The 72089-nt window shown below is 36.6% G+C and overlaps 2 protein-coding genes across 2 annotated transcripts; both read left to right on the top strand.

The window, feature by feature from the left end:
- Positions 1 to 33323: 33323 nt before the first annotated feature.
- On the top strand, positions 33324 to 36608 carry LOC140875147 (E3 SUMO-protein ligase MMS21). Its single transcript, XM_073278709.1, has 7 exons — positions 33324 to 33596; positions 33676 to 33747; positions 34006 to 34116; positions 34214 to 34324; positions 35423 to 35562; positions 36002 to 36087; positions 36181 to 36608. The coding sequence occupies exons 1-7, from the start codon at positions 33501 to 33503 to the stop codon at positions 36321 to 36323; spliced, it is 759 nt and encodes a 252-aa protein (XP_073134810.1). The 5' UTR covers positions 33324 to 33500; the 3' UTR covers positions 36324 to 36608.
- Positions 36609 to 38054: 1446 nt separating this feature from the next.
- LOC140875639 (uncharacterized) lies at positions 38055 to 40064 on the top strand. Its single transcript, XM_073279371.1, has 4 exons — positions 38055 to 38507; positions 38824 to 39042; positions 39604 to 39629; positions 39712 to 40064. Exons 1-4 carry the CDS (start codon positions 38121 to 38123, stop codon positions 39929 to 39931), a joined length of 852 nt encoding a protein of 283 aa, XP_073135472.1. The 5' UTR covers positions 38055 to 38120; the 3' UTR covers positions 39932 to 40064.
- Positions 40065 to 72089: the final 32025 nt, after the last annotated feature.

Genomic DNA, 72089 nt, shown 5'->3' with positions numbered 1-72089 from the left:
CAAAGTTCGATTACGACGTTTCGATACACCATTAAGCTGTGGTGTCATAGGAGGAGTCCACTGAGAGAGAATCTCATTCTCTTTCAGATAGTCCAAAAACTCGGTACTCAAGTATTCTCCACCTCGATCCGATCGAAGTGCTTTAATACTTTTACCTAGCTTGTTTTCTACTTCAGCCCTGAATTCTTTGAACTTTTCAAATGCTTCAGACTTATATTTCATTAAATATAAATACCCATACCTTGAATAATCATCAGTAAAGGTAATGAAGTAGGTGTGGCCATGTTGAGTCCCTACTCTAAATGGACCACAAACATCTGTATGGATCAAATCCAACAGATTCTGACTACGCTCAGGTTTCCCCTTAAAAGGAGATTTAGTCATTTTTCCTTTTAGGCAGGATTCACAAGTAGGTAGAGAATTAATATCAGACATATCAAACATGCCCTCTCCCACTAGCTTGTTCATCCTCCTTGAGGAAATATGACCTAGCCTAGCATGCCAAAGGTTTGCCGGGTTTTGACTATCGATTTTCCTTTTGTTTGTTGTCGCCGGTTTATCAACATAATTCACTGGAACGTCTTTTAGTTTTAAGTTGTATAGATCGTTTTCAAGTTGTCCATTTCCAATTAAACATTCATTCTTGTAAATATTGCAAATCCCATTCACAAAATTGCAAGAATAACCATCTCTATCAAGCATAGAAATAGAAATAATGTTTTTAATTAAATCTGGCACAAATAAAACATCTCTTAACAATAATTTAAAACCGTTCTGCAAAGTCAAACAAACATCTCCAATGGCCGTAGCTTCAACTCTGGAACCATTCCCGAGCCTCAGCTGGGTCTCACCCATTCTAAGCCTGCGACTTCTTGTCATCACCTGCAAATCATTGCAAATGTGAGATCCACATCCGGTATCCAATACCCAAGAAGTTGTATTAAGTGACATGTTTATTTCAATATAGAACATACCCTTTGCAGTTCCCAACTGCTCAAGATATTCCTTGCAGTTGCGCTTCCAATGACCCGGCTTCTTGCAGTAATGGCAAACATCCTTGGATTTTCCATTGTTTGAAGCCTTTGTCTTTTGCTTCTTCTCGGGCTCGACTTTCTTGGGTGGGGTAGAACGTTTCTTGCCCTTCATACTTGGCCCCTTCTTCGCAGAAGATGAGGAGCCCACCAAGAAAGCTGGCTTATCCTTCTTTGGTGTGGATTCATATGTAACGAGCATATTGACCATCTCTTCAAGGGTGGCCTCTATCTTGTTCATATTAAAATTTATCACAAATCCATCAAATGAAGAAGGAAGAGACAGAAGCAATAAATCCACATTGAGTTCATGCTCCAACACCAAATCTAGGGTCGCCAACTTCTGTATGAGCCAAATCACTCGTACCCCATGATCACGGACCGAAGTCCCTTCACGCATGCGGCACGTCATCAACTCCTTAACAGTAGCGAACCTTTCAGCCCTCGACTGAGCCCCAAAAAGTTCCTTGAGTTGCGCATGAATGTCAGCAGCATTCACCGTGTCCTCAAATCGCCTCTGGAGTTCATCAGACATCGAGGCTTGCATATAGCATTTGGTCTTGATGTCATGGTCACACCATGCATCAAGTTTGGCCAATTCCTCCGGACTTATGTCAGCTGGTGCTTCCTTCGGAGGTGCTTTCTCTAACACGTAGAGCATTTTCTCCGAAGTTAAGACAATCTTCAACTTCCGGAACCATTCCGTATAGTTGGCGCAAGTCAACTTGTTTTGTTCGAGGATCGAGAATAATGGATTTCGCGAATTCATTGTATGAAATACTGAAAAGAAAAACAGACATATATCAATGATTGTTTAACAATTTACTAAGACATAAAATAGGCGAATTTAATTTTATGAATCTCACTCCCACTATTTTAACGATTTCACCACCCTCTAGTGAAAACGGGAAACTTTTTCCTTAGTGAGAACATGGAGTCCAATTGACAAACTTATGGTCCCGAATAATATCAGCCAACCATAATTCTCAAAAGGTAGAGCCCAATTGCTTCCAAAGCAACCCCCATGTGTTTACCTCATGTCCAATAAGGGCCCAATAATATGACGCCGTTTAAAGTGACATGTCAAGATGACCCATCAATATTAAGTTGTGATGGACGGTCGCCATGTGGATCCCCCAATAATATGAGCCGATCCCATGGGAGTTCCACCCAACTTACAACATTTGTCGATCCAATGTACAGCTTTCCGACGGACGGGCCCCCCCAATAATATGAGCCGGACCGTATCCGCGGGTAGCATCACATACATTGACCGTTGATGGAAGGTGGGAACATTTAAACAAATTTAAATTTCCTTTATTTATCTTGATATAAATTTTAAATCATATTTAAAATGAGGGATTTTTAATTATAAAAATATTTGTCTCATCATATTCATTTTATTGCATGCTTGCCGGATTCACGCAATTTATGTCTAAACATGCATACAATCATAATATCAAATATTATATAGGATGATCGATTCCATTTCTAATTGACCCGTGGTTGCCAATCACGGGTCTTAGTCCAATCCTAGGTAATATGCAGTATGCAATGCAATCCTATTACATGTGCTTCCAATTTACATTTCTTCAGTCTTTATTGTCTGCTGGGCCCACCGTCTTCAAATCTTGATCTCCCACTAAATCTAATGCATTTACAATAAATAACAATGACAAGTAGGGGATACATTTTTAGGGGTGGGAACGGGCTATAAACCAAGCCCACTTTTATTACATATGACATTCATATCGGGCCATAAACCAGGCCCATTAATAAAACCAACAACAATAAAAACAAAATGTAAATTCCTAACATACACCTACAAAATTGGTCATGGCAATCGATCATCCTTATCCAATAACATTTAATTCAAAATTAATTTATTGGATAACATGCAGTGGCAATTCAAATTTAAACAAGATAAAATCATATTTTATATATAAAATCTCATTTCACATATAAAATCATATTTTATCTCTATATCAAATAAAATCATATTTTATCTATAAAATCCAATTTTACAAATAAAATCATATTTTACTCAATATATCATAAGATCATATCTTATCATCAATTGTACCAAAATAATTGATTTCAAAATTCAATTTACGGATAAAATATTAAAATTTTCCAAAAATTCAAATTTATCCAAAATCAATTTTAAAATTTACGGACTCGAACAATTCGATCCGAAATCTCGTGAACCAATCAAAAATAATTTTTGATCGGACCAAAAATAAAATTTTAACATATTAAAACTAATTTTTAATAAAAATAATAATTTTTCCCGCGGGCCGCTTGGGACACTCCCGGGCCGGCCCGCACCCGGGGCGCGGGCCGGGGGCAGCCCGGCTGCCCCCTTAGGGCAGCAACAATTGCTGCCCTGGCAGCGCCTGGCGTCGCCCTGGGCGGCGCCGTGCGCCGCCCTGGGCGGCGACGGTCGCCGTCCTGGGCGGCGCCATGCGCCCCCTTTGGGCGGCGCCGTGCGCCGCCCGGGGCAGCAACAATTGCTGCCCCACCGGGCAGCGATCCAATCGCTGCCCGGGTTTTGCCCCGGAAAAAAAAAAATTTTTTTTATTTAAAAATATTTATTTTGTTTTCCAAAAACCGAGATTCAAAAATTTTGTACAATCGATTAATTTAATCGTTTGATCTGAGCAACCTGGCTCTGATACCACTGTTGGAAAACTGGCGTGTTCCCAGATCAATCACGATTGATACCCGGTGCAGCGGAAGTTTAAAAATTTTATCATGGAACAATTCCATAGTGTGGGCATCAACCGTTCAACGATTAAATTATTTGTGTGTGTAAAATTCAAATAACAATTAATTAAATTTTACCTCCAATCTCGAAGCGAGATTAATGGACACCACACAGATTTCTCTGCGCTTCTTGTATCTCCCAGGAACTGATGAACTCCTTCAATCAGGTCCACGAATGGGGTTTAAATCCCTCTGACAGATTGCACTAGAAAATCTGTCAGAAGTTTTCTGCGAAGAGATTAAACGAATCTGATTCGTTATTCCTGACTGCAATTAAAAATCACAGACCGGAAATTCTCTGACAGAGCAAGGAGGGGCGGCCGAATTGTGAGAGAGAGAGGAGGCTAGGGTTTCGAATTCTGTCTCTCAAAATAATGACCTGTTCTTTCTAATTTCTGTACTGCAATAACTTATTTATAATGCAGGCCACTAACAGCTTAGGGCCCATTAGTCATAAGTTAAGGCCCGACAAGCAAAGCCCGCACGTTCAGAAATTAATATAAAATTCATCGTGACTCCGATTGATGAACCGATTTCACCAATGTGCACAGAAACCATTTCTGCACATTTTAAAGTCAAAATAAATTTTCCTGAATCCGAATTCAGTGGTTTCCAAAAATGTCCATCCCTATGTCATTTTAGGAAATCCTACTCCCTTACTCTTATTTAAGAAGTCCAACTCCTTAGTTCATTAAATTTAACTCTTTAAATTTAACTATCTCAACGGGGATTAAAACTCCATTACACTGTGTGACCCTCAATGGTTCAGGGATACAGCTAGCCGTGGGCTCACAACTCCTTGTGACTCGGAACAACACTTTCCGACTTGCCCAACGAATCATGGTAAAGCGCCTAGCAACATCGCCCCATGATTCCCTAGGTATCACTGATAGTGCCTACAAGAACCAGTAGATTTTGGTTAGCGTACAGTACGGTCCCTTCATCCATATATCCCGATCGAATCAACAACCATTGGTATATCGAGAGTCGCTCAAGATTCGATAACTATGCAATACATCTTGAAGATCAAATTAGTGACATCGCATGTGCTACTAAGAAACCATTTCTTAAATCACATCAAGTACTCTGGCCAGAGATTTGTCACACTAATATCTCCTCAGATCGCATAGGATATCCACACTCGCAAGTATGTGGTGAATCCTTGACAACAATGCATTGACTCCTATATGTGTCGTAACTGTACCCAATCTCGACACCTGATGACCCCCATAGAGTCGGTAAACGAGTCAAAGCACAGCACTAGCATATAGAGTCTCCATGATGTTTCAAGTCGTAAGGACTAATGGTGTACAACCAAAACCGCGGACTTTATCCACTCGATAAGTGATAACCACTTGGAAAGTCCGGATAGGGTAGTTCGATTATTCATCCTATGAATATCCATTTGCATGCTTCGAACATCTCCATGTTCCCTACCAATGAAACGTGGTACTCCGCATCGCAAATGCTAGTCTCAAACTCGAGCGATCCTTATCCTTATTATCGGACGGCTCAATCGACTAGGAACGGTTTTAGAATATACAGTGACTATAAGATGTATTTCATGATAGACATCCCCATGTTCTACCACATCTTACATACACTATAGTATATTCAAGGTCTTTATCAAAACAACAATAGTATATCACAATATAACAATATGAAGTAATATAAAGTCATTGCCATTAATAAAAGTGTAAATAATATTAAACAAAAGATTGTTTATACAAAGAGTCATCAAAGCCCATAGCCACACAGTTGGCTCACTGGGCACCCACTCTTACATGATTTCAATCAATGATAATTCTCTATTCTGAACAAGTTACCAGAAGATCTTATTTTAAAAATAATTCAATGATTTTTTATTAGTCCTCTTACTATACTAATCCATCTAATGATATCTTCCAATATCGACTGAATAAAATTTCTACTTAGAATGATCATTAATTTAGGAATACCCTTTATAGGACTATCCTGTCAGCAGAAAATCTTACTTTGTATCTCTGATGAATTCAAACAATAACTAATTTCTTTAGATACTGAATTTATCATCAAATTCCATTTCTTAAAATAATTCCAAATGTCGCATAACTATACTCCTTCTGTGACTGTATAAAATGTCAAGACTGAGTTTTTGCCTCTCATGTCAGTCATCTCTGAAGCACGAATGGCTTCCGGAATATACAATGACATAGGATCGCGCATTCTCAACGTCTATATTCATATCAACACAGTCCACGACACTAGTTATATCTCACCTTTATACCTTGATGAGATTTGTCATAATAACTTATCAAGTTCAAGTCGACATCTACTGGTTTAATAAATTGCATGGTCAAACTAGTATGAGCAAGTTCCTTGATGAAATGTGTCATTCATGGAACTACTCAATGTCAATCAACTCATTAGATTATTTCAGAATATTCCAACTGAAAACATTCATAATCAATTTGTTCAAAACGATCACTTGTCAAGGAATATTCATTCTAGACTATTCTGATAATAGAAAATCTTGAACTGCATCTCTGATGAAGTCAAACGATTCTCATTTCTTATGAAAGCATTCAACTAGTCAAAATATCCTTGTGACTGCTATAAATTTACTAGGCTAAGGTAACCTCCCCCATAAATGTCCTCCCCCTGAAACATGAAAGGTTTCTAGAGTAATGCCGGCATAGGGTCGCGCTTCCTTTCCATCTAGCTAATTCATACACTCCACAGTACATGGTATAATCTTTCCCAATTATACGAATCATCCATCAAATCACTGTAGTTGAATAACTAAGAAAATTATGATAATCCCAAAGATTACAGTATTTGAACCACAAATCCAGGTTCTAAACAATCTTTATTACAATCTCAAAATAGAACATCCAAATACCAATAGATAAACTCAAGTGTCGTACAATTGTTATTACAATTTCAAACAATTTACATCGAAGGATGTACAATGATTACATCAAATGTCTAGAACCAAAATACAATGATCCCAAATTCTTACAACTGAAATATTGTTTACAACAAATCTTAATACAATATTTAAAATCCAAATACAACGAAAATCTTTCAATCTGACTATATGCGGAAATCATTCATTCCGTCTTCTGATCTTGAATGTGAAGTTTCCCGGCTGCCACACACGAAAGCATCAATACATGCATGTCAGCAGAATTCTTCCTCTCAAGATCTAAAATATTTTATCCTAGTAGAATTGCCCAAAGCTTCATTAGAAATTCTCTTGGTAGGATCTTCTGACAATCTCTCCAACTACTAGTGGAAAATCTTCAGGGGTATCTATGGACCACAGGGAATCTATATGATCACGTCTTCCCACACTCCAATAGATCCCTATAAATGTCTGAAGTTTAAATCTGGATCTTCTCTTCCAGCTCCATCTTGCAGGGATCCACATAAGGAGAAACTCTGATGCCACTCTCGGAAATGACGATCTTGGAAAAGCCTAAGTACCCTATTATTCCAACTCCTGTTACTATTATTGTCATTTTCTCCCACTTGTAATCTACAAGGATAACCCAAATGTCAATGTTATATGTCCCAAAAAATCTTATTGCATGCTCTGATACCATAAATGTAATGACCTGCACCATGATCACCTACTAATCAAAAACTTAAGCATGAAATTAATCAATAATTAATCATAATCAGAGATATACTGTAGATACTCAAACTAAATAAATAAGTTAGTACTAGTAAGGTAAAACCTAGTGGCTTACCTCGCAATCCTGCTTTGGTCACCACCCAATCTTCAGATCTCTAGTAGAACTACCAGCAACTGCTCCGTTGAATGGGGTGTCCAGAAAATAGAAATAACTGGACATGAGCACTAAAGCTCAATACACTAGTATGGGTAAACATACGTATATGATGCATTCAATGTAATTATTGGGTATCATATTTGGGTAAACAAATCAGAATCTGCTCAGACTGGCGCTAGGATGTGAGCTATAATATCAAGAATCAGACCACTGGATACGACCACTCACTCATAACTGGATGTGGAAAAAATATCCTAGATCACTAGATTCCGACAGACCCGTCGATCATAGTGACTCTCAGTGTCAATATGTCCTAACAAGGGCTGAGCACCCCATAACACTAGCTTATCTCAAAGGAGATCCAAGTTCAATGTTAAATGCACATGCAACATAATATCTTAAAGCAGTAACATGCATAATGTCATATAATATGCAACACATAAGCATGAAAATCCGCTGAAAATCTCAGTCAGTACTTAAGTACGTTTCTAAGGCAATTCCTAGAAGCACTCATCTAGGTTCCAAGCTACCATACCATGCAGCACTATAATTCATAATAACCATGCATCATCTAACATTCTCTAAAATACTTAATTAAACTATAGCATAATCCCTATTTTTTATAAGGATCTAGAGCTATACTTTAGTTCGTTGTCAGCCCGTTGATGTCGAATTCCCGAGAGCTTGGGCAAAGCCCTGCTGCGACCTCTTGACGCCTCGCCAAAGCTCCGCTGCTTGGCTATTATTACGAACACTGTTCGTTATAAAAAAAACATACTTACCTACTCCAACTCTTTACAAAAGAGTCACAGAGCCCTTAAAATCGACCCATCATGGGATAGGAAAGGATTTGAGAGATTTCCAAATGAGCCTCTCGACCCATAATTATAGAGCACCATAGAAAGTTCCGATCTCCTGATCGGAATCTCTGATCTGCGCATGCATGCCACGTTCCGATCGGCCAAGATCGAAAGCTCCGATCTACACTTCAGACGTTCCGAACTCATGAATGAAGCTACGTGTTCAAGCTTCAATGCCACGTACGGGATACCAAAAATCGGAAGCTCCGATCGTCCCGTAGCATCCGATCTTACTTTGCTGGTTCCGATCCCTTTGGAACCTCCAAACCCACTAGGCTATGTAGTTCGGACCTTCCGAACTACCCGAGCCCAATTAAGCCCATTAACCATTTTTTGACGTTCTAGATTCGATTTCTTGGTCCGTTTGATCATATAAAAATCCCTTAATCATATTTTATTTATTCTAAACATTCTTAGGCAAATTAATCTTGTAAAATGGGACCTGGTTGCTACAGGGCATGTGAGAGATGTATGACTTGTAGGAAAGCTAAGTCTAGACAACAACCACATGGATTGTATACGCCACTTCCTATTCTTAGTGAACTGTGGGTATATATTTCAATGGATTTTGTTCTAGGACTACTGAGATCTAAGAAGGGGAAAGATTCTGTTTTTGTTGTGGTTGATAGATTTTCAAAGATGGATCCCTTTATTGCATTACATAAATCTGATGATGCTTCGCATGTTTATGATTTGCTCTTTAATGAGATTGTTAGATTGCATCGCATGACATGCCTAGGAGTATTGTTTCTGATAGAGATACTCGTTTCTTGAGATACTTTTAAAAAACATTTTGGTGCAAACTTGGTACAAAAATACTATTTTCGACTACATGTCATCCTCAAACGGATGGTCAAACTAAAGTTATTAATAAGACGTTAGGAACTTTGTTGCGTACTATAATTAAAAAGAATTTGAAAATTTGGGAGGAGTGTTTGCCTTTCGTTGAGTTTTCATATAACCGTAGTGTTCATTCTACTACGAATTTTTCTCCGTTTGAAATTATATATGGTTTTAATCATTTAACTCCATTGGATTTGATGTTTTTTTCCTATGAGTGAAAGGGTTAATATGGATGGTAAGAAAAAGGCGGAGTTTTTGAGGAGTTTGCATGAGAAGGTGAAGGCGAACATTGAGAAAAAGAACTTGCAATATACTAAGCAAGCAAATAAAGGGAAAAATAAGGTTGTATTTGAACATGGATATTGGGTGTGGTTGCACTTGAGAAAAGAGCGATTTTCGAAAAAGAGGCGTTCAAAGATTCTACCTAGGGGTGATGCACCATTTCAAGTACTTGAGCGAATCAATGACAATGCCTACAAATTGGACTTTTCAGGTGAGTACATTGTAGCTTCATTATCTTCTTCAATATTGGTCCGGGTCATCGTGGTCTCCAACTCCTTGTAGTAATCCTCCACGCTCCTTGGACCCTGCCTCAAAGTCTGTAGATGCATGTACATTTCACGATAATAATGGTTAGGAACAAAACACTTCTTCATGACACGCTTCATCTCTTCCCACGTCTCGATAGGCGACTCTCCACACCTCCTTCTAGTGGTCACTAATTGATCCCACCAGATTAATGCATAGTCTACAAATTCAACCACTGTTAACCTCACTTTCTTAAGGTCAGAATAGTGATGGCAATCAAACACAAACTTCACACGCTTCTCTCATTCCAAATACGCTTCTGGATCAGATTTCCCATGAAACGCTGGAATTTTCATGTTAATGCTACTAATATTTCCATCCTCCCTACTGACCTCTGTATATTTTCCATGCACAGCTTTTCGCCCATGCCTACTCCCATGCACTATTCTCTCCCGTCCCAATTTTCATCAAAACTCTCCTCATCATCTTCAAAATCATTCCCCTTCCTATTTTTATTTTTTTTCCACTGCCACTACTCTCCTCCAATTTACTCATCCGCTCATGAAAAGGTTCTAACTCTGATCTCATCACCCTAGTCAACTGCCCCATCAACGCCTCCATTTGAACCTTGGAAATTCCTTGGTTCACACTTTCACTAACATCTTTATTAGGATTCATGGTACCTACAAGAAAATCGTTAGTAATAAATTTTCTCACACAAGTTCTCACAAATAACTCCAAACGAATCACTCAATCACTCCTTTTTTTCACTTAAATTTATGGAGAGGCTTTTCTTTGTAGAAGAAAATTCAAACCTTCAAGTTTAAAAACTTTTAGATGGTTGAAAATTGACCCACAAAGATTGACGAAAACAAGCTAGAAATTTTTATGGATAAATTGACTTTGACTCTCACCCAAGAATGAACAAAGACAAAGGAATTGGCCACAAACTACTTTTTTTCACTTTTTTTTAAATTTTTGGCCCTCTCTATAATTTTTTTTGACCGAATCTTTTTTTTTTTGAATTTATAACTTGTAGCACAAGAAACGAGACTTGGATAACAAGTTTGAAAGAAACGACACAGAAATTTGATATGAGATAGACAAAGAACAAAGAACACGAAGAACAGATCTAGATGTAGATAGGATACTTACTTGATTCAAAACCTTGGCTTTGATACCAAATGATATGAATCTTGATGTGTAAAATTAGCAAACACGATTACAAATCTGAATCGCACCCTCTAATCAATAAACAAAAGATCCAAAGTTTTGCCCAATCTTTGAAACAAGTAAAATTGATAGAATTTTAGGATTTCCACCTTTAATAGACGGTACGATTAACAACAGAAATCACAAAAATTGAAACCAAAGAAAACCTTCAAATAACTTGTATCTAAAAATCTTCAGTGAGAAATCAATCGACAAACGCTTCCAAGTAATTAAACTGAGAAAGTTTGATTTGAAAAGCCAAAGCAAAGCTTTGAATAAAATTCTTGAGAGAATTTCAATAATTTGTGTATAAACTGAATCTGAATTATTATTAATGAAATAAACAAAGGTATTTATAGTTTATAATAAAAATAAAATATAATGAAAAATATATCCTAAAGCTATAAAAGATATCATCTAGAAAGTTTCCTAGTATAATTAGAACTCTCAAAAATAGGAAAATAACCTCAAAATATCAAAATCCCGAACACACACACAACATGCCGAAGTGTGTGTAAATTTCCGAAAAAACTCGATCGCTCGAGCGGACATAACTCTCGCTCAAGCGAGAGGTACTCTGTCCCGCAAAATCAATTGAGCTCGCTCGAGCGGACACAACCCGCGCTCGAGCGAGAAACGCTCTGTCCGAAACTTTCAATGTGCTCGCTCGAGCGTATAAGATTTGAGTGTGAATAATAATTTTATTAATCACCAGAGAAGTGTATATATACAACAATATGAAGGGCCTATCACGACTAGATAAGCACAAATAAAATTCTAATTTAAACAAAGATATACAAGGATATAATATAATCAAATCCTTAAGAATATACACACAATATATCATTAACTTGCCCTCTCAAGATGGAGTGCCGGAAGAAACACCAATCTTGAAAATTAAGCTGCGAAGCCGAGAACTGGATAACGGTTTTTCAAGGCATCTGCAAACTGATCATCTGAAGAAACAAGTGAGACACGAAGTTCTTGCTTTGGACAAGTTCGCGGACGAAGTGATAATCCAAGGCAATATGTTTCATTCTGGAATGAAAAACCGGATTAGCACAAAGATAAGTTGCACCAATATTGTCACTGTAGAGAGCCGGCATGGATGAAAATTAAATACCAAGTTCTCGAAGAAGGGATCAAACAAGAAATTTCAGCAGCCCCCAAAGCCACAGCACGATACTCGGCCTCAGTGGAAGAGCGAGCAATAGATTTCTGCTTCTTTGAACTCTAGGAAATCGGATTAGCCCCATAAAAAATAACATAGGCCTCAGTAGAACAACGGTCATCCGGATTGCCCCCCAGTCCACATCAATGAAACCATGAAGAGAGGGAGCAGAGGAGGGACGAAGATGGAGTCCATAAGAGAGAGTCCCATGAAGGTAGAGAAGCAGGCGTTTGACTGCACCCCAGTGTAATTCAGACGGAGAGTGCATAAACTGTGATAAACGGTTGACAGAAAAGGATATATCAGGTCGAGTGATTAGGAGATACTGTGGACTTCCAACCACCTATCGATACCGGGAAGCATCAGTCGCAGGAGCACCATCATGAAGAGATAGAGACCCAGTAATGACAAGAGGAGTGCTGACTGATTTCGAATTCTGCATATTTAACCGTGTAATAATGTCAAGTACATACCGCCGTTGAGAAAGAATAAGACCAGTTGACGACTGAAGAATCTCCACACCGAGAAAGTATTCGAGGGGACCCAAATTTTTGAAAGAGAATCGCGATGCCAATTTCTCAATAATTGTAGTAACAAGCAGCGCATGACTGCCAGTAATGATCAAATCATCCACATACACGAGAAAATAGACAGTACGGTCCTCATGTCGATAAATAAATAAAGAGGAGTCAGTCCGAGAACCGTGAAATCCAAGAAGTAGCAGGAAAGCACGTAGCTCCTGGAACCAAGCCCGAGGAGCTTTCTTAAGACCATAAATAGCCTTGTTCAACTTGCAGATATAGCCAGAAAAATTCTGGTCCAGGTAGCCCGGAGGTTGAGCCATAAAAACTTCTTCACTGAGAGAACCCTGCAGAAAGGCATTATTAACATCTAACTGTCGTAAAGGCCAACCCCGTTGAACAGCAAGCGATAAAACTAAACGAATAGTGACAGGTTTAACCACCGGACTAAAGGTGTCAAAGAAATAAATCTCAGGACGTTGCTGAAAGCCCTTTGCAACAAGCCGAGCTTTATAGCGACTAATAGACCCATCAGAGTTGCGTTTTATCCAAAATATCCACTTGCAACCAACCAAATTTTGAGATGGATGAGCAGGAACAAGATCCCAAGTGCCATTTCGAAGAAGAGCATCAAACTCATCCGACATGGCAGAACGCCACTGTGGATCACGGAGCGCAGAGGAAACACAAGTAGGCTCCTCGAAGGCAACTGTTAGAACCTAATGGGGGAGGGGGGAGGAATTTAGGTTCTATTGAAAACTTTAGCAATTTAAAGCGATTTTGCAAATACGCAAGCGGAAGACTTAAAGCAATCAAAAATAAATGCTGTAAATAAATGCGTAAAAGAAATAAAGCGATAAATGAGATAGGATATGTTTATGGAAGTTCGACGATAAATCGTCTACGTCTCCCCTTCTTGGTTAAGATCGATTAACCAACAATTCACTAGCACTTCAACTTCTTGGCCTTGATGGCTCCAAGGATAGCCGTAAAACTTGACACGATCACCTCGCCGATACAACTCGATACTTTTGGCCTTAAGGGCTCCAAGGATAGCCTCAACACAAACACTTGGCTTCACACTCAAGTGCTTACAACGATAGCACAACACACTTGGCTTCATACTCAAGTGTTTACAACAATAGAACAACCAACTCACAAACTATTTTTACAAACACTCTCAAATATATCACACAAACACTTTGATAGTGAGAAATTGCTTGCAAAGGAGAGAAGAGATGAGTTGGGATGTCTCCAAATGACCTTGGATGGCCTCTATTTATAGTTGGCAAAGATTTTAATATGATTTGAGTGCATGGAGCATGTGTTGAGAAGTCAAGGAGTGACAAAAAGTGTTCGGCGCCGCTGCCTACTTTTTCCCAACACTGAGCGGATTTTGTGGAAAAATCATATCTCATAATCTAACCGTTGGATTGATCTGAAATTTGAACCAAAACTTTAAAACATCTGGATCTTCATTCGGAACAGTGAAGATTTGATTTTAAAGATTTAAACATTTACAGTAATTTTCGGAAGTCGCTTCATCAAGTTTTCAAACTTGTTCTGTGCAACAAATTTGAAAAATTTATATCTCCATATCCAACCGTTGGATTGATCTGAAATTTGGACATAGGTTGTAAAACATCCTAAATTTGAATCTGATTGGTGGATATTTGATTTGGATGTCTTAAGAATTTCCAGTTATTTTTTGAATTTGATTCTTCATCATTTGCTTCATGTTCTGCAGAAATAGGTATTGTGCAACCTTGGTGGAAAAATCATAGCTCCATACCTAGCCGTTGGATTGATATGAAATTTTGATATACGTTGGAAAACATCCTGATATTGATTTTGATCGGTGGAGATTGGATTTGGATGTCTCAAGAACGTCCAGTAATTTTCAGAAGCTGATTCTTCATCCTTCGCTTCAAGTTCTGCAGAAATAGGTACTGCATAACTTTTGTGGAAAAATCATAACTCCATATCTAGCCGTTGGATTGCTCTCAAATTTGGACAGTACATGTAAAAATTCGTCATCATAATTATGACTGGTGGAGATAGGATTTCAATGCATATAAAATGCCCAGTAATTTTTGGAAGTTGCTGCTCCATACTTTGGCTTCTTCTTGTCCCTTTCTTCATATCCTCATAACAATATTTCATGGCATCCACATAACATTGGGTTCATTATATGAGCAATATGATACTTCATAAATACATTGATAGCTTCAAAATAACTTCCAATAATTTATTGGTCAATAAATCTAATCTGCAAAATCTCACTTTAAATGGTTAGTAACAATTAACCGAGTTTTGTAATCATCAAAACATAATATTATGAGACTTATTAGTGCATTAAAAACATTAATCTCATCACACAAGATTTGTATGCGTTTAAGGCGTTACAATCTCCCCCTTTTTGATGATTACAAAACTTGGTTAAATAGGAGAAATAAATGTACAATGTTAAATAAACAATTTAAATTTGCGCAATAAAATTTCATGAATAAAACTCCCCCTAAATTAAACAATTAGTTACGAAAAGTTTGTTTATCAAATAACCAATTTTATTCTCCCCATTATATCTTCATTTAAGCATCTAATTCTCCCCCTTAGTTATAGCATCTAATAACTAATTCTCTCCCTTAGTTAAAGTATTTAACCAAACTAATTCTCCCCCTTTTTGTGATAATCAAAAATACTGGAAAGGTAAATGCGAAACAAGAGAATTGAAATATGATTTCTAAAATGCAACACATAAATTTCACATAAAATGTGAGCTTTATAATTTTGAATAAATACAATTAATTTGTATTATCCAAAATTTAGTTGCTCGAATTTGTTATTAAGCTCCCCTTAATATGACATTACATTTAAAATATGTCTACAAGCGATTACAACTCAATCATGTCAAGTTCACCACGTAAACGAATAAAAGTATTTTCATCTAGTGGTTTTATAAAAATATCGGCAATTTGATTTGTCGTGTCAACATATTGAAGTTCAACTTCATTTCGTTCGATGTGGTCACGAATAAAATGATGACGAATGTCAATATGTTTGGTGCGCGAATGCTGAATTGGATTCTTTGTAAGACATATGGCGCTAGTATTGTCACAAAAAATAGGAATTTTTGAAAAAGATACATCATAGTCAAGCAATTGATGCTTCATCCAAAGCATTTGCGCACAACAACTACCGGCAGCCATATATTCGGCTTCGGTCGTTGACAACGCAACACAATTTTGCTTTTTGGAAAACCAAGAAACTAAACAGTTTCCTAAAAAGAAACAGGTTCCACTAGTGCTTTTCCTGTCTACCTTATATCCACCAAAGTCGGCATCACAGTAAGCTTTTAAATCAAATAAAGAATTTTTCGAATACCACAAGCCGAGATTTGGAGTATTTGAAAGATATTTGAAAATGCGTTTTAAGGCGAACAAATGTGATTCCTTTGGACATGATTGAAATTGTGCACACAAGCAAACACTAAACATAATGTCCGGTCTACTAGCAGTAGCATATAATAAGGATCCAATCATACTACGAAAGGAAGATTGATCTACAGATTTACCATTTTCATCCTTGTCGAGTCTGATTGCTGTGCTCATCGGTGTGGATGATGATTTTGTGTTCTCCATCCCAAAATTCTTCAGAATCTCCTTGATGTATTTGCTTTGGTTCACAAAGAACCCATCCTTGCACTGTTTGATTTGCAATCCGAGGAAATAGTTAAGTTTCCCCATCATGCTCATCTCAAAGTGTTCCTACATAAGCTTGGAGAAATCTTGACAGAGAGTTTCGTTAGTAGAACCAAAAATTATGTCATCAACATAAATTTGCACAATCAATAAATCATCTTTGACATTTTTGGTAAATAAAGTAATGTCAATCTTTCCTCTAGAAAAACCATTTGAGAGAAGGAAAGTTGATAGTTTTTCATACCAAGCTCGAGGAGCTTGTTTCAAACCATACAATGCTTTGTTAAGTCTAAACACATGATCAGGCAATAATGCATCAACAAAGCCATCAGGTTGTTCAATATAAACTTCTTCTTTTAGTTCACCATTAAGAAAAGCACTCTTAACATCCATTTGAAATAACTTGAAATTTCTAGAGCAAGCAAAAGCAAGTAGCATGCGAATAGATTTTAGTCGGGCAACAGGAGCATATGTCTCATCATAATCAATGTCTTCTTCTTGACTATATCATTTATCTACAAGCCTAGCTTTATTTCTAGTGATAGTACCATGCTCGTCAAGTTTATTTCTAAAGACCCATTTAGTACCAATAATAGATTTATCATGCGGCCTAGGAACAAGATTCCAAACATCATTACGCTTGAATTCATTTAATTCATCTTGCATAGCAATTATCCATGAATCATCTAATAAAGCATCATTAATACACTTAGGTTCAACATGCGAAACAAAAGCAAGATGATTGCAGATATTATTAAGAGAAGATCGAGTAGTTACTCCCTTCGAAGGACTTCCAATGATAAGATCCATAGGATGATCTTTGTGAAGAGTCCAATCCTTCGGAAGTGGTGTTTCCTCAACAGAAACATCTATATCATTTAAGCTTGATGAAGCCATCTCTTTTTCGAGAAGTTCTACATCATCGTTAGTATTACGAGAAACTATAGACATAGATTCATCAAATATAACATGCATAGATTCTTCAACAAGTAAAGTACAGTTATTAAATACTCTAAAAGCCTTACTTGTGGTAGAATATCCGAGAAAAATACCTTTGTCGGATTTGGCATCAAATTTTCCAAGGTTGTCCTTACCATTATTATGTATGTAGCATTTGGAACCGAAAGCTCGAAAGTATGAAATGTTAGACTTTCTCCCTCTCCATAATTCATATGGAGTTTTCTTGAGAATTGGCCTTATTGATACACGATTGATAATGTAACAGGCAGTGTTCATTGCTTCAGCCCAAAAATATTTTGGTAGAGAATGCTCACATATCATGGTCCTTGCAATCTCCATAAGTGTCCTATTTTTCCTCTCAACGATCCCGTTTTGTTGAGGAGTCCTAGGACAAGAAAAATTGTGACCGATGCCTTTCTCTTCACAAAAATTTGTAAAACTCTCATTTTGAAATTCAGTTCCGTGGTCACTACGGATCTGTTTTATTGAAAGATTTTTCTCATTCTCAACACGTTTGACAAAAGTTTTAAAATAATCAAAGGCATCATTTTTGTGGGCTAAAAACAATGTCCACGTGAAACGTGAGAAATCATCCACAATGACAAATGCATAAAGCTTCCCTCGAGGGACCACATAGATCTAGGTGAAGAAGTTCAAGGGGCATAGAAGTTGATACAAAATTTTTGCTTTTAAAAGATTCCCTTGTGTGTTTGCCAAGTTGACACGCATCACAAACCAAATCTAATTTTAAATTGAGTTTTGGCATACCAACAACTAAATCAAGTTTAAAAAGTTTTTCTATGGTACTAGGACCAACATGACCTAGTCGTCTATGCCAAAGAATGTTGTCATCAACATTCAAGGATATAAGGCTTTTGATATTTGATAAAGATAAATTATTTAAAGAAACCTTGTATACATTTTCACTTCTATACCCTTTGAAATTTATGGATTTGTCAGTCGTGAGTGATGTAGTGCAGTGTTGGGGAGTGAATTTGACTTCATAACCTCTATCGCACAATTGACTTATGCTTAGTAGATTATGTTTAAGCCCTTTCACTAGGAGTACATCATCAATCAAGCAATATTTAGATATACCTATTGAGCCGATTCCTTCAATTACTCCTTTGTTGTTGTCTCCAAAGGTAACAGTTCCTTTCTCCTTTGGTTTGACGGATTGGAGTAGATCTTTGTTCCCAGTCATAAGTCTAGAACATCCACTGTCTAGATATCATATGCTAGGAAGAACAGTTTTCCTATTTCCCTGCAAGAATTGATTTTGGTACCCTTTAGTTCTTTTGGGTCCACAGTGTTAGAAAAGAGAGATACAAAATAGACTTCTAAGAGTTCAGTCTCTTATTGCAACATCATCGCCACTTTCTAAGAGTGCTCCCAGTAGTAGGTAGGGCTATGGCCTCTTTAAAAACCTATTTCCTTGGACATAGCACCGTTCATCAGGAAGACCAGTCGTAAGTCAAGGCAGTTTAAACCGGTCTATGATGAACTCCCTTAGATCATGATCTCATAATGCTGACTGATGAGTTGTTAAGTACTCTTAGGCCTCCATTTCATATAGCTCTTTTGATCATATTGAAATCTTAAAGATCTACATTTATGTCTAACATGACCAATTTTACAACAATAAGAGCATGTAGGGGGTGATCTCATTTTAGCTTTAGCAATGAGACTAGTAAAGTCTATTGATTTTTTTTCATACCCTAAACCGCCTCTATCAAAGCTACATTTTTGCATGCTTAGTAAGTTATTTAATTTATTGCTACTAACATTGAATTTGTTAAATGATTTTTCTAAGTGAGCTATTTTATCATTTAATCTTAGTTTTTCATGCTCCTTAGATTCTAATTCATTTTTAAGGTTTTTAATTTTTTTTCTAAGAGATTTAGTCATATCATACATGAGTTGATATGCATGCAATAGTTCATCAAAGGAAGGTACCTCGTCATCATCGTCGGAGACGATGTCATCATCCTTAGCCATGAGGCATATGTTGGCTTTCTTATCGTCGTCATCGCTATCACTTCAAGTGGCTATGAGTGCTTTCTTCTTGCCTTTGTCATTTTTCTTCTTGAGAGGGCATTCATTTGCATAATGCCCTTGTTGTTGACAGTTTTAGCATGTCACTTCTTTGTCTGTCTTCTTGAATTTATTTCCTCGCATGAATCTTTTGAATTTCTTTGCGAAGAGCACCATGTCTTCATCATCTTCATCTTCAACTTGGCTAGATAAGGCAATCCCCTTTGCCTTGATCTTTTCATCTTCTTTCTTTATTTCCTTCCTTGTAGACAATTCCCACTCATGGGTTTTTAGAGTCCCATGGAGTTGATCAAGATCATAGGAAGCGGTGTCGCCTTTGTTGGATTCTATGATGGCCATCCTCTTTTCATCCCACTTCTTGGGTAAGGCGCGTAGAGCTCTCCTCCACACTTGCTTGGTTGGATATTGTTCTCCAAGTTGGGCTAGCTCATTGATGATTTGAGAAAGCCTTCGAAACATGGTATCAACATTCTCACTAGCCTCCATCTCAAATGTCTCGTATTTGAGTTGAAGTAGATCAATCTTTGTCTCCTTTACTTGATTGGTCCGTTCGTGGCATATCTCCAATTTGTCCCAAATCTCTTTTGCGGATGAGCACATTGAGATCCGGTTGTACTCGTTCATATCTAAGTAACAATGAAGAATATTAATAGCTTTAGCATTTTGAGATATCAATTTCATATCCTCCTTTGAAAAGTCGTCCATTCCCTTAGGAATTTTGACTCCCTCAACCTCTTTCGTAGGTATGTAGGGACCTTTCACGGTTACTTTCCAAAGGTCATAGTCTACGGATTTGATGTATAGGGACATTCGATTTTTCCAATACCCGTAGTTTATGACATTGAAAAGAGGAGGACGATTTGTTGATTGCCCTTGAGCATAGTCGCTCGCTAGATTTGCCATAGAGCCTTTTTGAAAATATTTTGTAAAAAGGTGGCTCTGATACCACTTGTTAGAACCTAATTGGGGGGGGGGGGATTTAGGTTCTATTGACAACTTTAGCAATTTAAAGCGATTATACAAATACGCAAGCGGAAGACTTAAAGCAATCAAAAATAAATGCGGTAAATAAATGCGTAAAAGAAATAAAGCGATAAATGAGATAGGATATGTTTATGGAAGTTCGACGATAAATCGTCTACGTCTCCCCTTCTTGGTTAAGATCGATTAACCAAGGATTCACTAGCACTTCAACTTCTTGGCCCTGATGGCTCCAAGGATAGCCGTAAAACTTGACACGATCACCGCGCCGATACAACTCGATACTCTTGGCCTTAAGGGCTCCAAGGATAGCCTCAACACAAACACTTGGCTTCACACTCAAGTGCTTACAATGATAGCACAACACACTTGGATTCACACTCAAGTGTTTACAACAATAGCACAACCAACTCACAAACTATTTTTACAAACACTCTCAAATATATCACACAAACACTTTGATAGTGAGAAATTGCTTGCAAAGGAGAGAAGATATGAGTTGGGATGTCTCCAAATGACCTTGGATTACCTCTATTTATAGTTGGAAAATATTTGAATCTAATTTGAGTGCATGGAGCATGTGTTGAGAAGGCAAGGAGTGACAAAAAGTGTTTGGCGCCGCTGCCTACTTTTTCCCAACACTGAGCGGAGTTTGTGGAAAAATAATATCTCATAATCTAACCGTTGGATTGATCTGAAATTTGAACCGAAGCTTTAAAACATCTGGATATTCATTTGGCACGGTGAAGATTTGATTTTAGGGAGTCAAACATTTCCAGTAATTTTCGGAATTCGCTTCATCAAGTTTTCAAACTTGTTCTGTGCAACAAATTTGAGAAATTTATATCTCTATATCCATCCGTTGGATTGATCTGAAATTTGGACATAGGTTGTAAAACATCCTAAATTTGAATCTGATTGGTGGAGATTTGATTTGGATGTATTAAGCATTCCCAGTTATGTTTTGAATTTGATTCTTCATCATTTGCTTCATGTTCTGCAGAAATAGGTACTGTGCAACCTTTGTAGAAAAATCATAGCTCCATATCTAGCTGTTGGATTGATATGAAATTTCGATATACGTTTGAAAACATCCTGATATTGATTTTGATCGGTGAAGATTTGATTTGGATTTATCAAGAACGTCCAGCAATTTTCAGAAGTTGATTCTTCATCATTCGCTTCAAGTTCTACAGAAATAGGTACTGCACAACTTTTGTGGAAAAATCATAACTCCATATCTAGTCGTTGGATTGCTCTCAAATTTGGGCAGTACATGTAAAAATTCCTCATCAAGATTATGACTGGTGGAGATCGGATTTCAATGCATAGAAAATACCCAGTAATTTTTGGAAGTTGCTGCTCCATACTTTGGCTTCTTCTTGTCCCTTTCTTCATATCCTCATAACAATGTTTCATGGCATCCACATAACATTGTGTTCATTATATGAGCAATATGAGACTTCATAAATACATTGATAGCTTCAAAATAACTTCCAATAATTTATTTGTCAATAAATCTAATCTGCAAAATCTCACTTTAAATGGTTAGTAACAATTAACCGAGTTTTGTAATCATCAAAACATAATATTATGAGACTTGTTAATGCATTAAAAACATTAATCTCATCACACGAGATTTGTATGCGTTTAAGGCGTAACAGAAACCTATTTAGTAACAGTGAGAGAATACTTGGGGTTGGGTTTGAAGATACAATTTTTGGAGCGAGTCGTCATAGAATGTGTGTTCATAGACAACGAAGAGGATGAAGCAGGCGGCGGTGATGGATCACGAGCAAGGGCCAAAACAGCACACGGGATAGAGTTGGGGGCGGAGGAGTGCACAGCAAGGACACGGGAGGCAAGGTGGGGAACGGGTCAGGTGGTGAAGCAGGGTCAGGAGGAACAGAATGCGGAGGATTTTTATAGGGAAAGACAGACTCAACAAAGAGGACATGACGAGAGATAAAGATTTTGGAGAAGGATATATCAAGGCAGATATAAGAACTTTGAGTGAGATAATACCCAAGGAAGACGCATGCAGAAGAGCGAGGATCAAGCTTATGGTTAGTGTATGGCCGTAACCACGGATAACAGAGAAAACAAAAGACGCGAAGTTTAGCAAAGTTGGGTGGGCGAAGGAAGAGCTTTTCAAAAGCAGATACCATCGAGAGATTGGTTTTGGGCAAGCGATTTATAAGATAAGTAGCAGTAGCTAGGGCATAAGGCCAGAAGGTCAATGGAAGGGATGCTTGGTGGAGGAGGGTAAGTTCAATTTCAACAATGTGACGATGACGACGCTCAACATAACCATTGTGTTGCGGGGTGTGAGGGGGGTGGTGAGATGGGAGATGTCTGATTGTGCTAAGATGGGTTTAAGAGCTAAGAATTCTCCCCCATTGTCGGTGTATAGGGAGATAATTTTCTTATGGAAAAAATTTTCGACAAGAGCTTTAAATGTGGGAAACACAGTTAAGACATCTGATTTGCGATGTAAGGGGTAAAACCATATGTATTTTGAGTAATGATCAACAAAAATAACATAGTATTTGTACCCATTCTCGGACACGACCGACGACTTCCAGACATCCGAGAAAATTAATTCAAGAGATGATGAGGAAGTAAGAGTAGAAGTATAAAATGGAAGTTTGTGACTTTTATTAATATGACAAGAATTACAATAAAAATTCAACGCGGAATGAGACGAAATAGAAAAAACATTGGAGGAAGCGAGATGTTGGACAATATCAGTTGAGGGATGACCAAGACGAGAATGCCACAAAGCAAGTGGCACGATGGTGGAGGTGAAGTCCGAGTGTGGAGAGGCAAAAAACTGATGAAGCGGTCAGATGTAAATGCCATCTTTACAAGGTCCCGTGAGAAGAATGGTCCTCGTGCGCAGATCCTTCACCTGAAAGCCAAAAGGTAAAAAGGTAACAGAAACATCATTAGTGCCACACAATTGAGAAACCGAGATTAGATTTTTGCACATAGAGGGAACACATAAAGTATTGGGCAGAGTAAAGGGTTGAGGGGAAGCCGATAAGATAAGAGTACCAGTGTGAGTGATAGACAAACCAGTGCCGTTTCCAAAAACAATGGAATCCGAACCATCATAGGGAGAGTGCAGAGACAAATTTGCGAGATTAATAGTGACATGATGAGAGGCACCCATGTCCAACAGCCATTCAGTAGGTGTTGGATTGGCCGAAGGGACAGCCGCCGTATGAGCTTGAGGGGCAGTATAGGCAGGTCTGGACGGAGGAGGCAACACTTGGGGAGTCCATGGAGTAAACTAACAGGTAGGACAACGTTTAGCAGAATGCCCCATGACACCACAAAGTTGACAGCGCCCTAGATAAGGGCATGGAGTAAAGCCTGGCGATGAGAGGCACGATGGGGCTTGGTAAGGCGGCCGAGGGTCCTTGCCACGCGACCCACCATGGAAGCGCGGAGGACCGGAGGAGAAGCCGGTGTTAGGAGTGCGGCTGGAGCGAGACGCAGTGAAGGCCATAGTGGGCATAGGCTACTGGACGGGACGAGCGGCAAGCTGGGCCTCAAAGGTAAGGAGATTCTCATGAAGCTCGTCAAAGAAGATAGTCGTATCACGAGCTTGAATGGCGGGAGATAATTCCTTGTAGTTGTCATCAAGGCCATGAAGAACCTTGAGAGTAAGATCTTCAGAGTCAACAGTGACACCCATGAGAGCGAGAGCATCAACCGTGACTTTGATGTTGTGCATGAAGCCAATGATGGATTTTGCGCCTTTTACGGGATTCAAAATTTGAGCCTTGAGTTTTAAGATGCGACCCCGGCTAGGAGAAGCATAAGTCTTGGCAAGCGTCGCCCATGCATCAAGAGATGTGTTGGAATCAATGAACGGAATCAAGATGGGTGAGAGAGCACCAATGATCGCATTGAGAAGTAACTGATCTTGTCGAACCCAGAGGAGATACTCCGGATTGGAGATGGTGGCAGTATCGTTGGTGATGGTAGGGGGCGGGCACGACCGGGAGCCATCAACGAAGCCCATGAGATCATAACCGATTAGAAGATATTGAAATTGAATTTTCCATGCAGGATAGTTTGTGGAAGTGAGCTTGAGTGGAGCTTGGGCAGCCACGTTAATGGTGGTGAGGGATGGTTGGGCGGTGAAGGTGACAGAGGTGTTGGCGGCCATTGCTTAGGGTAGGGTTGATAGGCGTGAGCCAAATGAATCTGATACCATAAATGAAACGACTCGATCCTACTACTACTGAATTTTTTTTTAAAAAAAAAATAATCCCTATTATATAAATGTATATATAAATACATATATTAATTTAAAGTAAAAGTAATACATATATGCCCATAAATATATGCACATAAGCTTAAAATAATTTACAATAAAATATTCTACACATAATACTACATTTTTTCATGCAAATAAAAATAATCACTAATTAAATTCTTAAATATATTATACATATATTAAAAACGTGTATTACTAAAATAATACATAAATGTATTTAGAAATCATGCATCTATAAATAAATAACTAACTAACTAAATACTTAATATAATATATATAATTAAAACGTGTACAAATATACATATATTAAATAAATAATTTCTTAAATATTTTTAAACATGAATAAATATCAATAAAAATATTCTACATAAAAATCTCAATATTTTGCATGCAATTAAAATATCTTTAAACATCCATAAATTCATGCATAAAATAATATCACTTAACTCTCATAACATCTCAAAATAAAAATCCATAACTCATAAATAAATCATAAAATATATGCGGAAAACGTTTTAATATTCAAAACCACTTAAATAAAGTCAAGAGACGGGCTAGCCAACCGCCGAGAGCTCATACATTCTCACCACCAGTCGGGGCTAAGTTCTCTACATCAAAATCTATCTGCTCACCTGCACCATCTAAGTCTAGTGAGTCTAGAGGCTCAATACTCTTTATCTCATAATAACAACGTGAATAAAATTGATGCAACATATAATATATATATATATATATATATATATATATATATATATATATCCATGCATGTCCTTATAATACATATCTCATGATCATCACATAACATAACATACATACTCATAACATATTCATCATGCATCATATTTAGGGCATATCATAATTTAAAAACTCTGAAGGTTATATCCATGTCGTGTGACCGTGTAAGTGATTGATCAATCAAAGAACCAACGTATGTGGCGGTGGAATCTCCACCTCTTGGCCCCTTCACGAGGCTGACCCCGGATATGTAGGAAATCATAACATATGGAAAAGCAATCGGGCTTCAGTATCCCGAATCTCAGTCCCGTACTCTATCGAAAGGGCTCCGGGCCTAGTTATCCCATTCCCAATCCCGTATTTGCCACACACCCACTTCAACTTCCTTAAAATATTTTTATGCCCAACATCATACATATACGTACATTATCATGCACATCATAAAAATCATTCATGATCTTATTTTCATAAAATATTGCACGTAAATATATATTTAATTAATTAATAATGTAAATATAAAAATAATACTTTTCATACTTAAAATATTCATGCAATAATTAAATATATATTTACGGAACAATGTATATTTTTCATGGATTGGTTCAGGCTGCTGACTCCTTAGACTTAAGCCCATTAACTTTTAGACTGGCCCAATAACACAACTTAAGCCCATTAAATTGCATTTAAGCCCAAATAATTTATTAAAGCTCAATAAGAGATATCTGGCCCAATAGAGAAGCCCAAGCCCAATAACAACCTAGACTGGCCCAATGGGCCCAAAACATGGATCAATAACTTCTATGGGCCCTAGACCCATAAAAATTATTGAACTTACTTAATTAATTATTTAAGTCCAATTTAGTAAACCCATGAAGTCCAAATAATTAATTAACCCAAAATAGGCCCATAATCTCACTTAAACTATTAATTAAATTAAAAATAAAATAGACGTAGCCCACGTCTGGGCGGCCAACCCAGCCCAACTAACACAACCCGAAACCGAACCCATCTAACTTTCCCCATGACATAACCGACCCACCCGGACCCGTGATGGCCAACCCAGCCCATAAAAAAATAGAACCCGAACTCCTCTCAATTTATTATTTTGTTTTTCCTTCGGCCGTGCAGCTGCTGCTGGTCGGAGCTCCATCGCCCAGATGTAGCCCACGTCTGGGCGGTTTCAACGAGCCATGCCTCGCTTTGAACCGATCCCTACACAGCTCTAGCGAACCAATTTTGGAAATCCTGAAATTTGCCGATTTGTAGCAACCCCATCAAAAAACCCCATCGGCCTTGATCAACCCAGCCCCTAACGACTGAGCCACCTTGTACTCTAGACCTCTAGGGACCCTGGTACGACTCCTAACCAGTAGCAGCAGCCATGGCCGATCACATGAAGGTAGAAAGAACAAAACGTGAGGAAAAACATGAAATACGTAAGCCATGAGCAGCTAGCATTCACATGAAATGATCTCTAAAACAAATCGAACTCAACATTAAAATTGAAAGGTTTTTATGCATAAATCAGAATATACGACTTAAATGGTGGCCAAGAAGAGAATTCAAACGTGTCTTTTTAATTTATGAAGCCAAAAACTTGATGTCGGGCGCGTAGATCGATCCCTGGGATGAACGAGCTTGAAACCTTGCTTAAATCTCCATAAAAATCGTGTGTTGTGTGTGTTGTGATGTGGAGAAGGTGATGGAGAACAAGAACGAGGGCCAAATTTTGATTATGGGTTTGCATGGTTATTGGGCTGGGTTCCAAAAATAATAATCCAAGTTTAAACACAATTTAGCCCATTAAAACTTTGCTATTTTATGAAGAATTTTCGTAATGATATAATATGGGTTTTTAAAAGCCTACTAGAAACTCTTAAAATGATATTTTTGTGAAAATTGGACTCTTCTAAATATATATATATATATATTGAAACTATTATTTTCTGAAAATAATATCTTAAAATAATAATTTATGGCTCATAAAATTCTCATAAAATATTTGGAATAAAATTCCTATACCTCGTTCATCCACGGTCTCGTCTATGCGATCGAAAACTAATATTTCTAAAAATTCTAAAAAATGGCATAACGGCGGGTTAAATGCTAAAAATAATATTTAAATCATACACATAAATCACATAAATTCACATAATAGCACATAAAATCATTTACCCTCCTTTATAATTTTTAAATTATTATTTTTCCTAATTATGCATGCGAATTTACATGAGAAAATTTCGGGCGTTACTATATAAGATTTGAGTGTGAATAATAATTTTATTAATCACCAGAGAAGTGTATATATACAACAATATGAAGGGCCTATCACGACTAGATAAGCACAAATAAAATCCTAATTTAAACAAAGATATACAAAGATATAATCTAATCAAATCCCTAAGAATATACACACAATATATCATTAACAGAGCGGACATAGCTCTCGCTTGAGCGAGACCACTTCTGCCTCACTTTGATTTTCTTCACTCTTTTTGACTCCCAACACTTCAAGGACGCATATGCAACTCCCAAATTGATCCTCAAGTGCTCTAACTTCTTCTTGGTAATTTAGCATCAACTTCTGAAGTACCGTCTTGAATTTGTTAGCTCGGCTCCTCGTTATTGGCCCTCGTGGCAACTCCAATGGATCTCGAACTCCACTTGCCACTCGATCCACATGTGAGCTATCCATAATCGCATCAGGGATGATGATGCGATCATGGATGGCTCACGTGTTGATCAAGTTTCTAAGGAAGCTAAGGATCTATTAGAGATGCCACGAGGACCAATGACGAGAGGGAGTAGCAAGAAATTCAATGATGCGCTTCAATTTTTAATGGTAAATTATCAAGAAGGAGTTGGAATGCTTGAAGATCAATTTGAAAGATGCTATAATGTTTTTGAAGTCCAAAAAGATCAAGAAAGTGAAGAAACCATTGAAGAAAATAAAGAAAATAAAAAGAAAAGCGATGCACTAGCGCACCGCGCACCCGCGCTTATGGTTAGGCGCAACCGCGTTGAAGCAGAGTTTTTTTGTGTGAAGTACGAAGCACCATCGCACCTGCGCTACTTTTCCAGCGCACCCACACTTGCCTTTCTCTCTCACACATTTCGGCATGTACTGTGTGTGCGGGATTTTTGAAGTATTTTTTATATGAGTATTCTAAGTCTATTAGAAAACTTTCTTATGATATTTTTTGATATCTTTTGCATTATTTTGCATTATCTTTTATTATTTTGAGTTATAACTATAAATACAACATATACATTCATTATTGAATATAACAATACAATTCAGTTTTTTTATTATTATCAATCCTAAAATTCTCTCTAGAATTTTACTTGAAGTTTTTAGTTTTGTTCAAATAAAAGTTTTATAACTTTGTGGCGTTTATCGGTTGTTCTTCATCGTACATTATCAAATAAAAGTTATTTGAAGGTCTCTTTAAATAACAATTTTTTTGAGATTATTTATTACTAGAACTGTTCATCAATTAGGGGTGAATATCCAAACCTATCAGTTTATTTTTACTTGTTTCAAGTTCGAGACAAAATCTTTGATTCTTTATTGTCATTGAATTAAGGGCACGATTTCTACAATAATTGTGTTTTTTTTCATAGTTAGTTAGATTCATATAAATCACAAATATATACTAGGGGTAAGATTTGGTTGTTTGCATCCAAACCTAAAACTATAAGCATATTGTGCTTATAATTTGTGTACAAATGGGAGCCATATGTTGTTTATTTTGTGACAATTTCGGAACCCATATATGCATGATCGAAAAAGCCCAAAACTAGGGATGACAATGAGTCGGGTATGGGTAGGATATCGTTTCTCAATCCCAATATCCATTTATTAAATTCATCCCCATACCCATACCCATACCTATCGGGTATTGAATTTCATCCCCATCCCCATACCCATCGGAGGATCGGATATCCATACCCTACCCATTTATCATATTTACTCCATAAAAATACATTTTTTTAAATTTGAATTATTTCGATAAAACTATATTTATTTACTAGATTTTTATACCAAAATTTTTAAGAGAAAAATAAAAAATAAAACATAGTAAAAAAATCTACAACCTAAATATTATATAAAAAATAAAAGTCCTACAAAATAACATTAGATTTATACGAATAATTTTCATTGTTTCATCTAACTAACATAATTCACCAAAAAATTAAATTAGCATTTAATTAATATAAATTAATATGTATGTATGTATGTATGTATGTATGTATGTATGTATGTATGTATGTATGTATGTATGTATGTATGTATGTATGTATGTATGTATGTATGTATGTATGTATGTATGTATATATATTTATTTAATCGGGTATCGGGTCGGGTATGGGTAGGATATTACTACATCCTCCTCCATCCCCATATACGAGATCCCCATACCCATTTATCCAGTTATTCAATCGGGTCCAAAACACGCCTCCATACCCTCTTCTATTCGGGTCGGATATCGGATTACCCATCGGGTTCGGAGGAAATTGCCATCCTACCCAAAACATGTAATTTCAAATCTTGATTGAAGAATTTTTGTTTGGTAAATGGTTCTACTACCGGGTTTATACTTTACAAGGGCACCTATGTATCTTGGAAAAAGATGTACATAAATTTTCCATGTGTATATATTTTCTACCTCTTGCTTTAAGTTGTACAACGCCTTACCATATGATATTTCATAATTATATTAATATTTCACTATTTGTATGACATATTTAATCTCGCGAGAAGGATCACATTGAAAAACACCAATGAGTGTGGAGCCAATCATGTTTTGGTCTAGGTTATGAAGATCTATTTCTACCTGGGTAGAGATACACGTGTGTGAACCACCATATTTTGTGATCTTGAAGTACCTAGATTTCAATTTTAACGATGCTCGGTGGCCCCACCTATAGTAGATATTCAAAGATATATTCTTACAATGAACTTTCCACAAAGTCTTCGTACTTTCTACAACTTGTACTCGCATCTAACAACCCTAACTGAGAAATTCTTAAATGATGATATCAAATGATTTTTATCTTTGAAAACCATGTTCGTGCAAAGTTCTCCACTATCCGCATTGTAATACCAACAGAATCGGGACACTGCTCGCCATATAATGCACTAAAGAATTTAAGGACAGCATATGTGGGCGGAACAATAGGCGCGACAGGTAATGGTGTTGTGTAGTGACATGGTGCAACATATGGTTTTTCCTCACCAGGACTTTCATGCATATGACCATGAGTAGCAATATGAGATGGGCCAAGATCACCCTCATTATCATCATCTTCTGCATCTTCATTTGTTTCACCTAATTAAGATGCTTCAGGTTTAGTATAAATCTCGGTGGCATTGCAATGAATATCTTGTAAAAATTCACGTGATCTTTTTTTTTTGTACGACAGATGTCACTGCATGACCAGATCCAACAATATTGGCATCCACTGAAAAAAAATCTTGCATGATTTGAGTTACATCCTTTGCAACAGAATCCAATACTCGTGTGTTAGCCATCAAACATTTTCCTCTAAGGAACCCATACTATATTGATCTCATTCCCCAATAGAAGTATCAGCTTCCTCATTGAATGCCATTGAATTGAATCCTTGAGTTGTACTTGGAATGCATTATTCGGGTTCATCAACATCTACATTATGCTCGATCGGCTCAGATTCAACATACAATTCTATACATCGCATTTCATTGCTAACATCCAACATAAACTTTAATTCTTTGTCATCATGAATGTGAAGATGTACTTCTAGACAACTTAACTTGTCCACGTAAGACTACTTTGTTGAAAATTTCAAGCTAAATTTTTGATATTCAGTAGCCGATACACAGTTTTCCTCAGTTCATGCAAATTCATAGATCGTGATACTCGTGTTGCTTTTAGCGTAATACCGCTATATTGTAATGTATTATGTACTATTACAACGTTACCACCTGCATATAAGAGTTCATCACACTATCCATCCATTCATAAGAAGAAGAAGAAAAAAAAGAAGAAGATGATGATGATGATGATGATAATAATAATAATAATAATAATAATAATAATAATAATAATAATTGCATTAAATAAGCTAATGATAATGATAACAATGTAGCAATTTTTATAACAATAACTTTGATAACACTATATAAAAATAAAAATAAATAAATCGACAACAACAATAACATATTTGATAATGAAATTTTTATGCACTACTTGCTTAATTCTTTTTAAAAAATACTAATAATGGTTAGATAATCATAATAATAGTAATTAAATATATTAAGAAATTTGTGGGATAATATTTGTATAAATTAAATAAGGTAAGGATAATAATAGCAACAATATAGTAACTACAACAATAAATTTTATAGTACTCAGATAAAATATGTCAACAAAACCAACAACATAACCAACAATAATAATAACAATAAATTTGATAATAATGACAATTTAATAGATTAATGAATAACAACTAAAACACGTCGTATTTTTTAATTAAAAAGTTAAAATTGTAATAATATTAATAACAGATATAATTATAATTAACATTAATTTACCAATACTAAAATCAGAAATATTAACAATTAAAACATATTATATTCAACCATATGATTAATAATTCAAAATACGACAAATATTCAAAAATTGAAAGCTAACTTGATTTTTATATTAATATATACCTAGAAGAAAATTAACACCAAAACGTTATTTAGAAATTGAAAATGTGATTTTTTTTACATATATTCAAGTGGGATAAAAAAAATTTACATTAAAAAATTTAGTGAAAGTATAAAATAAAAGAGTACATATTCAAATTTTTTTGCCCGACTGTTATTGAAGCATGATCAACCAATGAAAAATCATCTCCGAGCTTTTATAATTTACTAACGTTGAAGTCAAACATGGCTTATAAGCTCTTAAAAACAGATTATAAGTTGTTTAAGAGCTTATAAGCTCTGTAAATCTGTTTGGCATTTTTTGTCAAACAGCTTATAAGCTGTCAAAATAAGTTGTTTGACAACTTATAAGCTGTTTTTAAAAAAGTAAGGTGACCCCTACTTTTTTAAAAATATATTATTTTGATATTTTACTTTTTCATATTATCCTTATATATTTTATTAAATTCTCACCCTGCCCTCTGCCCATTTTTTGTACATAATTTATTAAATTGTTTTATAAATTAAAATTAAAAATAATTTAATGTTTTAATATATGTTTAACATTTATAATAAATTTTAAAATATTTTTGTATGTATATTACTATTTTACATTATTTTCGTAATATTATATTTTTTTGGTAATTTTGACAATAAAAAAATCTTATAATACCAAACACATCAACATATTTAAGTTGTTTAAAATAAGTTCATCCAAACACTTTAACAATTGCTTATAAGCTATTTTTAATAAGCTTAGCCAAACACCCTTAAAAAAACATTGAAGTCAAACAATGGAGAAAACTTCTCCGAGCCCATACTATTTATAAGCCATTGTCAGCCTTTGATTGACATAGATGAACAAGTTTACTAAGTCGAGCCGTGTTTTTTCCTAAAAGTTTGTGGTCATGCCACTTCAAGTGGCATTACTAGTTACTACAAATGCCTTTTTTTTCCCTAGTTTTTTGTGAAAGCTTGACTTCATTTTTGACATGTCCATTTCGCCGGCGTATTACTGTAGAAATAGAGATATCTCGTTAACAGTGAAAAATTTATGGGTTGTACGTAAAGAGTGTAAAGACCAGATAAATCAGCCAAAAAAACCTTTATACCGGGCACCTAACAATGGCTTAGTCGTTGTTTCAAAAAAAAAAAAAAAACAATGGCTTAGTCGAACATAATCCTTTTAAAATCAGCGTGAGTGAATTTTTAGTTAAAAGCCTACTAAACTATGGATTATAAGAAAAACCCACAATCACACTCTCAATCAACGGACCAAAGGCAGTCTTAATTTATTTATATTATACGGGCAAAAAAAAAATCAAATGTTTTTGGGACACTCTCCGTCTCAGTCACGCGTTTTCCCTCCAAACTCCAAATAGTGAAATCTACGATGGCGTCGACCTCTGCTCCTCGGAGTAACGCCGCTCATGGAAGAATCAAATCGGCGGCTTCAACGCTTTGTTCCGACAATCAAACTATATTGGCGGTTAGCGTTACTGCTCAGATTGTGTTTCTTAGTAATTTTATAACATTGTTTCCTTTTCCATTTTTGTCTGCGGATTCAGGAAATTAGGAAGGCGATAATGACCATGAAAGAAATCGCTGTCGATCTGGAGAGAGACCATGAATCCGATATGGTATCATCCAATGCTTAAACCCTAGCACAATTTTCGAGCTGTTGGGAGATTTTGGATTTTTTTTTTTTAATTCCAAGTGCTTATAAAGTTAAATGTTTTGAATGCATAGTTGTGTATATTGCTTTGTAATAAATAACTTTAGTTTTCAGTTTGTGCTGGGCAATTTGCTATCAATGGTGTTGTCTTTTTGATAACCCGAGTTTTGGATTATTGGAAATGACGAATATATTGGGTGTCCTTAATCTGATGATATTGTAGGTTAAGAAGCTCGAGGATGGTGTCCTAGAATTGTTGGAAGCCTCAGATAACTGTACTCATCTTTCCAATGCTATCCAATCTGTTGGAAATGAATTCCAGCCAGGGGTGGAGGTAATAGTTTGACGAAGAATGTACCTATGTGGTCTGATTTCAAATTTGGTTTTGTTAAAGCTGATGATTTGTCATCACCTGTTATTTGGGATTGCAGCCAAGCAATTTTAGTAAGCTGTTGGATGATAAAGTCGAGAGACTAAAGGCTGCTTCTGCATCTGCCTCACAGAACAATCCAATTTTGCGGCAGTTCCGTGAAGCTATCTGGGTATGCCTATAATCATGATCTTTGACTTCTTCTTATGTTTTTTTGGATCATAATATGGAAAAGACAATCACCTTTTTTTGTTCGATCATATTTATCCTTTTCTATACTCTCGGTGTTTCTTTCCTCGAGTGATACTTATCTTGTTCTTATAAAAAAATTTTAGCCTGTAGAATTATCTCATATGCCTTTTAGAATGTTAAAAACTTGTGTATAATACCAGGCCTTAAGATTCACGAGCATGGTCCAGAATTTTTGTCAATCCTGATTTCTTCTACTTTATTTTGATCAAGGACTGACAACTTGAAAATCGGCTTTGTACATAAATGTGGTGAATGGTTTAATTAGCTTTTATCTCTTCTATATCATATATCCTTTCTGCCTGCAACCCTAGACATGTATATGCACACACTTAAAAGTGATCACGGATACAATGTCCTCCACTTGACAACTTTTAAGTTCTAGTCACACAAAGCTCAAAAGATAATATGATAGTCTATCCAATGTGGAATTGGATGGTTTTCGAGGGATATGTTTAAATTCTTGTTATCCCAAAGAACTATGGGTAATATTTTATGAGATGTAGAAGCCTGAACTTAAAATCATTGCTAGTGCCATGGTGGAAATATTGAGACTTATGTACTTGTAGTAGAAAAAAACATATCAAGTTTCATGGTAAGGCTGCTTTAGATAGCCCCAGAAAAACCTTATTTTGTTGTAAGCAACATCAAAGAGAGCTCATGCATTTTAGCATTATGATGTGATAAATATACCAAACTCCAAGTTTCATCCAGCGGATTCAGAAATCAACGTGAGAAAACAATAACGTGCTTGCTGTTTTCATATATCCTTTCTCTGTTGCCAGATGCAGTCTGTAAAAGTACCAAAAACCAACTTTGAGGCCATGGTGTTTGAGATCTTGACATTTTCTCCTCTCTCTCTCTCCAGTGTTATCCTTTAACTGAATTCTCAACCTCTTCAACTAAATTTCTCTTGCTTCCGAAAGACATGGAAATTTCAATTTGCCGCACTGTAAATCATTTTCAGTAGTTGTCAAATATAAAATATCTCTTCTAAATTACTCGTGGTTTTCTTATGCAGAATGTTCATCACTCGGGACAGCCTCTGCCAGGTGATGAAATGGAGGACATTGTAATGACAAGCACCGAGTGCAATCTTCTGAATGTTACGTGCCCATTGACTGGAAAGCCTGTCATTGAACTAAAAGATCCTGTTCGGAGGTGTTCTTTCTCTCTAATTTTGTGTTAAATTAGCTTGCTCCATTTAGGAAACCTTTAACAGAGAATAAAAACCAATCATCAGCAGCAACAATTTATATGATTGTTTTGGAAAAAATGTGCTTTTGTTATCCAGCTGCATTAGTTTTTTTGAAATACTTCTCCAACTGACATAAGACTTTTGTTCACCCTTTTTTAATTCCTACTTTTGTCTTTTTGACATACAAGAAGGTAAAGTGGCTGCTTTTGCTTGACCTATTTTTACATTAAAGGCATAAAAAACACTTTTTTTGTGTTGGTTATAATGCTGCACTGGCCCATTAGATTGTTGGTTTATCATCCAGTGTAACCTAAAAACTTAGTCTCTATACACCGAATTACCTCTTGTTAAGCAAAAAACGCACACCAACTTGTGTAATTTAATTTTTTGCTTTCTCGGCAGTATGGACTGCAAACACATTTATGAAAAGGGGGCTATCCTGCGCCATATATCGTCCAATGATGCACAGGGTCGATGTCCTGTGACAGGTATTTTGTGTATCATTATTTATAAAGTAAAACTGTGGCGGAAGAGAACTCATTGAGTATTGTACCGTGCAATGCGATAATTTCTCATTTCAGGTTGCCCAAAACCATTGCGGGAAAATAGGGTGTCATGTGACCCACTTCTTCTGATAGAAATTGAAGAATTACGCTCAAAGAACGAACAATCTATGAGGGCTGACATGATAGAAGATTTTACTCACCTTGATGATGAAGATTAGCCCATGGACTGTATTCCGAATACAGTGATCATTAGAGAACATTTAACTGTGTCAATCTAGATTTTAGTCCCTTATAAGCTGCTGCATGTGTGGAACTCAGAAAGGCACGAACAATAGTTTATGTTTCATTTTTCGGTTAATGACGATTTCAAGAATGTAAATTGGTGCTTCAGCTAAACTCTAACCCCAATGTGAATTGTGAAATTTTTTTTGCCTGCAACTCTAGAAAACAGTTTCTTGAAGCAGGCATGCTATGTGAAAATAGGAAAAATCGCCATTCGGTTACGTATGGTTAAAGAACACATCAATATGTTGATGTGCTTATTATGAGAAATTTTAATGGTATCTTCTGGTTTAGAGCATCTGCTAACACTGTCTCTCCATTATTGGGCATTGTGACTTGCCATTAATAATGGAGTATTTTTTAAATTTTTTATTTGTCATGGGCCCCACATGTTTGTTTCCTTTTTTTTTTTTTTTTTTTTTTTTTTTTTGCGTTTTTTAATAATATATATATTTGTTTGAAGGTGTTTTTTTAATAATATTATTTTATGAAATGTGTACAAGTTTTTTTTAATGGATTGATTTTTGAATTTTATATATTTAATTGCAATTTAAATTTTTTATATTTGAATTAAATAATATATTAAAATAATTTTATTATTATTTTTTAAATTAATAAAATCAAAGCTCAAAAATTAATATTATTATTTCGAAAATCAATAATAATTTAAATATTTTAAAATATATGAAAAATATATTTATTTAATATAAAATAATTTTTTATTATTGAGTGAAATGTGAGACCCATAAATAATGAATGTTAATGTTAATAGGGTTGTGGGTAAAAAGATGAATGTGTTATTAACAGTGGGGCCTACAACTTTTGATGATGTGAAGAGTATTTTTATGTTAATAACATGGTAGCAATGTGGATGCTTATACCAAATCACTAGCCTCTTCAATGATGTAACAAACATATTCTTTGCGAGCAATAATATTGACGTATGAGGTAGAAGCTTGGTCTTAAATACTAAAAAAATTCAATCTATACATATTTGTTTAAAATTGAAAAAAACCATAAATTATTGGTATTTATCAAATTATTACATGAATTATTTGATAATTGTTCAATGGATTCATTAGCTCATTTGACACATAATTTTTATCTTGATAAAATGAAAATAGATACATTAATAATGTCTTCAACTTAAAACAAATTAACATGGAATGAAACATGTGCACATGTAATAAATATTTTTACACATATATACACTATATATTTATTTGTTTGTTTATCAGGTATGATAGTTCGGTTGGAATATGTTTTACTAAGGTGATGTTTGGTAGAGTTTCTAAGAAGCATTTTTCAGCTTTTCTTTCACAAAATTTCAGAAAATTTCAAAATTTTGTGAAAAAAGCCAAAAAAAAATGTTTCTTGAAAACTCTCTCAAACAATAGATGATTTGTTTAACGGTCACATATTTTTTCTTGTGATATCTAATCATATGTAATATTTCTACATATTTTTCAGACCCCAAAAATTTATGTTCTTTTTCTTTTGTAAAAAATATGTTTTATAATAAATTAATTAAATATTTATTAGTTTTATGTAACAAATATATAATTTAATATATGCTGAAATGAATTTTCAATTTTGCCCTCAAAAAGTAAATAGTTGTACTTGTACCATATGCATCTGTTGGTTGTACCATTTCATGATATTGTTCCCATAAAAATTTTATCATCAGTTGAGAAGCTAAATAGATAATCCTCCATCATCCTTGAACCCGCCAAATGTGGCAGCCTCAGCTGCAGCTCCTCCGCTTCTCCGCCGCCGCCGCCTTCTTCCCCCTCCCACCTCCTCCATTGCCATTTTCACGTCCTCCTCAATTTCCTTCAAGACCCATCAAACCCAATAATCACTATTCACTCTGTTCTGCCCACAAGACATGGCTTGCCCAGCTCTCTGAAGAACTCACCGCCGCTATAACTGCGGACACACCCGTTGTAGCGCCGCCGGTTGAGGGTCCCGTCGAGTTACCTCCCTCAGTTCCTTCCATTTTTGCAACCAATGACGACCCCACCCTCCTCCAGACAGCCACCAGTGTCCTCCTCACCGGTTCCATCGCCATTTTTCTCTTCCGCTCCCTCCGCCGCCGCGCCCAGCGTGCCAAAGGAACGGTACGTCATTTCGCTGTTCTTTCAGCTGTGCGCGTCTTTTCCTTACAGCGTTGCTTTGATTTGGGCGAGAATGAATCAAACTCGCCTTCTGGTTCCATACGCTTTTGTGCGCATTTCTTCGATGCCTAGCCTTTTGTGTTAGAAATCGTGGGATCGTTTGCAGACGGAAGAGTTTCTGTTGGGAGTTGTGTCCTTTTCTTTGAAAATATGTTATCAGCTTTAATGCGACCATCTTGTAGAATTTGCACATCAAGCCTTTGTTTTTTATGTTCTAACTTCTATTATAGATTTTCAATCACGGTTAATTTTGTTTCAGAAATTTCGGTCTTCGGGGACGAAGAAATCTTTAAAGGAGGAGGCTGTAGATAGCTTGAAATCTATGTCTTTATCTCCAGTTACAACCAAGTCTCCGCCTTCACCTGTTCAAGCGTTTCTAGGTGCAGTAACAGCTGCTGTGATTGCTACGATCCTGTACAAGTTTACGGCAACCATCGAAGCTTCTCTAAATCGCCAGACACTTTCAGATAACTACTCGGTTTGTTCTTTACTTACGGTTTGCTAGTTAAAGGAAAGAACTTTTGCATAGACCAAGTCTAGCATTTGTTCCTCATCAAGTTGGTGTGATTTAAGCCCAATAGTATGTTTTTCTGAAATTTTCTTTGATGAATAATGTGGTTCATTTTAGGGCCATTGCTCCAAGAAATATGCTTGATGTGGTGTACACAAGAAATTTCTTAATTAAATTGTGTTTTGGGCAAAATTAAGTCAGCTTGTATCATATGGTAGTTAATGACTTCATCATGTTATTGGTGGTTGGATGTGTTGTGAAGATAAATTCCATGATGTTTAGTTATTTTATAATGAATGATGGTAGTGGGTTGTAAACATATTGAATGCATCGAATTCTAGCCATTTTTTCATATCTGAATTCGAGCTTGAAAATGCTCAAAACTCAAGAATGTAATGTTTTGGGCTATATTTAAGTTCGAATTCGAGTTCAGTTTGTTTGGTTTGAACGTTATTATTGAACTTCGTTAGGACTTTGCAAAATTTATTGTCCAATGCACTAATATTAAAGATTTTAACCATTTTTCAGGTCCGCCAGATAACCATAACAATTAGGTAAATCTTGAAACTCCCTCCCTAGCCAGCTTGTTTCCCTGTTATCGTCGACTTATTATCATTCTTCATCAATTCCGTGCAGGACTATAATAAATGGAATTTGTTACCTTGCTACTTTTGTCTTTGGTGCTAATGCTCTTGGATTATTCCTGTATTCGGGACAACTTGCCTTCAACTCCTTTATGGAAGGCGATAATGATGGAGAAAATGAACCCTTAAGCTCGTCCGATCCACAATTGGGTGATGCCGAGACTGGAACAGCCAGTTCTAATGAGGATCAAAATTCTGATAACACAGAGTAGGGGGAGAATGGAAAATGGATCGAGGCGACGGATTTATTCATTTTTAATTTTGTAATTACGTTGTAAAACTCTCTTGACAAGGTAATGACCTTTACACAATGTAAATTCACGTGTTCTATAGCTAATGCAGAATATTGTTTCAATTTAATATTTGAACAAATTGTCGTGGATTTATGTTTGCCAACAAAATTTGGATAACATGAGATTAAGACAAAACAGTTGAGTGTAAATAGTGTTTCGTCGACATGATGCGGTTGGTAGATTCAATATGTTTTTCCCATCTTAACCATTGTTTCATTTAGGGCTAGACATACTCTGGTGTGTTATGGATTTATATCGTGATGATAATAATTGCAGAATAAAATAATCAATAAGAATACCAAGGATTTACGTGGTTTATCCAATATAGGCTACGTCCACGGAGCTACTGCAATATTTATAACCGGAGAAATATTACAAGTGCATACAAAATATTATATCTCTCACTATCCCACACCCCGAGTATTACCGAGAAATAATTTTCTAACTCACACAAGAAAAACACTCCATATTTTCTTTGTATTTTCTCTTAAAGGAAGAAAGGAAAGAGCTGAAGGAATGATTAAAATGAACCAAGAAACAACCTATTTATAGGCGTTCCTATACGCGTGAAATTAAATGTGAAACATTTAATTCACTTTCCCAGCCTCCAACCGATAGCTACCACCTATCTAACAAATCTCCCACTTGAAGACTTGATTTCAATCATGGCTTCACACAATCAATGCAGCAGCTCAGGCTTCTTGTCTTATACTTCCAGTCCAACTGAAATCGAGCATAACATCAGTTTTTCAGTGGTCACCGCCTTTGTGAACATATCAGCTGGATTTTTACTTTCAGGAATCTTCTCAAGCATCAAGATTCCATCTTCCAAAAATGATCTGATGAAATGGTATTGAACATGTATATGTTTCGTCCTAGCATGATAAAAAGGATTTTTTGCCAAAGGAATAGCACTCTGACTGTCACAGTGTAATGTGCTATCATCAAGCTTCTGACCCAACTCCTCAAAGAATGATCTCAACCATATCATCTCCTTGCTAGCTTATGTCACTGCAACATACTCAGCTTCAGTAATCGAAAGTGAAACAATGTTTTGCAACTTGGACACCCAACTTATTGTCGTACCATCTAATGTGAACACATATCCAATAGTACTCTTTCTGCCATCTAGGTCACCACCCATGTCGGCTTCGACATATCCTTGTAAGTCCTGATTAGTCCTCCTGAAGCATAGAGATAAACCAGCAGTACCTTTCAAGTATCTGAGAATCCACTTCACTGCTTCCCAATGTTGTTTTCCTGGATTGCTCATAAACCTGCTCACAACTCCACTGCATGTGCTATGTCTGGTCTGGTGCACACCATTGCATACATGAGGCTTTCGACAGCAGATGCATAAGGAACCTTATTCATATAAGCATGCTCCTGCTCCGTCGATGGTGATTGGGCTTTGGTTAGTTTGAAATGACTAGACAAAGAAGTACTCACAACTTTAGCTTCATCCAAGTTGAATATGCTAAGCACCTTTTTCACGTACTCTGCCTGGGATAACTTCAAGACTCCGTTCACCCTATCTCTTAAGATCCTCATTCCAAGAATTTGTTTTGCAGCTCCCAAATCCTTCATTGTAAATTCTTTTGATAACTCTGTCTTGAGTTTATCAATTTCCTCCAGACAAGATCCTGCTATCAACATTTCATCCACATATAACAGTAGAATGATATAGGAACCATCAATCTTCTTCACATAACAACAGTGATCCGCCTCCTTAACAGTAGTGCCAAGTTTGCTTTATAGAATTCGAGCAGGCCAAGATTCTGATGAACAATTGATGGTGTGGAGGAATAGAGATGAGGCTAAGGGTGGTACACTGTATACCATCAAAGATGGAATTGTTCATCACAAAGGTAGAATGTGGGTGCCAGCAGTAGAATCACTAAGAGTAGAGGTGATGACTGAAGCCCATACTGTTCCGTATTCTCTTCATCCAATATGAAGATGTATAAGGGCCTGCAATCCTAATACTGGTGGCCAGGTATGAAGAAAGATATTGTAAGATTTGTGAGTAAATGTTTGATATGTCAGCAGGTGAAGATTGAGGATCAGAGACCAGCAGGACTTCTGAAACCGTTGCCTATACCCATATAGAAGCGAGAAGATTTCACTATGGATTTAGTGGTAGGATTTCCAGTTACACCGCAAAGAATGAAGTCGATTTGGGTGATAGTTGACAGGTTAACGAAGTCAGCTCATTTTCTATCAGTCAGGAATAATTTCTCGATGAATCAGTATGCAGAGCTGTACATTCGAGAAATAGTTATATTTGATGAAGTTCCAACGAGAATAGTTTCTGAAAGAGATCCTAAGTTTACCTCGAATTTCTGGGGAATATTACATCAAGGGTTGGGAACGAAGTTAGCTTTCAGCATAGCTTTCCACCCTCAGACAGATAGTCAATCAGAACGAGTGATCCAGATACTCGAAGACATGTCCATCAAACTTCTTGTACCACTGTCTTGGAGCTTGTTTGAGACCGTACAAGCTCTTTTGAAGTTTTCATACCATTTTCTCCTTCCCTCGTACTTCAAATCCCTGTGGCTGCTTCATATAAATTTCTTCATCCAAGTCACCATGAAGAAACGCCGTCTTTACATCCAACTGCTCCAGATGTAAATCTTCCTTAGCCGCTAGTCCAAGTACTGTTCTGATAGTGGTTAACTTAACCACTGGAGAGAAAATCTCGGTTTAATCAACGCCTTCTCTTTGTTGAAATCCTTTTACAACAAGTCTTGCCTTGTACCGTTTGCTGCCATCAACTTTTTCTTTGATCCGGTACACCCACTTGTTGTGTAATGCCTTCTTGCCTTCCGGAAGTTCCGTCAACTTCCACGTCTGATTGAATGACAGTGAATCCATATCATCTTCCATGGATAAGTTCCACTTGGTTGAATCATCATTTTTCATTGCTTCTTCAAAGGTCTCTGGTTCACCTTTATATGACAGCAAAATATAATGAAGTGCAGGGGAGTATCTCTCAGGTGGTCGTATTGTTTTTGAAGATCTACTGAGTTCAATCACCGGAGTTTATGGGTCAGCTTCTTGTGCAGTTTCTTCTTCCTGGTTACTATCCTCCGACTCATTCATAGGAATATCCATCAATGACACTTCATTTGACTTATGGACTTCAGAACATTTATCTCCTGCTGCAATGTCATACTTGTCCTTGTACAATACTTGCTCATTGAAAATGACATCTCTGCTCCAAATGATCTTTCGATTTTGGTCATCCCAGAACCGATAACCAAAATCATTATCTCCATAACCAATAAAGAAACACTTCTTCGATTTCGGATCGAGTTTTGTTCTGCTGGCTGAATCAATGTGAATATATGAGAGACAACCAAACACTTTCAAGAACGAAAGGTTTACTCCTATGCCGCTCCATACCTCCTCTGGTATTCTGCAATCAAGTGGTACCGAAGGTCCTCTGTTGATCAGATACACTGCAGTGTTAACTGCATCAGCCCAGAATGATTTTGGCAATCCATCGTGCAATCTCATGCTCCTGGCTCGCTCATTCAGGGTCATGTTCATCCTCTCAGCTACACCATTCTGTTGAGGTGTACCGGAAATGCTTTTCTACATCTTGATCTCATTTTGTGCACAATACTTCTTGAACTCAAAATTTTTATATTCTCCACCATTATCAGACCGTAAACACTTCCCTTTCAAGTTGGTCTCATTCTCCACCATGACTTTCCATCTCTTAAAGGTTTTGTAAACATTGGATTTATTTTTCAAAAAATAAACCCAAACGATTCTGCTCGAATCGTCGATAACGTGACATAGTATCTTGAGCCTCCAAAGGATGTCACAGGAGATGGTCCCCATACATTAGTATGAATCAACTCCAACTTTGCTGCTTTCGATTCTCTACCGTCTTTCGAAAAGCTCACCATTTTCTGCTTTTCAAGAACACAACTTTCACATAATTTGTGTTAGACAGTTTTTACCTCTGGTAGCTTTCTTTTTGATATCAGCATCTTCATTCCCTTCTTACTCATATGTTCAAGTCTACAATTCCATAGACTTGAGTTAGATCCAGCATCCACAACTGCTAACATGTCTCTGCAACTGGAAGTCATATAAAGAGAACCAGTTTTCGTTCCTCGAGCAATAATCATGGCTCCTTTCCTCACTTTCCAAGAGCCATCACCAAAGGTCACTTTATGGCCTTCGTCATCGAGCTGTCCCACTGAGATCAGATTCCGGGTCAATCTTGGTACATGCCTAACTTTGTTGAGTTTTCAAATAGATCCGTTTGACATTTTCAAACTGATATCACCCATATCAGCTATTTCCAATGGTTTTTCATCTGCTAGGAAAACTTTTCCGTAATTACCAACAATGTAATTACTGAATACCTCACGATCACCGATGGTATGAAATGAAGCTCCCAAATCCATAACCCAAGAATCAACCGATGATATGAATTTTTAATATATGGAAGGCAAACACGATTACATTAAAATCGTACCCTCAATCCAATAACAAAAGAAAAATCAATAAATTTTCCCAATCTTGAAAACAAGTAAAATTTTTGGATTATTCACCTCTAGTTTACTTGAAACTAGCAACAAACAATCACGAGAAGGAAACAATTGATCACAACGGGACCTTCAGAAAACCTGTTTCTGACAACCCACGAGGATAATCAATTGACAAACCCCACAAAGTATGAACTTTGATAAGTTTGATTTTTGAACAAAACACAAAGCTTCAATAAAAATTATAGAGAGAATTTTATGAATAAAATCTGAAATCTTAATTTTTATTCAATAATGAATGTTTTGTTGTATTTACAATACAACTACAAAATAATAAAAGATATCACAAAATATATCTAAAGATATGATAATATCTCCTAAAAGTTTTCTAGTAGGAATAAAAGACCTAAAATAAACAAAATAAAGCCAAAATATTAAAAATCCTGGATACACAAACAAACATCTTCGGTGCGTGTAAAATACGTCGGGGCAGGCGCGCTAGGGGAGAGGCGAGGGCGTGCCGAAGTTGCGCAGAACACGGCGCGGGCGCGCCGAAGTTTCGCAAAAATGACGCGCGAGTGCGCAATCAGAAGGCGCGGGCGCGCTGTTGGTTCGCTAATCAAAAGCGCGGGCGCGCCGAAACTTCGAGCTTGGTATTCATTTTTTTCACTTTCTTGACCTCCTTTGACCTCAATAAGATTATAACATCCTTCAAATTGAATATCAAGAAATCCAACGCCCTCTTGTGACTTCAACATCAAAGATTGAAGTGCTTCCTTAAACTTCTGAGCTCGGCCTCTCGTAACTGGTCCTTGTGGTATCTCCAACAGATCCTTAGCCCCTTGATCAGCATGCGAGCCATCCATGATCGCATCATCCTCCCCTTCTTGAAAAGGATTTGTCCTCAAATCTTGATCATCACCTACATCAAACAGAGATAAATCAGAAACATTAAAAGTGGCACTGACATTATACTGACCTGACAAATCTAATTTGTAAGCATTGTCATTGATCCTTTCCACGACTTGAAAAGGTCCATCGCCTCTTGGTAACAACTTAGAACGCCGCTTCTCCAGAAAACGCTCCTTTCGCAAATGGAACCAAACCCAATCACCGGATTCAAATACAACCTTCTTTTTACCTTTGTTTGCTTGCTTTGTGTATTGAAAGTTCTTTTTCTCGATGTTCTCTTTCACCTTCTCATGCAAATTTTGCACAAATTCAGCCTTTTTCTTTCATCCAAATTAACCCTTTTACTCATAGGCCAAGATATTAAATCCAACGGGGTTAAAGGATTAAAACCATACACAATTTCAAATGGTGAAAAATTTGTAGTAGAATGCACACTACGATTATATGCAAACTCAACAAATGGCAAACATTCTTCCCAACTATTCAAATTCTTTTTAATTATAGCACACAACAAAGTTCCTAACATCCTATTAACAACCTCAGTTTGACCATCCATTTGAGGATGACATGTAGTCGAAAACAATAATTTAGTACCAAACTTGCACCATAATATTTTCCAAAAGTAGCTCAAGAAACGAGTATCTCTATCAGACACAATACTCCTAGGCATGCCATGTAATCTAAGAATTTCATTAAAGAACAAGTCCGCAACATGAGATGCATCATCAGATTTATGACAAGCAATAAAATGAGCCATCTTAGAAAATCTATCAACCACAACAAAAATTGAATCTCTCCCCTTCTTAGACCTCGGTAGTCCTAAAACAAAATCCATAGAAATATCTACCCACGGTTCACTAGGAACAGTGATAAGAATCTTGGATGCATGAAAGGCAAACACGACTATATTAAAATCGTACCCTCAATTCAATAACAAACAAATTCTATAATATTGTCTCGATCTTTTGAACATGTAAGTTTTCGGATATCCACCTCTAATTTACTTGAAATTAGCAACAGATAATCACGAGAAGAAAACAATTAATCATAACGGAACCTTCAGAAAACTTGTTTCTGACAATCAACGAAGATAAGCAATTGACAAACAATTAATCACAATGGAACCTTCAGAAAACTTGTTTCTGACAATTCACGAAGATAATCAATTGACAAACGCCACAAAGTGGTTAAAATTTGATAAGTTTGATTTGATAAACAAAGCATAGCTTTGACATAATTCTAGAAAGAATTATAATTGATAAAAATCAATTTCCATAATTTTCAATCTATTGTATTGTATTCAATAATGAATGTATATGTTGTATTTATAATACAAATACAAAATAATAAAAGATAAATAAAAATAATACAAAAGATATCATCTAAAAGTTTCCTAATAGACTTATAATACTCAAAATAATAAAAAATACTCAAAATAATAAAATAATACACAAAAATCCGAAACACACACTACACGCCGAGTGTGTGTAAATCCCGTACCCGCGCCTAGGCACTTGAAACTGGAGCCTAGGCTCTGAAGCTGTCCGAATTGTGCATTATTCTTGAAAAAATCATAAATCGAAATCTAGCCATCGGATAAAGCTGAAATTTTTACCGTAGCTTCATAACATCCTAAAATATATTTTGGACGATGGAGATTGGATTTTTATCTTTCTATTAGCTTCATAAAATTTCAGTACTCCACCACAATTTCCATGCATTCCAACTTGGCTTCCTTGCTCCCCAACTTGATTGTCATGGATCCCAATTCCTTCTAAGCTCTGATACCAAATTATGAGAAAAATCAAGGGAAAATATGAATCTTTGATAGTTTTTTAGATTCATATCAGACTCCTCTTTTTCAAAAAGATTTGTCCTCAAATCTTGCCCTTTACCTGCAAGAAATTTAGCCACAAGTTTTCTCGTTTCTTCTCTCCTCTTTTTTTTCACCCCTTTTTTTTCTCACCAATTTCGAAATCCTCTTTTTTCTGAATTTTTGATTTTTTTTTTGTTTTTTCCAAAAATAACTTGTAGCACAAGATACAAGAAACTTGGGCAACAAGATAGACAGAAACGAAGAACGACGAACGAAGAACGAAGAACGGATAAGAAGAACAAAGAATAAATAAGAAGAACAAATAGAAAGATACGACTTACTTGAATCAATGAAACCTTAAGCTCTGATACCAAATGATAAGAATCTTGGATGAATGAAAGACAAACACGACTATATTAAAATCGTACCTTCAATTCAATAACAAACAAATTCTATAATGTTGTCCCGATCTTTTGAACAAGTAAGTTTTCGGTATCCACCTCTAATTTACTTGAAATTAGCAACAGATAATCACGAGAAGAAAATAATTAATCACAACGGAACCTTCAGAAAACTTGTTTCTGACAATCCACGAAGATAATCAATTGACAAACGCCACAAAGTGGTTAAACTTTGATAAGTTTGATTTGATAAACAAAACATAGCTTTGACATAATTCTAGAAAGAATTATAATTGATAAAAATCAATTTCCATAATTTTCAATCTATTGTATTGTATTCAATAATGAATGTATATGTTGTATTTATAATACAACTATAAAATAATAAAAAAAAATAAAAATAATACAAAAGATATCAAAAGATATCATCTAAAAGTTTCCTAATAGACTTATAATACTCAAAATAATCAAAAAGACTCAAAATAATAAAATAATACACAAAAATTCGAAAAAACACACTACACGCCGAGTGTTTGTAAATCCCGTACCGGCGCCTAGGCGCTTCAAACTGGAGCCTAGGCTCTGAAGCTGTCCGAATTGTGCATTATTCATGAAAAAAATCATAACTCCAAATCTAGCCGTCGGATCAAGCTGAAATTTTAACCGTAGCTTCATAACATCCTAAACTACATTTTGGACGGTGGAGATTGGATTTTGATCTCTCTAAAAGCTTCATAAAATTTCAGTATTCCACCATGAACTCCATGCATTCCAACTTGGCTCCTTCCTCCCCAACTTGATTGTCATGATCCCAATTCCTTCTAAGCTCTGATACCAAATTATGAGAAAAATCTTGGAAAAATATGAATCTTTGATAGCTTTTTAGATTCATATCAAACAGAAAGTGGAGTATACAAACCATGTGGTTGTGTCTTAGACTTAGCTTTCCTACAAGTCACATACCTCTCACAAATATTTTCAGCATCATGCTTCATATGTGGCCAATAAAAATGTTCATGCAAAGTTTCATAAGTTTTAGTCATACCAAAATGTCTCATTAAACCACCCCCATGTGATTCCCTAACATGTAACTCACGAATGGACGATTTAGGGGCACACAATTTATTTTCTTTAAACAAATATCCATCATGCATGAAAAATTTATCTTTTGGACCATGCAAACATGCGCATAAATCTCACTAAAATCAAGATCATTGGCATACAACTCCTTCACATACTCAAATCCCAAAAACTTAGAATCTAGAGTAGATAGAAGCACATACCTTCGTGATAAAGCATCGGCTGCCACATTTTCCTTACCTTGCTTGTACTTGATAATGTAGGAAAAAGTCTCTACAAACGCCACCCACTTGACATGTCTCTTGTTCTGCTTTTGTTGTCCTTTTAGATGCTTCAAAGACTCATGATCTGTATGAATCACAAATTCTTTTGGCCTCAAATAATGCTGCCACGTCTCAAGCACACGAACCAAGGTATAGAACTCCTTGTCGTATGTAGGATAATTCAACGCTGCTCCACTTAGCTTCTCACTAAAGTATGCAATTGGTCGTCCACCTTGCATCAAGACACCGCCAATTCCTACAACTGACGCATCACATTCAATTTCAAAAGTATTAGAAAAATCAGAAAATACAAGTAAATGAGCATTAATTAATTTTTGCTTAATAATATTAAAAAACTTCTCTTGCTCCTCGCCCCAATGGAATGGAACGTTCTTCTTTATCACCGCAGTCATAGGAGCCGCTAAAGTGCTGAAATCCTTCAAAAATCTCCTATAGAAACTTGCAAGACCATGAAAACTTCGAACTTGAGGCGTTGGCCAATCTCGAATTGCACTTACCTTGTCCTCATCAACTTTGACACCTTGAGCACTCATAACAAAGCCAAGAAACACAAGCTCTTTTGTACAAAACACACACTTTTTCAAATTAACATACAAATATTCAGCCTTTAGTGTGATTAGCACAATTCTCAAGTGTTCAACATGCTCATTCAAGTTCTTACTATACACCAAAATATCATCAAAATACACCACAACAAATTTTCCAATATAAGCACGCAAAACATGATTCATCAACCTCATAAAAGTGCTAGGTGCATTAGTTAACCCAAATGACATAATAAACCACTCATACAATCCATATTTAGTCTTGAAAGCAGTTTTCCACTCATCATATTCTCTCATTCTAATTTGATGATATCCACTTTTAAGGTCAATTTTACTAAAAATGCTAGAACCATGCAATTCATCTAACATATCATCTAGCCTAGGAATAGGATTCCTATACTTGATGGTAATGTTATTAATGGCTCTACAATCCACACACATTCTCCATGAACCGTCTTTCTTAAGAACCAACAAAACAGGTACAGCACAAGGAGACATAGACTCACGCACAAATTCCTTATCAAGAAGTTCACTTACCTGCCTTTGTAGCTCTTTTGTTTCCTCCGGGTTACTCCTATAAGCTGGACGACTCGGTAATTCACTTCCGGACACAAGATCAATTTGATGCTCAATTCCCCTCAAAGGTGGTAATCCTTGAGGTAAATCCTCGGGAAATAATTCTTCAAATTCCTGCAAGAGAGAAACAACATTTCTCGAAAGATTTTCGGCTATATCACTTGTGTTAAGAAGAATCTCCTTATAGAAAATCAACACAAGTGGAGTATGCACATGTAAAATCTCTCGCAACTCACTTTTTTGGGCCATATATATATTTTTATCGGCCTCTTTCCTCTCAATTTTTTTTTCATCTTTTTTTCTTTTATTCTTTTTTTCTAAGGCCATCTCACTTTTTTGTTCACTTTTTTTTTCGGCCTCTTCTTTCTTTTTCTTTTTCAAATGATCCTCCAATACTTGCTTTGGAGTCATAGGCAACAATACAACAGACTCTTTTTTCACAGTAAAAGAATATCGATTTTTAAAATCGTCATGTATCACCTTCCTATCAAATTGCCACGGCCTACCCAACAAGATATGACAAGATTGCATAGGAACGACATCACACAACACTTCATCCTCGTACTTACCAATGGAAAAAGGTACCAAAACTTGCCTAGTCACCCTCACCTCCGAACTATCATTAAACCACTGCAATCTATATGATTGAGGATGCTTTAATGTAGGAAAACTCAATTTTTCAACAAGCTCACTACTCGTCACATTAGTACAACTCCCCCATCAGTAATGACACTACACACTTTATTTTTCACAAAGCATCTAGTATGAAATAAATTTTCTCTTTGATTTTCTTCATCCTCTTTTGGTTGTACACTCAAAACTCTCCTATTCACCAACAACTCTCCAACCACCGCATCATATTCCTCATCATCGGGATCCTCCAACACAGGCATATCATCATAATTCTCCTCCTCACTCTCCGGCTGAAACTCACCACAATCATTCACAATCATAATTTTTTTATTTGGAGACTGACTAGCAATATGACCAACACCTTGACATCTAAAGCATTTGATATCTCTAGAACGATTAATAGGAGTTTCAGATTTACCTTGCACTTCTTGCTTTGGTGTTTCTTGCTTGGTGTCAATTTTTGGCTTGGACATCAGCTTGACATCCTCTCGTTTGCCAACGTTTGGACGCCAAGGAGTAGAAGAACCTCTAACAGTAGGATTTCGACCCATGCCCCTTCTTTTAAGTTGTTGTTCCACTTTCATGGCAATTTGTACCATCTCCTCAAGATCCATGCAATGTCTAAGCTCCACTTGGTCTTGAATCTCCCTATTCAAACCACATAAGAAACGAGACATAGTTGCTTCACGATCCTCTTCAATATTAGCCCGGATCATAGTAACTTTCAACTCTTTGAAATAATCTTCGACACTCTTTGGACCTTGCTTCATGTTTTGTAGCTGCCTAAACATGTCACGATAGTAGTAATTCGGCACAAATCTCTTCCGCAAAATTTGCTTCATCTCCTCCCATGTCTCAATAGGACGCTCTCGATTCTGCCTCCTAGAAATAACAAACTGATCCCACCAAATAAGAACATAATCCACAAACTCAACAACCGCCAATTTTATTTTTTTCGCATCACTGTAGTTGTGGCAGTCAAATATGGACTCCACTCTCATCTCCCACTCCAAATAAGCCTCTGGATCAGACTTCCCATAAAACGAAGGAATTTTCATCTTAATCCCACTAATATTCCCATCTTCTCTTCTCCATCAATGTATCTTCCACGCCTTGCTTTCCTTCTATTTCTTTCACCCTCTTGATCTCGCCTATTCTTACCCGAATTCTCACAAAAACTCTCATCATCCTCACTACCACCAACTTCAAGTTTATTTATCCTTTCATGCATCGTCTCCAATTCAGCTCTCATTGCTTCCCTCACCATCTTAGACAAATCATCTATTTGGGTCTTGGAAAATCCTTGGCTAGAACTATCACATTATTCTTTATTAGAACTCATTGTACCTGCAAAAAAAAGTTAGTAATAAAATTACCTCACACAAATTCTCACAATTCACTCCAAAGAAAATTCACTCAATCACTCCTTTTTTTTCACTCAAAATTTGTGTAGGCTTTTGCTTTGGGTGGAAATGAACCAAACTTTCAAGTTCACAACTTGTAGACACTTGAAGGTTGACTCTCGAAGATTGACAAAAACAAGAAGAAGAAAGTTATGGAATTGGAATTTTGACTTGCACCCAAGGATGAACAAGAGCAAAGTAATTGACCACAAGTTATCTTGCTTCTTCTATTTTTTTTAAAAGCTTTTTCGGTCCTTTCTATATATATTTTTTTTTATTTTTTTTCTAGATAACTTGTAGCGCAAGACATAAAAACTTGGGCGACAAGATTGACACAAAAACGACTTAGAAATTTTAAATAGAATAGACTCAGATAAAAGACGGAAGATGAAGAACGAAGAATACGAAGAACACGATGAACGAAAATATATGAAGATAAGATACTTACTTGATTCAAAACCTTGGCTCTTGATACCAACTGATATGAATTTTTAATGTATGGAAGGCAAACAAGATTATATTAAAATCATACCCTCAATCCAATAACAAAAAAAATCAATAAATTTGCCCAATCTTGAAAACAAGTAAAAATTTTGGATTATTCACCTCTAGTTTACTTGAAACTAGCAAAAAACAATCACGAGAAGGAAACTATTGATCACAACGGGACCTTCAGAAAACTTGTTTCTGACAACCCACGAGGATAATCAATCGACAAACGCCACAAAGTATGAACTTTGATAAGTTTGATTTTTGAACAAAGCACAAAACTTCAATAAAAATTCTAGAGAGAATTTTATGAATAAAATCTGAAATCTTAATTGTTATTCAATAATGAATGTTTTGTTGTATTTATAATACAACTACAAAATAATAAAAAATATCACAAAATATATCTAAAAATATGATAATATCTCCTAAAAGTTTCCTAGTAGGAATAAAAGACCTAAAATAAACAAAATAAAGCCAAAATATTAAAAATCCCGGACACACACACAAATACCTTCGGTGCGTGTAAAATACATCGGGGCGGGCGCGCTAGGGAGAGGCGCGGGTGTGCAAAAGTTGCAAAGAACATGGCGCGGGAGTGCCAAAGTTTCGCAAAAATGACGCGCGGGCGCGCTGTTGGTTCGCTAATCAAAAGCGCGGGCGCGCGGACTCTAGGCGCGGGCGCGCCGCAGCTTTGAGCTTGATCTTCAATTTCTTCACTTTCTTGACCACTTTTGACCTCAATAAGATTATAACATCCTTCAAATTGAATATCAAGAAATCCAACGCCTTTTTGTGACTTCAACATCAAAGATTGAAATGCTTCCTTAAAATTGTGAGCTCGGCCTCTCGTAACTGGTCCTTGTGGTATCTCCAATGGATCCTTAGCCCCTTGATTAGCATGCGAGCCATCAATGATCGCATCAACCGATCTTTCCATGGATAGTACCAAGGCATCATGTACATCCTCAGTAACAACATTTTCATTATTCTTGGGTGATCTGCAGTCCTTTTTCATGTGACCAGTTTCACCACAGCTCCATCACTTTAATTTCTTTTCGAAGGTATTTTGTCTTTTCCACTCCTTGATTTGGATCTGCCATGCCATTGATTAGAACCTTTTTCGCTACTTCTGCCCCTACTTCTGTTTTCGAGATTTAGGGCAGATCTCGATGATGTTGCTTCTCCCGAATCCATCCTGCGAACTTCTTTACCAAGGATTCGATCTCTGACATCATTGAATTGTAACTTTCATTTTCCCGCAAAATTGCTAACCGCTACCCGCATTGGCTCCCAAAAATTTGGTAAAGACGCAAAAAGAATAAGTGCTCGAATTTTATCATCAAATTTGATTTCAACCTATGTCAGCTGGGAAACAATCGTGTTGAATTCATTTATGTGTGCCGCCATAGAAGCACCTTCCTCCATCTTTAAGTTGAATAACTTTTTCATGAGGAACACTTTATTATTTGCTGATGACTTCTCGTACATGTCCGACAAAATGGACATCATCTCCTCCGTGGTTTTTGCCTCCGCCACGTTGTGTGACATGTTCTTTGTTAGGGTCAATCGTATTACCTCTAACACCTGTAGATCAAGAAGCTCCCACTCATCAGCCTCCATCTTTTCTGGCTTTACTCCAGATAGAGGTTGATGTAGCTTCTTGCTATACATATAATCTTTAATCTGTAACCGCCAGAACGTGAAATCTGTACTGTCGAACTTATTGATTCCAGGTCCCGATCCGTCATTTTCGGCCATCTCTTTTTTGTCTTAATAAAATTTCAAAAAATCTTTTCTGATGTGGAAGATCAGACAAAGCTGCAACCACAGAGCATACTCAAAATTTTAAGAAATTTTTCACCAAAGCACCCGGACACCGTAACAGCTCTGATACCAGTTTTTATGGATTTATACCAAAGCGTTCATGATGATAATAATTGCGGAATAAAATAATCAATAAGAACACCAAGGATTTACGTGGTTCACCCAATATAGGCTACGTCCACGGAGCTACTGCAATATTTATAACCGGAAAAATATTACAAGTGTATACAAAATACTATATCTCTCACTATCCCACACCCCGAGTATTACCGAGAAATAATTCTCTAACTCACTCAATAAAAACACTCAATATTTTTTTTGTATTTGCTCTTAACGAAAGAAAGTAAAGAGATGAAGGGATGATTAAAATGAACCAAGGAACAGCCTATTTATAGGCTTTCCTATACGCGTGAAATTAAATGTGAAGCATTTAATTCACTTTCCCAGCCTCTAACCGATAGCTACCACCTACCTAACATGGTGTCCCAAAGTTGTTGAGGTGGTCATGTGAAGACAGGCTCCTAAGTTCAAAACATGTGTGAGATACATGGGATATGGAAAGAATTTACGAGACTTACTCTACATGGGATCAATATGTGTTAAATCCTGAATGTTTCTGCGAAACATGAACTAGCATTAGTTTTGAAACAAGAATCTGGAATTTCGGACCAAATGCTTGAAGATGTGCTAAAATATATAGTTAAAAGTCGGGCATCATTGGTGCGAATAATGAGATTCAATATCCTTGTATCATCTCAAGTTTTACAATGATTAAAGTTAAAGAATAGATGTGTTATCCTTATCTTTCAATTTATTATCTTGACCTTTGTTATCTCATCTCACGACTCATGTCTTAATTTACGAGTAATATTTTGAAATCACACCGTTTTGATCATTGTGATACATATACAAAAACGTAACTGAACACGATGGCCGGAGTGAATGCTTCTGTAGTTTGTTGATGAGCAGAATATCATGGATTCTGCCAGAGCAAGGCCCTATGTTGTTATGTACTCCGCCGGTTTCCACAATGCATGAGCGAAACTTATGGTTCATAAAGTGATGATATGAGAAAAATAAGTTTAATTTTGGTTGCAAGTTGAAAATTTAATTATGGGCTTAAATTTTGTCAAAACCAGAACGTATAGGTTAATCAAATCTTTCTCTACTATTTGTTGTGTGATGTGAGTTTCACAACCAACCTCTCTTTTGGAATGATTCATACTTGTCACACAAGAATACACATGATATTCCATTCAACATCAAAGTTGGATACGATTATGTGATGTACAGACTACATGTTCAATATTAATCAACTTTATAAATATCTATATATGCAAGATACATTATCCAAGCACCAACGAGAAATTGGAACAACTAACAAAGCATGATACCAATCTACACAATACAATAACAACATTTAAGCAGCCACTAAAATCAAAGCATGATACCAATCTACACAATACAATAACAACATTTAAGCAGCAACTAAAATCAACACGTACAAAACTTGTAAAGCCACATCTACCCTAACCAAAATAGGATGAGGTTCGTCCCTAAAGGATAGTTGATTTGGTTGATTGTGTGAAGTATGAGGTAAAATTATAAATTTGAATTCAAGAAAAATCTTATTTACTTGATCATGTATACAATCTCATGAGATTTATTTGATGTGTGTGATTTGCAGGTCATTATACATATTTAGGGTTTATTCGGTATACATCTTAATTATAATAACCAAATGTCACCCCTGCACGAGTCAATGAGATTCTGACTCATGTGGAATGGGGTTTCCTTTGGGATCAACCCTTTTTAAAGATAATAATTGAGTGTCTTGTAATAAAAAAAGCTGAAATTCTAAATATTCTCTAGGACTTGGGGAATTTTAGCAAAATGTTTTTGTTTTTGTATTTTTTGTTTTTTGTTTATGTAAAAGGGTTGATCAAATTAACTGCCACACCTCGATTCTTCTGAGATCATGATATTTGTCATAGTTACACAACCAAAACACCATAGTTCAATACTAAAAATTTTCTTAGTACTAGTTACTATAATACATGAAAATATACACTAGAGCTAAAAATGTGAAGGGTAATTTTGATGTTAGGATCGAAATATGTGTGTAGAGGGGGGTGAATACACACTTAAAAATATTTTAGAGCTACAATAGCTCGTTCTTGAAATGTTCAAAAATAAATCGAGCACCGATGAATTATATCGAGTTTGGTATTCAAACCAAGCGGAATACACTCGAAATAATCCTTCGTAGACACCGAATAAACATTTTTAAAATCGTTTGAAAGAATACAAGTTGAAATAATAAAAACAGTTTGGTTGAAGTATTTTATCAAACACTTTGTGTGCAATATTTTGGTCTATGAAGAACACATAAAATGCTTCAACAATGCATACTAAAAACAGTGGCAATAAGAAAGTAAACGCGATAAATAAATAGGCACAAATTTGTTTATGGATGTTCGGAGCTCAATCTCCTACGTCACCCCTTCTTCCACCTCGGAAGGATCCACTAGAAGACTTTGATTCATACAACCCATTTGTACAAACCCAATTCGATTTAGGACTTATCCAATACCTAAACAAGAACTCCTAGAACTCTCGATTGTAGGCCTCAACCATAATCCGCATAATGTTTTACGTCTTTATGCCAAGACTACAAACACAATCTTTAACGTCTTTGTGCTAAGACTCTCACTCAACTAATCTTGCAAAGCATGTCTCTCGTATGTGTGTGAGTGAGCTCTCTTCAACTCATATACAAAGATATTGAACATGAAAGAGTGTTCTATAAAGTGGATTTGGTGTAGAGGATTTAACGTTGAAAGCTCATCTCTTCTTCTTCTTCTTCTTCTTCTTCTTCTTCTTCTTCTTCTTCTTCTTCTTCTTCTTCCTCACACCTTGGGCTTGCTCTCATTCTAGCTTCTTTTTCTTCTATAATCTTCCCATGCTTTTAATCCCCATCAAAAGCTTGTGTTTGATCTTCAAATGTTGTATTTATAAGCTTTAAGAATGATTTGAATGTTAGAATCAAGAATATGACCGTTTGAGATGTTTCTGGACACTTTTTGAAGTTGCAACGGTCATATTTGAGTAGCTGAAACTTTTCTGAGTTTGAGCTGAATTTACTGTTCATCGGGCTGGTTTGACCAATTTGATTTGGTCAAACTCATCTGGTCTGGTCAAGCTTTGATCTGGTCTGGTTCGACTTTGATCTGGTCTGGTTCAATTGATCTGGTATAGAACAACTTTGATCTGGTCTTGTTCACTTGATCTGGTTTGGCCATATTTGATCTGATCTGTTCATTTGATTATAGCTCTTCATTCACTGATTTTTGGGTAAAGTAATAAAAATAAAAGTTGTATCCCTTTCTCTTAGATTTCCACGGAATCAAGAATCGCTTGATTTCAAGTCCGTATGTGAAAGATATACTCGAAATACTAAGTTGTGTCAGAAATTCTGTTCTGCGAAATTGCAGTGCAGATCCCGAGACTTCATCGTGCTTTATCAGCTTCTTACACTCCGATTCAGATTGCGCTGATTGCAGATAATTTGTAGATCATTGTCTTAGCTTCGTAACGCATACTGAATCATCCCGTTTGGATAAGTGAGCTGTACGTTATAGCCAAAATACCAGAGCTGGTCTGTTTGATTTGGTTGTTGTAGCTTTGATTTGATTTGCATCCAGCTCGATGTTGCGACCAACGTTTTGCCTTGATAACGTCCGAATTAATTGATCTGACCTGAAAAATGACTTTTAGATATTTGAGTAAGCTTTCCAGCCGTTTTGGCCTCAAGTCATTTGGATCACCGAGCTATGCGATATGATCGATTTAATGAACTGCGCTAGCTTGAGAAACTTGATTTCCAGCTCAAACTTTCCAACTTTGATCTACTATCTACAACACTTGATTAAATATGTTAGAAACACAATAACAAGTTTTGTTATGATCAAAATCAAGATTTCTTGTGTTTCACAACCCAACAATCTCCCCTTTTTTTATGATCACAAAACTTGGATAAAAATATGAACATTATTTTTATCTAACATATTTCTCCCCATTTTTGTGTGAATCAAAAAGGTGTATTTTAAGCAAAAAAATTTCTCCCCTTTAAAATTATAATTAGCTCTCCCCCTATATTTTTGAAACTTAAAAATCGATAAAAGTAGAGGGATAACTAAACGACAATTTAAAAAAAAAAATGCAATGCACAACAAATAAACAAGTTGACAATTAGCAAGCTTCATCAAGATTGAACCAAATTATCTCAAACTATCAAGCATCACAAAATCAAGATTGATATGCCAACTGAAATATTCATGAAGCATTTAAGTGTCCCTTTAGTCACTAAGCACAATTACATTTGTAAGGGAAATGACTAGACATTCTTAATCCAAGACATGCTAGCACAAGTAGAATATCAAGATGACATTCGAACTCAAAAGCTCTTTATAAGCTAATATTAAAACGAGTGTACCGAGATTTCTTAATGATGTGTGGCTCTGATTCAAGGTAATAAGTCCCTTTTATTGATGAGTACAACATCCTTGAGCTTTTTGACAAAAACACCAACTTTTTGTCCATGTCCAGTTTCTGCCGCAGCACGCATGGTCTGACTTCAACAAATAAATTGCATTTTTCCACCCATTACCAGGCTGCAAATTTTATGCCGCTGCGATCCTTTACAAGTTTAGTTTTCAATGCAAAAAGCGATTTATCGTTTGGACATTCAAGTAAGAAGTTATGACATTTTTACCAAGGTCGCTGCAAGCTGTCAAAAATTATCAACTATGCATATATGTGTTAGAAAATCTTAAAAACGAAATTTTAAAGATCAAAATCAGTTTCAAATGTTCTTTCAAGAACAACCCTCTCTGATACCAATTGTTAGGATCGAAAATACGTGTAGAGGGGGGGGGGGGTGAATACACTATTTAAAATTTAAATTTTCTTCTATCTGATTTGTGAAAATCAGACAGAAGTTTTGTTGCTTAAAACTTTGATCTGCTCGAAAGATCTGAATTTATCAGGCGGAAGAAATCTTCCTTGCATATTGAATAATTATAAAGCTAAGGCAAATAAGATAATGTAAGTGTAGTATGTAAAAGAGATAGAGTTGTTTCTCGATGTTCGGAGATGAATTCTCCTACGTCACCCCTTCTTCTGTTTCAAGAAGGATTTCACTAGAAGACTTTTATTTATACAACGCTTTATACAAATCCAATCCAATCAATCCTTTGATAATAACTCCTAGCAATACTCTCTCTCGAAGCAGAACAAACTCTCTGCTTTGAGTTACAAAATGAAGCTACAGAATGTGCTTCGGTGATTTGATCTGGATAGCTGTGAATGACTTTGATCTGGATCAATTTTGTATGTGTTTCTTTGGACTTGATCGATCTTTGAAATATTCTCTAACTCAGAATATCGAGACTTTGATCTGATGATATGGGTATCTGAGTTAGTATATTGAGTGAAGGCTTTTTGACTTGAATGAACTTTGATTTCGATAGCTTGTAATTTTCACTCTTGGTCTCGTACTTCAATATTTGAAATGCACGAATATATATAGCCCTCAAAGATCTCAATAAGATCGAACTACATGATCTATTTGCAGACCTCAAAGCCTATGAATTCGAGCTGGGAGTTCGAACTGATGAAGACACATCAACATCACAAGTTACCAAAGCTCTCACTGCAGCAGATGAAATCCCAGTAACCAAAACCGCATAACAAATCAGTAGTGATGCAATGTCACTATTTGTTAAGAAGTTTGGAAGGTTCACGAGGAAGAATCACAATAATTTACAAAGAGCAAACAAATCAAGCTTCAAACCAAAAGAACCAGTTGAAGAAAATCGAGCCTGTTACACCTGCGGAAAATAAGGACACTTCATAGCCGACTTTACCAAACCCAAGAAGGATGAGAAAAGAACATCATACAAGAAGAATTTAAGAGAAGAAAGAAAGAGATTCTGCAGGAAGAAAGAACAAAAGGCTCTATTAGCAGATGAAGGCAACAGCAAGTGGGCTAAATCAGACTCCACCTCATCTGACTCAGAGACATCATCAAGTGAAAGTGAAGATGAAGCTGTCAAATGTCTTATGGCTAATGACACTGACATTCCAGATGATGGAGAGGTACTTGAATTTACTTCTGATGAATTTAGTAAGTAAGATCTTATTAATGCATTAAATGAGATGGTTATTGAATATCGCATGCTATCTCATAAGTTTGATGAAGTCAGAACAAATGGAAAGAGCTCAACAAATAAGTCAGATCAAAGTAACTCAGATGAGTACATGGATCAGACGGTCTAAAGGCTCAGATAAGTTTGTTAATGATTGAGAACAATGATATGAGAAGTAAGCTTCAAGAAACCAGAGATTAACAGATCTAGTAAACTCTTGGAATAAAACATCGATATCCTTAGATAAACTTACTGGAATACAAAAGCAAGCTGGAGATAAATCTGTCTTAGGCTACAATATAAATGAAGGAAGTTCATCTATCTCAACCACTCACTCTTGTCTGGAAAATAACAGCTCTAAATATATGAAGTTTGTGAGATCCAGCACGATATATGAACCAGAGATCCCTATGACATATTCAATACCTCAACAGAGTAAACTCTTACACAGAGGGTTGGGATATGTTGAGCCAGACAGATCTAAGTCACGATGGACTAAACCTAGATCAAATTGGTCTGGACATGGTCTTGAAAGACAAAGAACTTCATCAACTCAACATAAACCACATTCTAATGACTCTTATAGAAAGTATTGGAAGTCAAACAAGAACAATCGATCTGATCACTACACTTGACACACACAACACAAAGCACAAAGATCATCAGATAAATTTGTTATTCCCAAAGGACAACATCATGAAAAGTCTGTAAGGATAATCCAAGTATGGATTTCAAAGAGATTAATCCAGCGTGGACCCAAGTAGGAATGGGGACCAAAGTTATTTTACTTTATTTTTGCAGGTAAACAAAAGCGAACTCATTAAACAACCAGTCTGGTACTTGGATAGTGGATTCTCAAGGCATATGAAAGGAGACAGAAGAATGTTATCTGACTAAATTCCAGGACCAGAACCCAAGATTACTTTCGGAGATAATTCTAAAGGTACAACCATGGGTAAGGGTAAACTTATCCATGGAAATATTCGCATTAAAGATGTATTACTTGTAGAGAATTTGAAATATAATCTTATTAGTATTAGTCAATTGTGTGACTATGACTATTGTGTGGAATTTCAAAAGCACACTTGCACTGTAAATGATCAATATGGACTAATCATTATGACAGGAGAAAGAAGTGGAAATACCTATAAAGTAAATTGGTCGGATCAACCACTCACTTCAGTCTGTCTGGTAGCAACAAAGATGAACCAAAATTGGTTATGTCACAAGAGACTCAATCACTTGAATTTCAAAGCTTTAGCCAATCTGAGTAAACATGAATTGGTTACAGGTCTGCCTAAAATCAAATTTTCAAAAGATAAAGTTGTACTGCCTGCCAACTAGGTAAGCAGATCAGATAAACTTTTAAAAACAAAGGATGTAAATCTTCTTCAAAAAGCTTAGAACTATTGCACATAGATCTTTTTGGTCCTATACCAGTAATGAGCTTAGGGGGAAGAAGTACACCCTGGTTATTGTTGATGATTTCTCGAGATTTACTTGGGTGATATTTTTAAAATACAAAGATCAAACTGCCACCCAATTGATTAAACTTCTTTTAAAACTTCAAAATGAGAAATCACAAACGATTGATAAAATTAGAAGTGACAGAGGAACCGAGTTTACAAATCAAACTATATCTAATTATCTTGAAAATCATGGAATCAAGCATGAGTATTCTGCAGCTAGAACGCCACAACAAAATGGTATTGTAGAAAGGAGGAATAGAACTCTAAAGGAAGCTGCAAGAACAATGATTTCTGATTCAGGTATTTCACAAAAGTTTTGGGCAGAAGCTGTAAACACAGCTTGTTATACTCAGAACAAATCAATGATTAATAAGAAAGTCGAAAAAACACCTTATGAGATCTGGTATGGTAAAGTTCCAGTTATTTCATACTTCAAAGTATTTGGTTGTAATTCATCCACAACAATGGTAAGACTCATCCGACTGCACTTGATGTCAGATCAGATGCTGGTTTGTTTCCTGGTTACTCATCTGTTAGTAAAGCTTATAGAGCATTCAATACTAAATCTCTAACAGTTGAAGAATCAGTTCACATTGTTTTTGATGAAACATCTGTCACTAATGAATCTCCAAGCTTAAATGATCTTAGTAACAGAATAGAAGATTCAAAGCTTGACACAGATGGTGAAGAAGAGATCCAAATCATATGGAATAGAGAAATTCAATGTGAACCAGATTAGGTTGAAGAACAAAGACAAGAAGAACCATCAGTTGATAATGAGATTCCAACAAACACAGATCATGTTGAACATCATGATGATCAAGATCAACAAGGAAGCACAGATCAACTTGGTCCAAATTACAGATGGTCCAAGACACATCCACCAAATTTGGTAATAGGTAATCCATCTGCACCTTTGAGAACCAGAGGTGAGATGATTAATGAGTTAATGCACGCTGCTTTTATTTCTCATATAGAACCTAAGAAAGTATAAGAAGCTCTTCTTGACAGTAATTGGATAGAAGCTATGCAAGATGAATTGAACCAATTTGAAAGAAATTCTGTCTGGCATTTAGTTCCTAGACCCTCAGATAAATCTATAATAGGAACTAGATGGGTATTTAAAAATAAACTCAATGAAAGTGGTACTGTGGTAAGAAATAAGGCTCGCTTAGTAGCACAGGGTTACAGACAAGAAGAAGGTATTGACTTTGATGAAACTTTTGCTCCTGTAGCTAGACTTGAAGCTATTAGAATATTTCTTTCTTATGCTGCTTTCAAGGATTTTAAAGTATTCCAGATGGATGTTAAGAGTGCATTTCTCAATGGTCTTCTCCAAAAGAAGTGTTTGTTGAACAACCCCCAGGATTCGAAAGTCAAACTTATCCAGATCATGTGTTCAAGCTGGATAAAGCTCTTTATGGGTTGAAACAAGCTCCACGAGCTTGGTATGATACTCTTTTGCTTTTTCTTAATGATCATGGTTTTACTATTGGTTCTGTAGATAAAACTCTCTTCAAATTTGTCAAAGGAGATCATACTTTATTAGTTCAAATATATGTTGATGATATCATATTTAGGGTCATCTAACCCCAAATTATGCAAGAAGTTTTCTAAGATGATGCAGGACAAGTTCGAGATGAGTATGATGGGAGAATTGACATTTTTCCTAGGATTACAAGTCAGACAGATGGATAAAGAAATATTTATAAATCAGGTCAAATACACAAAGGAACTTCTGAAGAAATTTGGAATGGAAAATTGTTCTGCTGCTAGTACTCCAATGAGTGCTTCAATCAAATTTGACAAAGATGAAGCTGGACCTTCAATAGATCAAACTCTATTCAGAAGACTTATAGGATCCTTACTTTATCTGACAGCAAGCAGACCAGATAAAATGTTATCAGTTGATCTGTGTGCAAGATTTCAATTTGATCAGAAGAAATCTCACTGCATTGCTGCCAAAAGGATTCTAAAATATCTTAAAGGAACTCAGAATGTTGGATTATGGTATCCAAAGGATTCAAGTTTTAATCTAATTGGTTACTCAGATGCAGATTATGCAGGTTTTAGAATTGATCGTAAAAGCACAAGTGAGACTTGTCAATTTCTTGGAGACAGGCTTATTTCTTGGTTTAGTAAGAAACAAACATCGATTGCTACATCTACAGCTGAATCAGAATACTTAGCCGCAGGAAGTTGTTGTGCACAGTTGTTCAGAGATTATGGTGTTGATTCATCTGAATCATCAATCTTTTGTGATAATACGAGTGCAATTGCTATCACATACAATCATGTCCTACACTCCAGAACAAAGCATATTGATATTCGTCACCATTTCATCCGAGATCATGTTCAAAAGAAAGATGTTCGTCTAGAACATGTCTCAACCGATCTGCAAGTTGCTGATATTTTCACCAAGCCATTACCCGAGGCTAAGTTTTCTTATTTTTGAAATGTTCTTGGTTTAATTGATATTGATTAATTAAGCACATGTTTAGGGGGAATATCTGCTTAATTTTATAATGATTATATGCTTGTTCAAGTTCACACGAACAGATGGAAAACATAAAGATATTTCATTTCATTCATTGATCTGCATCATAAGTTACACGAGCAAGATCTATCCTACTACGCATTTCACGGCTCTAGTTGACCATCCAAGAACTCAAGGAGCCTTGACCATTGCAGACGTCATCCTCAAAGCATATGTTCTGCATCTCATCTCGCTCCGTGAGAAGAATGAGAAGCCGAACTCTTGAAGACTTCAAGACGTCTCGAGTACTTTGAGTACCAAGCATGAACTTGCACAACGTATGGAATCAAGGAAATGCCACATCCTCATCCCTCGATCGAACACTCTCCTCCTGTACAAATCCTTCCAGATCTCGTACTCTTGCTCAATAGATAGAACATTGTTATTATCATTCATATTATCCATTATCTTATGATTGTTCTATCTTGTGGTTCTAATGTTTCACTTAGCTATGTTTTTATAGGCACATTTCAAGGAGATGAAGGGCTATCTGATGCATCAGCCTCACAAATTTCCAATCAATGCTTCCCTATTTATTATGGGTTATTAAATTTGATCTGCATATCTCCTGGATTTCATCAATCCTCCTTGAGATTCTCAAAACTTATCAGCGTTATTCTTTGAATTTAATACCATTTCCTATTCTATGCAAGAAAAGGAACAGTCGCGTAATTATTTCACAGACAGCATGTCCAATCACAAATATTTTCTTTTATTTTCTGTGTGTGTGCTTTATCTTGCTTCGAATTTATCAAAATCTCATCATTACTATCTGACTACGCATTGAATTTATTGATTGTCCAACTTCTTAGATAATCTTTCATCCGACTAAGTTGAAACGTTTATTTGGTCAATATAAACTTTCATCTGGGTCAACTTTATCTGATTTATGTAACCTTATTTGATCTTAAGTGTTGATTAAGCCTTATTTTTTTAAATTATATGTGCTAGTTTCATCTACACACCACGAACACAAAAACAGAGAATAAGGCAAAATATTTCATTTCAAAAACGCCTATCCTTGAACTCACCTGAATCAATCAGATGAGTAAGGACCTTCACCTCCTTCCTGTACATCAGAAAGGACACACCCTGATGAGTGAGAATGTCCTCAATCCTCTTCGTACCCAGCAAATCCATATACTTGTCTTTACGATCTTCAAGCTCGAAAACATCCTCTTGTTTACGTGGAGGGAACGCAGCCTGGTGATACATCCTAATTTCTTCGACTTTGAACCAAAGCCTCATCACCCATTTCAGGATGAACTCCTGAAGCTCCTCCTTAAACTCTTCGACAAACAGATCAGAACTCATGTATATTTTATCTGATATTTGGTTTTGCAAATGAAAAGTTAATCGAACTTCTCATCCGAGTATCCGTTTTATAAGGGTTGTTTGTTGTTTTGCATTCCCGAGACTTTATTAAAATATTATTATTTTTACCGCGCGCTTGACATTTCTTATCAGCCGCATATTTTTGAATTTGAATAGTTTCTTACGTAAAAAAGATACGTATTTGGGCAAAAGCTCTTAAAGTTTATCTGATATTTATTTCTTCGACACTTAAAAATTTCTGAGCCCTAATTACGTCTTCCAAAAGAACAAATTACTTGCATTCTTCCTTCCATTTTGCAGGAACAAATGACGCCAACCACCCATAATGTTCTTCTTATTGATTTCCACACCATGTTCGATCTTACAGATCAAAGGAATGGTGGATATGTTCAGAACGATTGAAGCTTCTGGGCTACGGAAATTTCTCGAAGGATGGAAATCGCTTTATAAGCAGACACTACCCAAGTTCTTTCAGAAAACAAAGATTGAATACGGTGTTATCTCTACAACTCTGGGTGGAGAATCAATCCGGATTACATCTACTCTATTCACTTCCTCTTTTGATCTGCTAAAACAGGGGATCACTAATTTCTCTGGAATATCTGCCGAAACAAAGAAGCAGATGAAAGGCATGTACTCTTTGACGAACAAACCAATCAGAATACCTTGCAAAAAGAAGGAATTAAAGATGGAGTTCAGAATCTTGCATGACATTGTGGCCAAATCTCTTCTGGCCAAAGCAAGTTCCTTCGATGCAATTACTTCTGAAAAATTTGATGTCATGTGAGACGACCCTAACTCTCTAAATATAAATAATAAACAAAGAATTGCGGAATTTTAAAAAATTTTGCCATGACTCGATTTAAAATATTAAAATCCCAACTGACACACTAAGCAAAATGTAACCAAATAAAATAACATCTGATAAAATCCAAATATGAAAATCATAGAATCTAGAAAAAGGGGAATAAATCCCACATAGTTGCGGAACAAACACTGTTAAGATTACATGACCAAGTATCCTAAAGCAGGGAAAACACTTCCTGCAAATGACTGACAGTGTATGAAAATATTTCATCTCATAAATAAAAAGACAACATCAGAGTTTTGCGGAAATCTAAAAGCACGTCGGTCAAGGGCCTGCACCACCGGTGACCTCGCCCTGGGGATCCTGCCCCTCAGCCTCAATGTAATAGTCATCACCTGAAAACAAATAAGTGTAGTGAGCCTAAAAGACTCAGCAAAAATATGGGGGGGGGGGGGAGACAAGGAGTACTACATAAATACAAGCACAGGCAGATTAAAAATAACTTGTAATAAAATACTTTTGTGCCCTTAACTTAATAAATGATTTCTGAATGAAAAGAGTGAACGTGAATGAAACATATGCATGGCTAAGTCAAACATGAGCAATGAAACTGAATATACTGTACTGAACATGTATATAAATGACTTGAACTGAAACTGTGAACTTAGATCCTTGGATTGTGACTCTTTGATTTCGATCATGATCATGGCTGCAGTGCACTATGCCGCAAGGAGGTCAGGACAACACCCAACCCAATCTTGCACTGTATTTGGTAAGGGAGGCCAAGATATCTCTCAGCCCCACACAAACATATGCTAAGGTAAGAAAACCCATAATGATTTGGTAAGGGAGGCCAAAACGTTTCCCAGCCCCACACATACATATGAATAAATGTAGTCACAATCATCTCACTTCGTTCGTAAAATACTTTCTTTCATACTTGAATATGGACTTAGCATGCATATGTAAATATGACGTACATGTAAATATTTGACCAATGATCATGCAAACGAATCACACATGGATGACCGGGATGATGATTTAGGAAACAAACCAAAGGATGGAAAAACTAAACCATAATGTAGTGCTTTAGACAAAATGGAGCGATTCTCCTGTAAAATATATAAATTGCTTGATTCTTAATCAAAAAAAGGATTTCGCTTGAAACCACGACTCCATGAAACTTAGAACTAAGTAGGGAAATCATCCTCGGCATTTATTTCCTAAGCGATCATTTTATAAAATTCCCATTTCCCGGCAGCAGCCCTTTGGCATTAAAAAAATTCTGCACCTTATCAATTAAAAATCTAGAACTCAACCAAGACTTAACCAAATAACTCCCCGCTTGAACCGACATATTTCCAACATCTTAGAATAATTCTAGACCCGAACCCTTGACCAAAACCTGAGTTTGACCCCTAATTTAAAACTATTTTCCGGACAGCCCACTCATTTCCAAAATTCTGCTCATGTTTCACTTTCAAACTCAACCAAAACTTAGCCATAAATCTTCCAATCTTCCAAGTCACTAGTCTAGGCTCAAGACCAACATTCAAGCTCATCTTAACCCCTTAGAAAACACCCATAAACCCGCTCAAGCTCAGCTCAACAAGGCAACCAAAAACCAAGCCCAAAATCTATAAAATTCAAAGTTCCTCCAAACCAATTCACAAATCTAACTTCAACCCATCCTATCACTACCATGTGAGCTACATTCTCACCCATGGTAGCCCCTAATCACCATCCAAATCATCACAACCAAACACCAAGCGTACGAAACAATTCATGCATAAAATCTGAAAATTTGAACACACGAGCCAAGGTAACAAATTCTGGAAATTTCGAACCAAATGCTATAACAATATTTCTGAAAAATTCGAACCCAACATAGCAAGCATTTTCTGAAGATTTCGGCCACAACATGGGATGCTCATTCTTGAAATTTCAAAATTTGCATACCATTAACATCCCAATACAAATGCTCATCTCAACATCTCAACAAGAAAGCATAAGATTCAAGCATGACATGAATGAAAAATAATAGACACAACTCGGCCAATAGCAAGGGACCAAACAGGGCATACATATAAATTTTGAAAATGACATGTATTGCACACACAAGTTAAGCTAATCTACAAGGGGAAGCAATAAATCCATACCTTGCCTAGCTAGAACAAAGCAAAATCAAAGGGAGCAAAATCTAGGTGAGCTGCGGCCAAACTAGGGAGGACGGGAAAGGAGCTGAAATCGAGATCAATGGAAGGGGGAGTAGCTCGACCATTTTTCTTGAAGATGACTCGCCAAAAATGGAAGCTGCTGGCGGCGTGAATGGTGCAGAAAAAATTGAAAAAGAAGCCGATGGGAAATGCTTGAAGAACATGGCATAAATCGGCTCTTGTGTGTGTTTGAGTGTGTGTGTGCATGAGTTTTTGAGTGAGTGTGAGTGTGTGGCTAGGATTTAATCCTTGTAGTAACCCAGATTCCATTTTAAGATAATAATATGTTAAACATGATTAAGGATTAGTAATTTCGGAGTGTTATTGGACTTCGGAAGAGATTATGGGCTTTTGACTTTGGGCCGGATCGGAAGCTCCGATCCCAGCCACTTCGGAAGCTCAGCGAAAGCACGAGATCGGAAGTTTCGATTCAGGAATGGAAGTTCCGATCTCCGGCTGCCAGCTTTGCCCGATGACTCAGCCGCGAGTTTTGACAAGTGTTGATCGGGGGTGAGATCGGAAGCTCCGATCGTCAGATCGGAAGTTCCGATCCTGGCGTGTCCTGCATGCACGCAATGAGCTGGATCGGAAGCTCCGATCCCGAAATCGGAAGTTCCGATCCTGGTCGGGAATTTTGCCTATAAATAGGGCTCGTTCGATTTCATTTTGAAATACAAATTCTCGAGTTTCCTTCTACAGTTATATAGTGTGAGATATACACTTGAGGGCCCTATCGGTTATAATAGAGGTTCTGGAATAACCAAGGTGTGGTTATAGTCATCCGGGACTAGCAACTTCAAAGGGATAACTACGGACGAAGGTATGGTCCGGGAATCTATTTAAGTTTTGGGAGTACTTATTAGCTTAGTTAAGGCTTATAGAATTTATGTAGTGATACGGTGAACTTTTGAATATAGGCTTGGAACCTAGGATCCTATTATACTTGAACTAGCCTAGAGGTACGTATACATTGACTGAGATTGCCAGTGAGTATACATGTTTATATGTTGCATTTTATTTGGCATTATTATATGGCATGATATATGATTTACTGCTTTCTATATTCATGTGTCATGTGCATATACACGTTGAGCCTATACCTTGTTATACCTGACTATAGAGCCGCTCAGCTCTATACTCGATAGTCTGTCACTGAGAGTACCGCAACGGCGGGGGCATTTATGTCTGTCTACTCTGGTGTATTAGACGAGTGTGGTTGCACCCAGAGGTTGATCCGTGCGGTGGCAGCACTCATGTGGCGCCGGTTCTGAGCATGACTTTTCAGATGACCCTGTACCAGTCATTATGTTGCATGCATTATATACATATGTTTACTCATGTCTATGTACTGGGCGTTAGTGCTCACGTCCTAGTTGTTATCTTGGACACCCTATTCCATGGGGCAGGTCGCAGGATGGACGTAATTGGTAGTTCAAGGCAGGACTAGGGAGCAGGAGCCTTGAGGATTTTATTATGCAGCAGGATCTGATATAGCTGTATAATGTTTACTGTTTAAGATTTTGATTTGGTTGTATCCCTATAGATTTAAGCCTGGATTATGTTACTAAGCTGATATGTAAATTATGATTATGTTTCCGCACGTTTTTACTCTGTTAAGTATTTTTCTGTATTAAGTTTAATGCATGCTATTAGTTGCCAGTTAGTAGGTGATTCCATGCATGGTCACTACATTTTTGGTATTAGAGCATGCTTAGATTTTGGGATTAGTACTTGGGATTTAGTTTAGTCTTGAGTAATTCTTGCGCATTTGGGATTTTAATGTGCAATTCTTTTCAGGATATGGCTGACGAGAGTCACGGTAGTGTTGGCCAGGGAGGTGGTCATCATCATCATCGCCATCATCATCATGATGATCAACATCGTCATCATGAGGGTAGACGTCACTACTCTATCAATAAGTTCATGCAAGTAGGACCGAAACCATTGGTGGGAGGCGAGAATCCTGAACAGGCGAGGAGTTGGATGTCTAAACTCGAGAGTACTTTTCGTGCTTTCGATTGTACTGAGGATCAAAAATTGGAAGTTCTAGAATTTGTTCTAGAAGATCGAGCACGTTTTTGGTGGGATGCCAAAGCTGCTCAGGCACGTACTGAGAGAGGACAGGTGACTTGGGGGGATTTTTGTTGGGAGTTTCAGAAATTGTATTTTCCTCCGGCTGTTCGCCAAGCACGATCGATGGAGTTGCTTACTTTGAGGCAAGGATCAATGACTATTGATCAATATCAGCAACGATTTCTTGATCTGCTACCTTTCAGTCCTCATATCAATGAGAGTGATGCGTCGAAATATGATATCTTTCTACAAGGTTTGAACCAAGATATCTAATCTCAAGTTGTCGTCTGTGATGACCCGGTATCTTTTGAGACTTTAGTAAACCGTTGCCGTCTTGTGGAGACTAGCAACAGGCGGGCACAGTTGATGATGCCAGCACAACCTAGTGGATCTTTTGAGCCTCAAGCTCAATCTATTGTGCAATCTGTACCTACGTCTTCTTCTACTCCTACTACTTTATCTGGATCTCGTGGTTCACAAGGTATGTTTCGTTTCGGAAAGAAGAAGAAGAAGGAAGAATTTTGTAGTCATTGTGGAGGGAAGCATCCTGCAGCTTCATGTCGGAGAGCTACTGGTGCTTGTTATATTTGCGGTCAGCAGGGACATCTGCGGAGAGATTGTCCTCAGCGCATGGGTTCTGCTAGTGGATCGGGATCACAGGTTGGATCTCAGGCTTCTATTGTTCCACGTCAGCAGTCGGAACCACAGAGTTCTTCTGGTTACCGTCCCCAGACTCAAGGGCAGGTGTTTGCTCTGTCTCAGGAGCAGGCTACAGAGGGAAGCGATCGCATGTTGGCAGGTACCTTTCTGTTATGTGGTATTTCTGCACTTGTATTAATTGATACTGGAGCATCGCATTCCTTTATTTCTAGTCGCTTTGTTAAGAGACATAGATTACCTTATGTATCATTAGATATGGATTTAGTTGTATCTACTCCATTGGAGCAAGAGATAGTA

This window comes from Henckelia pumila, chromosome 1, assembly GCF_033568475.1.
Source record: "Henckelia pumila isolate YLH828 chromosome 1, ASM3356847v2, whole genome shotgun sequence".
NCBI classification, from domain to species: Eukaryota; Viridiplantae; Streptophyta; class Magnoliopsida; order Lamiales; family Gesneriaceae; genus Henckelia; species Henckelia pumila.
The sequence above is the reverse complement of the archived record's forward strand: the minus strand, read 5'-3'. Positions and strand labels throughout refer to the sequence as shown.

Excerpts from the sequence above, each read along its gene's own strand:
- LOC140875147 (XM_073278709.1), top strand. The coding sequence starts at position 33,501 with ATGGCGTCGACCTCTGCTCCTCGGAGTAACGCCGCTCATGGAAGAATC. Across the intron at positions 35,563-36,001 it reads CTAAAAGATCCTGTTCGGAG|TATGGACTGCAAACACATTT; the intron begins GTGTTCTTTCTC and ends CTTTCTCGGCAG. Across the intron at positions 36,088-36,180 it reads GGGTCGATGTCCTGTGACAG|GTTGCCCAAAACCATTGCGG; the intron begins GTATTTTGTGTA and ends TTCTCATTTCAG.
- LOC140875639 (XM_073279371.1), top strand. The coding sequence starts at position 38,121 with ATGTGGCAGCCTCAGCTGCAGCTCCTCCGCTTCTCCGCCGCCGCCGCC. Across the intron at positions 39,043-39,603 it reads CACTTTCAGATAACTACTCG|GTCCGCCAGATAACCATAAC; the intron begins GTTTGTTCTTTA and ends ACCATTTTTCAG. Across the intron at positions 39,630-39,711 it reads CAGATAACCATAACAATTAG|GACTATAATAAATGGAATTT; the intron begins GTAAATCTTGAA and ends AATTCCGTGCAG.